Source organism: Euprymna scolopes, chromosome 42 (assembly GCF_053919585.1).
Source record: "Euprymna scolopes isolate OS-2025 chromosome 42, ASM5391958v1, whole genome shotgun sequence".
NCBI classification, from domain to species: domain Eukaryota; kingdom Metazoa; phylum Mollusca; class Cephalopoda; order Sepiida; family Sepiolidae; genus Euprymna; species Euprymna scolopes.
Window position 1 is genome coordinate 59,317,112 of NC_136523.1, and position 72,089 is coordinate 59,389,200.

Genomic DNA, 72,089 nt, shown 5'->3' on the forward strand with positions numbered 1-72,089 from the left:
GGTGCTGTTCAAGGTAGCAGTAATTTCCAAATAACTTCTATTCTCACAGTCAGTAAATTAGGTGATTAAAATAGGGTTTATCCATGTTTTGACATGCCTTATTCACTGTAATTAATTTAGGAGACTAAAATAGGATGAGGGATTAGAGATGGACAGATAGAGAGGAAGATATATAGATAGAAAAGAGACAGTGAGAGGAAAATAGAGAAAGAGAAGGAGATAGAGAGATAAAGGGAGTGATAGATAAACAGAGAGAGAGGTGGAGTGTTAGAAACAGAGGGATGAAACGGAGGAAAGGAGAGAGATAGAGAGAGTTAGAGAGAGAAAGGGGCTCAAAGAGAGAGAGGGTGATATAGAGAGAAAGATAGATTGAGAGAGGGAAAGGGAGAGATGGATAGAGAGAGATATTGAGAGAGGGGGGAGAAACAGAAGGTGAACTACACTTCACCGTTTTTTTCTTCGTTCAGTAGAGAAGAAATCTTTCGAGACTGAGGCAATTTTAATGTTTTGTTATTATCCAGAGCTCCCCTTTTTTTTGGGGGGGGGGCTAGATTTTCCTCGCATTAGAAACCGACCGGGTTATTTGTACTTTCACTTAACAAATTAATAAAAGAAAAACATATTGTAAAATTTGAATTTAACAGGAAAATACTATTTAAAAAAATAGCACGGTAACATAAGTGCATAAGTGCCACTTTAGGTACTCCTTGGGCGTTGAGTTCCATGACGACCAGCATAATTATTTAATGGTCGCTCCCTTAGCCCCCCCCCCAGTTAAGGCTAATGCATGCGCACGTAACATTTTTTTATTTACTGACGTTGGCTTAGTAACTAAACGATTTATTGATAATTTCGTAACCCTTACGCGCATGCCGGAAGATTTAAATTGGTTCATTATTGTTGTAATGAAAAAAAAAAGTTTCATTCAACACAAAACCAAAAACACATATTAATGATAAATGATTTATTATTCTATTCATTGAAATTTACTAATTTTTAAATTAAAAATTTAAAAAAAAAGTTAATAAAAAAATAGTTGCTTATGTGCGCATAAACAACTTTTTTTTTTTTTTAGATTAGGTCCACCTTATAATCACCACTTTTGGAGGGGGGGGGCTATTTGCAAAATTTAACTGATATTTGTTGTCAGCATACCCACCCGAAAATACTATTAAAAAAAAAGGAGGGGTTCAGTGCCCGTGGCAGAGAAGTAGATTTATTTATCAATAAAAGTTGCGGAGAAGTAAATTTATTTATCAATAAAAGTCGTCATTTAAAAAAGAAAATTGTGGAGGTGGACCTAAATGTTTTGTTTTCGCACTATTCAACAATTTGTTCATCTGCGCATGTAAATTAAAAATATTTGTAAAAGTGAGAAGTTATTAGTAAATGATTTAGTTTTTTTTTTTTAAATTTATTTATTTTTTTTTTTACATTAGATCCACCTCAACAAATGTTAAGAACGGCTTTCAGAATAAACACCCCCAACCTCTCCATGTAAACAACGGATTTCGGAATGAACACCATGGGGGGGATATTTAAAAAAAGTCGATAAAAGTCGTCATTTAAAAAGAAATTTAAAATCAAATGTTTGTAAAAAGTGAGAAATTATTAATAAATGTTTAGTAACATTTTTCGGTGCTAATGCAGAGAGTGATCTGCGCTATTTTTTAAATCGTGTTTTTCTTTTTAATCAATTGCAAGGTTGAAGTACAGAATAGGTACAAAACACCCTCCCCCATGTTAAGAATGGCTTTTTAAATAATAACGTTATTATTTCAGCATGGATTGGATCACTCTCTGCATGAGTACCCATTTTTCTTTTAATATTCATGAAAAGTAAAACTTTTTTCAAAATAAATAAATAAATAAATAAATGTTTGTAAATGTGCAACTTCGTTAATTTTACGACTCGCCCCAGCATATTATAAACACCCTAACTTCCCCATGTTAAGAACGGCTTTCGAGGTTTATGGAAAGGCGTTTTTTTTTTTGTTTTTTTTTTAACATGGGGGGTAGGGTGTTTATAATACGTTGAGGCATGTCGTAAAAATGAAACAGTTTAGAAAAAGTTAAAACAAACTTTTTTATGTAAACAATGCCGTGAAACTAAACAATTAAAACGTAATGTTTCATGAGTGAAGCCTTAACATAAATAAAATTAAAAAAAAATAAGTACATAAATGAATTTAAAGTTTTAAAATATGGGATTATTATTATTTTTTTGTGTGTGTGTGTGCTAATGCAGAGAGTGATCCGCGCGATTTTTTTTTAAATCGTTTTCCACGTTTAAAGTTTTATATGTTTTTATTCAATTGTAAGGTTAAAGTACAGAATAGGTACAAAACACCCTCCCTTCCCCCATGTTAAGAATGGCTTTTTAAATAATAACATTATTATTTCAGCACGGCGGATCACTCTCTGCATGAGTAAGTTTTTTTTTTTTTTTTTTTTTTTTACTTATCGAGTTAACAGAAAATGAAATCTTTCGTCAATCCGTGGCTGTGAAATGAATCGAACCGGAAGTTCAGTTTTATCAACAGAACAGATTCGCAGTAAAAAAAATATATTTATTTTATTTAATATTTTAATTTTAATAAATCGCGAGGTAAATTTATTTCAATAACATAAAAACATACCTCGACTCTAAAGACTGAAAATTTCAAATAAATTGGTAACTTAGAAATAGGGTTTTATTTGTTTAGAACGAACCAACTTTACATTTTTATATATATATAGATATGTGGGTGTGTGTATATATATATGTGCGTGTGCGTGTGTGTGTATGTGTGTGTGCGCGTGTGTGTATGTGTGTGTGTGTAAACTAGCTCTTTCAGTCTTTACAGGCTATGGATACACACGAATTGGTGTCTGCACTTTAATTTTTATTGACAGAAGACGTCCACTCCCCCCCACCTCTGCTGAGGCAATAGTTACAAGTTGCAAGTGATGTATATGGAAAAGACGACTGGAAACAAATGCCAAGATAAGCGAAGAGCACAGACAGCGCCTAGAATTCTCAAACGGTCACCAGTCTGGTACTAGCCAGGCTCAACGTTGCTTAACTTCAGTGATCTGACAGGAACCGGTGTGTCAACACTATTATGCAAATGTGTCAACGCGAACTGAAAGTGTCCGTCTGTGTGTGTCTGTCTGTGTACATTTCCCTACGCAATAACTCAATTTCCTTGAACATGAACCTAACCTAATAATTTGATTTGTGCCAAAAACAATAAATGTTAAGGGGTCATAGTAAGGGTCAAAGTTTTTTTTTTTTAATTTTAAGTGTCCAAATTACTCAGACAAGTTCTGACCTAAACATTTGAAATCATACATAAAGTGTATTCAGAGATGGGGCAAGCTTTTTAATCCGTTTGGGTCGAAAATTTAAGCTAACAATATATAAATATATGTATGTATGTGTGCATGTCTGCCTAAAACCTTCGACAGAGGCGACGGATTTTCACAAGATCAGTATCGTTTGGAAGCTCGACCCTTCAGACAACAAATACCGAAAATTTGGCTAAAAACATTAATTTCTTAATCGTCAGCTGGGAACTTTTCTACAGAAAAGGGTCGCTTTTTACTCCAATATTTTCGAAAATCATCCCCTCTTTTCGATTGTCTAGCCTATTTAAAGCTTCGTCACCCCCGGTTTGGCAGTGGTCGTAACAGCAAAGACGTCACGTTTTCCCCCCGTTCTTTTCCTCCTTAACGGTACGGGTTCCAGCCTGCCTTCCTACTACCACTTTGTTTTTGTTCAACCCAAACTTCCAAACACCCGGGCAACGCCTAGCACACATTCTAGTATATATATATATATATATATATATATATATATATATATATATATATATATATATATATATATATTACGTGTGCTAGCAAGCTGTCGTAAAAGTTCTACGTACTTAGGCATAATATCGTCATATAGAAACTATGCATGAATAGAATTCAACTTAATACTGAAAAACAACCCCTAATAATTGTATAAGAAAACATGACAATGAAACAGTAATTTATTCCCGCTCGTTTTTTAAAATTTTCGTGTGGTCGTTTTCATTTCAATGACTGAGTAAATTAAGAAGCTTGTATTAATAGTTTTCAAATTAAAAAAAATGCGATTATAAGAGCGAGAAAAATTACTTAACTTTATAAGTATACAAATAATAACATTTATTTAAAATACGAAAATTGATACATATACATATATATATATATATGTAATATATATATATATACGTATATATATACATATATATATATACACACAAACACACACACACACACGCATATATATATATATATATATATATATATATATGTGTGTGTGTGTGTATATAAATTTAGACAACACAAAATAGTATTCCCACACCAGGTAATGTTTAGAACGGGCAATATTATTGTTTGGATTGATAAATAATTCGTACAGATATATATCGGCAAGTTGAAATGTAAATTGTCAATTTCAAGTTGCCGACATCTTTTTACGCGTTTCTGCTCAAGTTCAAATTTATTTAAAGTCGTATATATATATATATATATATATATATATATATATATATATATATATATATATATATAAATACTAGACTACCCGTGACTCGTTGGGTCAGTTTGTTATATTACCTATGGAATTCATGTATGGGCGTAACACTTGTGATGTAAAGAAAATAATTTCTTTTTGACATAACAGAAACATTTCTATGAAAGTATATTAAAATGAAAAATCACGAACGGATCACTCATACATGAAAAATACAAATCCTCCCTATTCGTGTAAAGTTACCTATTTTTCTGAATAATTGCTCAAAAATCGAAAATTAAACATGATTTTCCTATGAATCGAACACCGACGAAAGTCATTTAGCAGCAAATTAACCTACCGATGAGAAATATAAGAATGAAAACCCCATATTGGAATCCTTCAACCAAGTTATAGAAACTTAAAATCTAAAAAAATAAATAATTAATAAAACCTGAAGCACAAAAATAAAACCTAAATAAATAAAATAAGATAAAACTAATATTGAAACAGATTAGTAAATGTGTCAACAAATTCACCGTTCTCGCACAACTGTTTTGTATCTAGAAATGTAAACAAAGAAAAAGAAGGAAGTAAGGAAAAGGGACGGAAGAGAGTAGTAGTAGTAGCAGTAGTAGTAGTAGTAGTAATATCAGTTGTAGTCTTGATTTTACTACAATTGTTCTTACGTTTGTCAACGGGTTAAAGTTGTTTAGTTGTAAGAAAATAGCTACAGTATAGTTGTAATAAAGAATATTTGCAAAACACCCCCACTCTTCCCATGTTAAATAATAATTTCTAAATAATAAGGTAAGTATTTCGGTCAAAATCTGCAAAAGAAGCGATGTGTGCTTATTTGTTTATGTTGTTATGGGTTAATGTTTATGCGCGCATCGGCAACCAGATGTCGTAAACCGGAAAGTGGGTTAAATCACTTGTTACAAGGTCATTTGAGTTTTATAATTGTATAGATATCGTTGTTTTATATATATATGTATATATATATATATGTGTGTGTGTGTGTGTGTGTGTGTGTTTACCTATATCTCGTTAGCTGCATCGGTAAAATACGCAGCCGTAAAGCTACATGATTTAATATTAATTCTAGCTGATGGAACCCAAGTAATTCTTTGTTTTTAAGTTTTGAAATCGCTACTATATTTTAGTGCAATATAAAATACAATATAGAATTTGCTCTGTAACAATAAATACGAAATTTGCATTAATTAGAACATAGAAAAGCGCATGTTGGACCAGCTCGATATGTAATATTTTGACATTTTGTTTCCCGGAAACACACCACTTTTAGGTAATTCATTCTGAATCCAGTAATTTTGAAGACAGTTTGTTTGATTTCATCTGTCTTTGTACGACTATATATAAACTAGTAGCTTGCGTGTGTGTGTGTGTGTGTGTGTGTGTGTCTGTGTATACAACTCTCTTGCAGTCCACACGACTGAACCGATCATTATCAAACCTGGCATGATGATGCTCATACACCTACGGATGATATACACAATTTCTCAAGGCTAAGATCAAAGGCCAGGGATATAGCCTATGTATATATACTCTCCAACAACCAACACCACTAGACACATCATGGCCAAACTGGCCATGATGATGTTCCCCACCAAGTGTTGATGCACACCAGTTTCCAAGGAAAAGAGTCCAGGTCATATTTAATACGGATCTTACAACCTCAAATTAATGCAAGTGTGACTGCGAAGTTCGCCCCGACCGTACAGCAAAGCCCCGCCTGAAGAATGGGTATCTTTGCTAGTATATATATATATATATATATATATATATATATATATATATATATATATATATTTTACACAGTGATCACCACTTATCAAGGCCCGGAAGCCACTCAGGGATAAAGGTTATTGCAAGTACGATTCATTAGGTATTTGTTAACATTGGACTTGAAGACATCCAAGTTGTAGTCCTGATGGAAGCAGGCAGACGGAACAGAGTTCCACAGGCGTGCAGTTCTAAGAAAGAAGCTTTGTTCATGGAATCCGCGTTTTGATTTAGGCACAGATATAGAGTGGGGGAAATTTTTCACAGTGGATTCAGCTAGACGGGTGTTTTTCGTGAAAGATTGGCTAGGGGGGACCAGGGATTGGAGTTTGGACGAGCACCTGCCATGAAAATACAGACAAAACAAGGATAGGCTCGCAACGTCTCTTCTGTGGGAGAGAGGTTGCAGGGTAGAGAAAAGGGCATCCTCCACTAAGCCACGAAGTCTACTTATTTAGTCGATTTATAATTCACAATGTTAATTGTTGTTGATTTGATGGAGTGTTTACTTAAGGGGGCGGTTCATTATATATATATATATATATATATATATATATATATATATATATATATATATATATATATATATATATATATGAAGGTTATGAGGGTTTTTTGAAGCATGAAAAACAATGTTACTTTTTGTATTTAAGATTTTTATTGTTATGTTTATATTTCAAGCGGACTTCCGCTCTTGGTCGCAAAAAAGTATTGAAAGGTCCGATTGAAATATAAAAAAGTTACAATAAAAACATTAAATACAAAAAAGTAACATCGTTTGTCATTCTTCAAAACCCCCTCATGACCTTTAAATAACTATCATAGAAGCACACGTGGACTTTTAACATTATATATATAATCTCATGAAATCCCGACGTACGAGCTTTCTTCTCCTGGGTGCATCTTCTAATAAAGGCTGATGGTGCAAATCCTATCTATCTGCGTTGTTATGCAATAATGTTTAATTTCTTTACCATTTGTTTCCGAAGAATAACGAAATGCCGATCTACTCATCTTCAATTTCAGCTTGCCTACATATTTGGCGTTTATCCTGATAGCTGAGGGTAAATGTACTTTTGTAAATGAATATGGTTTTTACACATGTAACTCTCTCTCTATCCTATCAACTCTTTCCTTCTTCTCTCTATGTTTACCTCTCTTCATCTTTTCTTCTTTCTTTTTTTATTTTCTCTCCCTCCCTTTATCTCTTTATCTCTCTATGTCTTTATATATATATATATATATATATATATATATATATATATATATACATACTATATATATATACATACTATATATATATATATATATATATATATATATACATACTATATATATATAATACTATATATATATACATAAGATATATATAATACTATATATATATATATATATATATATATATATATATATATATATACTAGCTTTACCCTGGCACGTGTTGCTGTGGCTCAATTTGGTGTAATGGAAAATTCTAATAAAAAGAGAAAATGCATGTTTCTTATATTCTTGGTACAGCTACCCTTTCCAAAAAGTTAAATAAAAAAGGTGAAAATGAAAAAAATGGTACTCTTGCAGAATTGGATCCTGATCCCCGGGATTACCGTCAATCATTGCTTGGGCTCAACCAATAATCAGTGGATAAAGCTGAACGTAGCAAAAATGGTGAACAGCTAAATGTTTTTTTTTTGTTTTTTTCTGTATACAAAAATGTGAGTTAGTAATTGATATTTGAGTGATTGGGGGGGGGGTTACTATACACAGATTTGAAAAAGTTGTCCAAAAACAAATAACTGAAAGTAAACGTAAGGTAAGTTATGTTTCTACCTAACTGGATAATTGTTTAGTGTTTTTATGTAATGAAAAATGTTTAATCGGCTCGAAAAAAAGAAATGGTTGCAGACTCTGTTGAATACGTTAAGTCTGGGAAAGTAAGGTGAAAACTAAAAACTATAAAATACAGTGTCAAAACTCCACCGAATATATCTTACCATGACATAGGCTGACATAATCCGTGGGTTTGTAACAGTATTTTGCATAGTTTTTTAGTTTTAACGCACTTTCTCAAACTTAACGTAACCAACAGTGTCCGCCACTATTTGTATCTTTCAAATACACCAATAAACACTTTTTTTTCGAGCCGACTAAACGTTACATTAAATGAAAAGGGTTTGTATTACTAAACACAGATACAAAGAAGTTGTCAAAAAATAAATATATTACAAATACATTTTATCAAAGGCAAGAAAAGTAAATATTCTACCTAACTGGATAACATTGTAGTGTTTTTATGCAATGTATAATGTTTAATCGGTTCAAAAACATGCAGGGTTTATCGGTATATTTGAAATGCAATTTAAACAGGTAATTTTAAAGGATTTTCCAAGAGTAGAAAAAAAATCTCCCACAAAAAAAAAAAAAATCGTGGCCACAAAGTGGGTGATCATTTTACGTTAAATTATTATGGAAAAGTGATCCTCCACTTTTTTTAAACTAACATTTCTTCATATCTTGAAACTACTCGTTTGCCTTAATTATAAACGTTATTTTCCTTTTCAGCGGCCCCGAAAATCTATAAAAGTGGTAATTTAAAAGGAATTTTCGAGGGTGGAGTAATTCTTCATATTTACCTTCTTTTTTCCAATAATATAAGCAATTAAGAATTAGACAAATTTATTTTAGGTAGGCTTTTAAAAATAAAAAAAAATTAATATAAGCAAATAATGCTAGTGCACTTACCGATCCGCGCATTTTTTAAATCATATTTCCAAGTTTAATTAAAGTTTTATGATATGTTTTTTTTATTCAATTGTAAGGTTAAAGTACAAATATATATATATATATATATATATATATATATATATATATATATATAATTTTAAAAATAGGGAATTCCCCCCGTCTATTAATTAGATAGTTAAATGTTGTAATTCGAAAGTCGTCAACCACATGAAAGGCTCATTTCTACCGGAAATGAAATATGGCGGACAGTCTCGCAGTTACGAAGAATATTTTTATTTTATTTAATATATTTTTATAATTTGCGATATTAACGATCTTAATTTATTTTAATAACATGCAAACGCTCCTTGACTTTACATATGAATTTTCTGAAAATTTCAATTTAATTGGTAAGGTAGAAATATGGTTTTATGGACTTTGAACGAACCAAGAATTACATTTATATATATATATATATATATATATATATATATATATATATATATATATATATATATAACAAGTAACGTTCTTATTTTTTTTATTATTTATCTATTTATCTATTTTCGAAAGAGTTCAACGTGCAAGTGGAGAAGGAAAAAACAGAGTTATGCAAAATTTGTGTCGAGAATTGTCTAAAGTTCCGACTTTTTGTATTTACTTTCACTTTAATAAGAACGTGAATTTATTAGGTGAATTTATTCGACACAATATGATTCAACTCCAAAGAACAATAAAAGCTAACGTGAATTAAGATTAAAGTTAACGTGTTATTGTGGACCCTAACCCCTTTAAAAAAAAACTTGTTAAACTGTGTGACATATTTATATTCTATGAACATCAGATGCGAACGAACACCCAATAATTTCATTATACCATATTTCTTCAAACTGAAACATAATTATCAAAGTATACTTACGCAAATAGATATGAAATGTCTTTGTTAAAGTTTGTGCCATATTTCCATGGAGTACAGGCGCGAACGCAGACTCCACAATTTTATTATGTTATCCCTATTAAAGTTGAAACATACTTATCAAAGTATTCTTATGTATATCTATATCAAAAACCCTTGTAAACGTTTTTTTTTTCATTTTTTATTCCCATACTTTGGGGACCAGGCGCGAACACACACCCCACAATTTTTATCAACCACCGTTCTGCCAGATCAAATATACCCATCCTTGATCCATCTTCTATCAATATATGTAAACAGTTTTTTTTAAATAGTTAACCATAGAGGAGCTTATTCGTGATCAGACACACAAACAAACACAAACAGACGCTCAGCTTTATATATATATATATATATATATATATATATATATATATATATACAGTTGTGCCCGATAATATTCATACCCCCCCTTGAAAATTGAGTTTATTAGGTGTAACTTTGTTAGAATTTATTGTTTACGTCCATATTGATACATATTCTTAATAAACCTCTTCTGATCATTTTCGTCATCTTAAAATCTCGGGATACTTGTAATAAAAGAAATATACAGCTATTTATAAAATCTGCAATGTTCAAAAATAATCATACCCCCTTATTTTTTCAGTATTAATCGAGTTTCTGACTGTTTGTTTCCTGTTTGATTCTTATTTTGAATGCTTTTATACAACCTTTGATTAATTTCATTTCGTTTTTTGCATTTTATCAGAAATTAAAATGATATCAACTGAAAATCAATAAAAGAATAAAAATTATTAGAATGGGGAAGAAAAAAGAGCTTAGTAATGATCTTAGGACTAAAATTGCGAATTCACATAAGGATGGTTTAGGTTAAAAGTCAATTTCCAAGAAATTTGAGGTCCCTACAGCAACAGTACAGAGCATCATCAAAAAATTCCAGAGCCACCACACAACAAACAACTTGATTGGTAGAGGAAGGAAAAGGAAACTGTCTGCTAGAGCCACCAGGAATATTGTAAGAAGTGTTAATGTAAATCCAACCACCACTACTAAGGACATTTTAGAAAATCTGGAGTCTTCTGGCATAAAAATATCAAGGCAAACATTGCAAAGGACTCTGCATGAAAATGGTCTGAAAGGAAGAAGACCAAGAAGGACTCCATTGCACACCGGAAAACACCTTGCAGCACGTCTAAAGTTTACTAGGAACCATGTGAATTCTCCAGAGTCCGTTTTCTCAAGTATTTTGTGGACTCACGAAACAAAAATTGAATTGTTTGGCCATATGGATGCTTCTTACGTTTGGAGGAAGAAAGGAGAAGCTTACAACCCAAAGAACACCATACCCACGGTGAAACATGGTGGTGGTAGCCTAATGTTTTGGGGCTCCTTTTCGGCTAGTGGTCCAGGTAGTTTGGTCAAGATAGATGGAACCATGAAGAAGGAGCAATATTTGGAGATACTCCAGAAAAAACATTAGACAGGATGCGGAGAAGCTCCATTTAGGACCAAACTGGGTCCTTCAACAGGATAATGATCCAAAACATACTGCCAAAATAGTCAAGAAATGGTTTGAGGATAATCAAATTAATGTTTTGGAATGGCCTAGCCAGAGTACCGACCTGAACCCTATCGAAAACCTCTGGCACATATTGAAAACTGAGGTTAAAAAGCGGAAACCTAGAAATTTGAGGGATTTGGAGAACTACTGCATTGAAGAATGGTCAAAAATCAGTGTTGATGCTTGTAAAAACCTTGTTGATAAATATCCAAAACGGTTACAGGCAGTTATTAAGAATAAAGGGCATGTATTGACTATTAGTAAGAGAGGTATGAATAATTTTGAACTAGTGCCATTATTGTTTTTCTTTGTATAATGTTTCAAACTTGCATAATTTATTTATTTGTTGAGTTTAAATTAAATGCTTATGCTTGATTTATTGTTTGAAATCCCTTTAATATTGTCTACCTTCTGGTTTGAGCAATAATCTTATAGAAATCTCAAAGATCCGAGGGGTATGAATAATATCGGGCACAAGTGTATATATATATATATATATATATATATATATATATATATATATATGCCTAGTTCGAATCTAGTTTGTGCCAGAGAAACACTTTCAGTTGAAGACGTTGTCAATCTTCACGTGGTCTCTCCTATATCTTTTGTTTTTTTATTCACAAACTTGAACTGAATTTTGAAATATGAAAAAAAAAATTCACCGGATTGCAATATTTTTTATTCATAATGGGGTAGTTATTTATTTGGTGTTCACCACACCAAAATGGGACACAAGGCCGGAAGATGGAAATAGGCAAGCTAGGAGGGGCACTCTGACCTCATCAAAAATTGCCTGGGCACCCCCGTCGGCATTCCCTCTTAGGGCCGCCTCATGCGACAAGCAATTAACTTGCCCCACTGGAAAGCGCGGGTGCAAGGCCTTGGAAGGGTGGACCTTCTAGGTAGTACCGAAGCGATGTACTTCAGTCCGACAGGTGCTGGGCCAGATCTTGGCTCCTCACCTGTCGGGCTGAGTATCAAGAACGGATTCTTGACGAGTACGACTACCCTCTCTCCCTGCAGCCGAAGCCTCTAGGGTACACATTCCATCATCCAAGATAAATAATGGGGTAGAGAATTTATTTGCTGCCGACCTCAGCAAAATGTGGTACAAGGCCAGAAAGTGGGGATCCAGCAGGCTCCCCTAGAGGAATAGCCCTCCTGCAATTGTAAAAATTGTCTAAGTAACCCTGTCGGCATTCCCCGGTCTGGGCGTCTCAGGCAGTAAGCAATGAACTTGCCCAACCGGAAATATATATATATATATTATATAAGAATATATCATAAATTAGCGCAGCGTGTTTAAATTAAATTAAAAAAAAAAACACTCTACATAATTATTTCAACCATTCGAAGACAAAATACAGCAGCATGCCCAAAGATATACTGACTGATTCAAAACTAATTTTCTAATGAGTCTCAATAAAGAATATCCGACTTACAACAAAAAATGGTGTTTTAAACTTCTCCTTCACCCTATTTTTTTTTTTTTTTTTGCTGAGGTGATTATGATCAAAGACAAGGGCTTTGTCAATTATTGTCAATAATTATTGTCAATTTTAATAAAATGAACATCGTTTCCAAAACACTCGTACCCTCAATTTTACTATGTTTTCCTTTTGAAACTGATTTTTGTTTACACAGTGATCACCACTTATCAAGGCCCGCAAGCCACTCAGGGATAAAGGTTATTGCAAGTACATTACGTTAGTGTGGAGATTTGATGAAGTGTTTAATTAGGGGGGGGATTCATTAGGAATTTGTTAACATTGGACTTGAAGACATCCAAGTTGTAGTCCGGATGGAAGCAGGCAGACGGAACAGAGTTCCACAGGCGTGCAGTTCTAAGGAAGAAGCTTTGTTCATGGAATCCGCGTTTTGATTTAGGAACAGATAAAGAGTGGGGGAAATTTTTCACAGTGGATTCAGCTGGACGTGTGTTTTTCGTGAAAGATTGGCGAGGGGGGACCAGGGATTGGAGTTCAGACGAGCACCTGCCATGAAAATAACGATAAAACAAGGATAGGCTCGCAACGTCTCTTCTGTGGGAGAGAGGTTGCAGGGTAGAGAAAAGGGCATCCTCCACTAAGCCACGAAGTCTATTTATTTAGTCGATTTATAATTCACAATGTTAATCTTTTTACTCAATATATATATTCACACACAAACACACACATTTATATATATATATATATATATATATATGTTAGTGTCTAATAGGCATTGTCTTATTGAGCAAGAAAATACATTTCTCAGCCCAGAGTATTGCGGTTATGATAAGCTCAATAGATGGAATTACCTAGAGCTAGATAAATAAATGAAAACTTGATTGATCATTTCACAATTATTAATCACTCACTATATATATATATACATATATACTTATATATATATATATATAAGTATATATATATAGTAATTTATAAAATATATATAGCGATTAAGCTACACTGAATATTCTGCGTTTCATCCAACTATAGAATTCGTCAGGCTTATGCGCGAATTGTGTGGTTGCCTCTTGCTTTTATATATGTTGAGGATTTCTAGTTGGCCAATCAGCTTTCTAGTATCCACCGCGTCCCTTCCTATCCGCCAATGGGCATGTATTTTATCAAACAAAGGATCTGTTTTAGAACTAAGTTAGTGGTTTTAGGTAGACGTTCTCCTTTTTTTATGCATATAAATATACCTATGTGTACACACATATACATGCACACATACATATATATATATATATGTATATGTGTGTGTATATACATATATGTGTGTGATCGTTTATGTATATTCATGTTTATTTAATTTATTTATTTGTTTGTTTTCTATTGTTATTGTTAGTTTTAAAGCTATTTTGTATCGCTATCCTAGAGTAAGTTTTATTTTGTGAACGCAGTTGTTTGCGATTTACAGCCTACAGTTTAATAGATTTTGAGGTTCTTTAAAGTGTGCGGTGTCTACAATTGCATTTATCTTGTTCGTTATTAGTATTTTTATTTATGGTATGGTTGTTCTTGTCCAGGGTTGGTTTATTATTATTATTATTATTATTATTATTATTATTATTATTATTATTGTTATTGTTATTATTATTTCTGCTAGTGTTGGTTTTATTTCTGTCATGGTTTCTACTTTTTTATTGTTTATTTTGTTGTTATTTACATTGTTTTCATTTAGTATTTTGTTATTATGTGCCTTTATTATTTTCTCTAAATTTTCGCAACAACTGTAAGATAACTTCAAGGTATTTTTATTGAAGATTTTGTGTAAGGGGTTGGTTGCGGGAAAGTGTTTTTCAATAAGATCTAGAAGTTTCTTGCCAAGTTTTGTTTTTGCCCAGTACAAAATAAATGTCTAACAAAAAGCATAGTTTATCAAGCAACAATATTTGCGAAAGAAAACCCGAATAACAAGAAATATTACATAGGAATTACTTCCTTAGATTTCAAAACCCGATACTATGACCACAAAAGCACATTCAAAAATAAAAAACACCGTATAAAAACAACACTAGCGAATAAATACTGGGAACTCAAAGAAAGCAGACATTCGCCGGTAGTCGAATGGAAAATAATGAAACAAGCTACCACATGCAGCCATTTAGACGACCCATGTAAATTATGCTTCTATGAAAAATTTTCTATCCTGTACTTTAAAGAACCTCAAAATCTATTAAACTGTAGGCGGGAAATAGCAAACAACTGTGTTCACAAAATAAAACTTACTCTAGGATAGCGATACAAAATAGCTTTAAAACTAACAATAACAATAGAAAACAAACAAATAAATAAATTAAATAAACATGAATATACATAAACGATCACACACATATATGTATATATACGTATATATATATATATATATATATGTATGTATGTGTGCATGTATATGTGTGTACACATAGGTATATTTATATGTATAAAAAAAAGGAGAACGTCTACCTAAAACCACTAACCTAGTTCTAAAACAGATCCTTTGTTCGTTAAGTAGTTATATATATATATATATATATATATATATATATATATATATATAGGGAGAGAGAGAGAGAGGTGGAGAGAGATAGGAGAGACAGAGACAGAGAGGCAGAGAGCAAGATAGGTAGATAGATAGCCCTAAGTGATAAAAAAGAGAGTTTTATCATATATATTTTTTTTCATGAGATTTTATACATAATGAATATTTTTCAATGTTTAGTGTCTGAGATGCCATAATATGTAAGAAAAATAATCGTATCAAATTAAATTACATCAGTTAAAAAATCACCATGTGCGAGAAGCAATCTAAATAGACACATATATAATACTCTGTAACATCATCTGTGCATAGATAGTCTCTCAGGCATTTTCTCTATTAAAATGGTCCTGTGGCGATCGAAGTCATTTTTGTGTTCATAGACTTTAAGTGTTTGAGGGGACGGCTCTCGTCTGACAAGACGTTGCAATCATATATATATATATATATATATATATATATATATGTGTGTGTGTGTGTGTGTGTGTGTGTGTGTGTGTGTATATATATATATATATATTTAGTTATATTTTGTGGGAAATAGAATTCCAGCAGGGTGCTCCTTCATTATCAACATTTTTCAAAATAAGTTTTCTCTTCAGAAGTATTGATAAGAAAGCAATCGATACCGTCGGTTTCAAACCTAATAGTGTCCAAAAAATTCGTCCCTGGAAAACGTTTACCCGGAGAACTCATCCCCGGAAACTTGTCCCGCTTTGCTATATATATATATATATATATATATATATATATATATATATATATATATATATATATATATATATATATATATATATATGCAGATAAACTGAGGCAATCTCTATATAACTTCACTGTTATAAAAATATTTTTATAACATATTTGCTATGCTCACATTACGTATGTAGTAAAAGTTGTATTACGTTTCCTTATAATAATATATATTTGAATCGATCTGTTACGTCCAACATTTGAAAAGGGAATTTTTACCTAATACAACGGAATAAATAAATAAATAAATAAATATATATATATATATATATATATAAACATATATTTTCACTTGTTGATTTGTAAATCGACACTTGTTCTCGTCTTCTTTTACCAGCAACGACTATATTTCATTCCTCGCAGTGTGATAGCCTTCTAAATCTCTACTACATTCCTATTGCACACAATGCTTCAAGCTAACTACATATCAATAATGTATATGTTTGGAGTACGTATGAAATAATACATGCACACAAAAATATATATGTAAATTCAAATATACACGTACTTACATATATATATATATATATATATATATATATATATATACCTATCTATCTATATCTGTCTATACATATAGTTATATATGTGTGGGTGTATGTGTGTGTATTTAAAAATAGAGAGAAGTAGACAGGAAGAGCGAGAAATAGATAATAGAGAATTAGATAAAAGGTAGATGTATTTCTGCGTAAGATTCGTAATGGCGGTGTAGGAGACATAAAGAGAGGCTTATGTTTGGTCTCATTGGTTTGGATTTGAAACCGACGGTATTGATACTGCTCTAATTTTCTGTATATATATATATATATATATATATATATATATATATATACCTATATATATAGCATATATACGCATATATATATATATATATGCCTACTTAAATAGATAGAGATAGGTACATAGATATCTAAGCATCTGTTCAAAATGATTTATACCCAGATCTTGTGATGCAATGTATGTCCTCGTTTCTATTATCGTACTTTATGAGTTAGTTTCGACCAAAAATAACGAAATACACTTACTATTCCACAGATGAACCCACTATTATTAAACTAGGACATGTCGAATATATACAGTATTTCCGTTTCTAAGAAACACAGACCGAAACAATAACACACACACACACAAACACACAAATACCCACACACACACCCACACACACACATATATATATATATATATATAATGTAATTCTTGGTTGGATGACTTCCACATTTTGGTATAATATGTTTACTGTACCATGCGTGTTTTTATGTATCTCTCTTTTTAATTATTACATTATACTTAATTTTAATTTCATAAATAGGTGGTTTTCTTTGTACGATGGGTCATTTTTTTATTTGAGGAAAATTATTTACTGCTGTCTGCCGTCATGTAACATCTCACTACTCACCTCTAGAGGCTGAGGTGGTCTCGCTTAATGTAAACAATATGTGTTTATTTGTGATGTTTTATATAAATAAAGCATCATAATTTGTAACAATAAAAAATAAAACATTTTTTTACAGGAGCATTACCAAAATAGCCTCTTTAAAAAATAAAATACAAGTTTTCCTGAAAAAAAAAACATAATTTCCCCTAGCAATTTATGGTAAAAAATTATTTTTTTTATATAAAAAGAAAATAACTTTTATTGATAAAAAAAAATTGCTAAATAAAACAAAAGTAAATAAATACAGAAGAATGTGTTCCATTTTTACAAACTGAGCCACAGCAACGCATGTCCGGGTAGAGCTAGTATATATACATATATATATATATATATATATATATATATATATATATATATATTTATTGATATATATATACATATATATATTCAAAATTAATTTTTATTACGTCGAATTCTTAGTAAGAACATATTTTAAAAATGTTTTAAAACGTGTTTAAATAGTTATGCACACACACACACACACACACACACACACACACACACACACACACACACACACACACACACATATATATATATATATATATATGGAGAGAGAGAGAGAGAGAGAGAGCTGTACCCGGCCACGCGTTGCTGTGGCTCAGTTTGTTAAAATTGAACGCAATCTTCAAGAAACATTGCATTATATATATATATATATATATATATATATATATATATATATATATATATATGTATGTATATATATATACTTCAGAATAGTTTTTTATTTAAAAATCAGTTGTTATGGAGACGTGAGATTGTAAAGTTTACAATATATTACTGACAGTAATATTCTATAAGTTATCCCATCTAAACAAGAATTGCTCGATATGCAAACAGAGCAAATAAATTAAATTGTGATTCAATGAATTTAAAAAAAAAACTATCATTGAAATGAAATGAAGTGGTTGAGTTTCATATCAAAGAATTGTTTATTATTCCAAGCAAGACAAAGAATACTCTAGAAAATTAATATCCTTAACCTATAGGGTTTCGATGTCTACCATCTCATCAGAGGAGAGAAAATAATAGCAAATACTTATAAATGTATGCACCCTATTTGCTAAAGTCAGTGAGACATGGAATGTCAAAGTCAAAATAATAAATTTATCAGAAGTCCTGTAGCAGGCGTATTTGCAGAAAAAGTATATGAAAGTTTTTTTAGATCCAGTTTGCTTGGTAAAATCCATGTTATGCGTTCTTTACATCCATTTGGTAATGAGGTCCAAGTTATATATTGGGTAATCCGCATAGCTGTGTAGATATCCGAATCGGGCAAGTGCTTGTATAAATTTGTTTGTGGGTCCAGCGATAATAATTCAAAATCTGGTGGATCCTTTTCTTTAGAAGTCTATATTGTTTTACAGGACTTCTGATAAATTTATCATTTTGACTTTGAATTTCCATGTCTCACTGACTTTAGCAAATAGTGTGCATACCTTTATGCTACAGGACTTCTGATAAATTTATTATTTTATAAATATTTATATTTATTTATATATAAAAGCGAAAATGTGTGTATGTGTGTTTGTATGTCTGCTAAAACCTTTCGACACACACAAAAAAATTCACAATTTTGGTAGCATATTTAAGCCGACCCTCCGGACGACAAATATCGAATGTTTTTACCCAAACGATCAACTCTAACTTGGTCAGCTAAGCGTTTTTCTGCAGGGCGGGGAAGTCAAAAAGTGACATTTTTCGTTATTCCTATGCATTTATGTAGTAATAAAGTAATAATCTAATGATATTTATACGCATTTTAAAAAACGCTGAGTCATGTCACGTGATCTGAGGTTAGCAAGCTGTAATGTCGGTCTGTATACTAAATAGTGCATATAATAAGAGATTCTTATCGGTAACAAGGCCGATAGCCATTAGTCGCTCTCGTGTAATTAAAGAATAGTGCCCTCGTGTAATTAATGAATACGTGAATGTAAAATTGACGTGAAATTCTTAAAGATAAACTAAAATGACATAAAATGGGCTGAAATGACTTAAATAAATGAAAAGTAATGATTAAATGCTATCGGCCTTGTTACTATGCACATCTATATATTGAAATGTAATTTGTGACAAAATTGCAGGAAAAACTAATGGACGGTTATCCGTTAATCGTCCGGAATAACGAACCGAAAACCACACTAAAAACATAGGTCCCTCTCCGATAAATCGGGGGACCAAAATGCCCCTTGCTTATAAAACAAGCCGCGCATGCATGGTCCCCCCTCTGTACGAAATATGGTTTTAAAAATTGGTGCTGCATTGGAGTCCCAGAAAGGTGTGATTCTAGCACTAAAAGTACCCGTGGGACGCTAAACAGAATATTACCAGGTTCACCCATACTGAATTTATATTAAGAACAGTGGCCTCCACATTTTGGACAAGTTTCAGAAAAATCTAATGGATACGTAAAAATTTATGGGGCAAAAAGTGTCATTTTTTGCAATTTTGGTACATTTTTGACCCCTTATGAGCCACTTTGAATGCTGAATACCAGTGACAATGGACAAACATTGCAGTTTCACACCTTAACACATGTATATTTACATTCAGCAACATGGGGAACCACTATATAGACATATCAAGTTTTTGTTGAGAAATATCAGAAGGGCGTTTTCAGCACAAAAAATCCCCGGGGCACGCAAGCAAGATTTTGCCAGGGTCACCCATACTGAATTTATATTAAGAACAATGCCCTCCAAATTTTAGGCAAGTTTCAGAAAAATCTAATGGATGGATCAAATGTTACGGGACAAAAGTGTCATTTTTGGTCATTGTTTTACCCCTTTTGAGACCCCGAGCAAAATATGATTTTTCGAAAAAATACAAAAAAAAAACAAAAACAATTTTACTATGCACATTTATATATTAAAATATAATTTGTGACAAAATTTCAGGAAAAACTAATGGACGGTTATCCGTCAATCATCCTGACTAACGGACAGACGGACCCATTGAAAAGATAGGTCCCCCTCTGATAAATCGGGGGACAAAACTGTTACTCAACACCCCTTGCTTAAAAAAATAAAATAAAATGTAAAAGTGTTACAGACCGATCGATGGAGTGACTCGCATGCGACTAAAAACATCTTAGCATGGAAGGGGTTCTCCTTCCATTGCCAAGGAAAAGTTACAAATGTAAGTGCAGCATCTGTTAAGAACATATTCTACACATTGATCTTAGCCATGTGGCGAAGGAAAAGTAACAAACGTTAGTACAGCATCTATTAAGAACAGATACTAAACTTTGATCTTAGCTCTGTGGCCAAGGAAAAGTTACAAACATAAGTACAGCATGTAGTAAGAACAGATGGTATTTATTTGCTCCCCCACCAAGCAAATTAGGCACAAGGCCGATTTTTAATGTGAGGAGTGAAGGGAGGGGGAAGGGAAAAAGGGGACCAGCTCCCGAGAGGTGGGAAATGGGAGCTGGTTAATGGTCAGGCATGTGGGGTTGCCCCCACATCTGGTATTTGCTAGTCATAGCTAGTCATAGCTAGTCATAGCTTGCAGCATCTGCTGGAACAGATGGTGTTTATTTGCTCCCCCACTGAGCAAATTAGGCACAAGGCCGTTTTTAATGTGAGGTAAAAACCAGCTCCCCTAAAAGTAGGCAAAAAGGGGGCACTCTGGTTACCAAAAATAATAATTGTCCCAGTATAGAGGGTTTCCCCTCCATTGACTGGTACAAATTATCTTAAGTGCAGCATCTGCCGGAACAGATACTACACTTTGATCCTGGCCAAAAGGCCAAGAAAAGGATATTTATTTACTCCCCAAGCGAACAAATTAGGTACAAGGCCGATTTTTAATGTGAGGAGTGAAGGGGAAATGGGGACCAACTCCCCGGAGAGTAGGGGAGCTTGATAGTGACAACTGATATGAAGGAGTGTCACTACATTGACCAAGGTCTTATATGTGGGGTTGGTATTTATTTGCTCCCCCACGAGCAAATTAGGCACAAGGCCAACTCAAAAGAAGGGAGGATTGTGAGGTTGGTTGATCCATCTCGTCTCAATTTTAAATGATTTTTCTCTCGGCCATCATCTGTTATCATGGTTACTCCTTTAAATTTGTATTTATGTGTGTGTGTGTGTGTGTGTGTGTGTGTGTGTGTGTGTGTGTGTGTGTGTGGTGGAAGGGGGGTGTTCCTACTTAAACCCAAGTTTAAAACAATTTTTTTTTATATAAAAAAATACAAAAAAGATAACAATATTAACGATGTCATATTCCAAAAATCACCTCGCTGAACTGCTCATTCCAAAAATCAAGTGAATGAATCTGCAGGCTGAATGCTTATTTGTAACATTTAAAAATCGCGTAAAGAACGAGTCGGCATGTTAACAAAACAAAACATACGGCAATTTTCTGATATCCTGCTTACCGGGAGGGCTGAGAGAAAAGATAGGACCGCTTGGATTCGAAGAACAGATGCTACACTTTTATCTTAGCCAAAAGTAACCCTGTTACGTAGCGTTATTGTCTACCGAACCGATCTTCTATTAAAAAAAAGATGCATAATTTATATTTATTTTCGTGTACTACATTGAGACATGATGCCATATTCCAAAAATCACATCTGAAATAAATCATTATTATTTATAAAGCCATTCTTAGTATTGGGAGGGGGTGTTCTTTATATAATACTGAGTTAGGGACAATGAGGATTAAAGTAAATTAAATGCTGAGACTGATACACACTTAAGAATTCATGTTAAAGTAATACGACAATTTTGAAAGTGCTTGTGCAGTATAGGTCCGATTTGACAACTTTGAAGGTACTTGTGCAGTATAGGTTCGATTTGACAATTTTGAAGGTGGTTGTGCAGTATAGGTCCGATTTGACAATGTTGGAGATGTGTGTGCAATATAGGTCCGATTTGACAATTTTGAAGATGGTTGTCTCTCATAAAAACCACTTGTATAGCCAACACCACTATAAACATTCCCTCAACTATCCATCGGTGTTTAAACAAAAACAAAACTTCTTTCCTAGAATTGTTCGCGCGTGGAACTCTGTTCTGCTGATCTGCTTTCCAGTTTACTACGATATTGTTATCTTCAAGGTAAATGTAAACCAATTCTTACTGTACCATCCTCTTAAATAATCTAATCATACCAAATTTCCACTACTTACGATTACTACACTATTGCCACAATAACAACCGTACACATATTAATCCTCATCTCCGAGCATCTCCTGGGCCTCGATATGTGGTGACCTTTTTGTAAAAAAAATTATTAAAACAAACTTATTATTTAACACTCACAAACCAGGAGACAAAGCAAGAAAAATCTATTCCTAATTTAAGACTGACTGACCAGTGTATATACCTAGAAAATTATATTTCATACTTAAAGATTCCAGCCGGACAGTAAAAACATTAAAGGTGACATTAAAGCCGGACAGTAAAAACATTAAAGGTGACATTAAAGCCGGACAGTAAAAATATTAAAGGTGGCATTAAAGCCGGACAGTAAAAACATTAAAGGTGACATTAAAGCCGGACAGTAAAAACATTAAAGGTGACATTAAAGCCGGACAGTAAAAACATTAAAGGTGGCATTAAAGCCGGACAGTAAAAACATTAAAGGTGACATTAAAGCCGGACAGTAAAAACATTAAAGGTGGCATTAAAGCCGGACAGTAAAAACATTAAAGGTGGCATTAAAGCCGGACAGTAAAAACATTAAAGGTGACATTAAAGCCGGACAGTAAAAACATTAAAGGTGACATTAAAGCCGGACAGTAAAAACATTAAAGGTGGCATTAAAGCCGGACAGTAAAAACATTAAAGGTGGCATTAAAGCCGGACAGTAAAAACATTAAAGGTGACATTAAAGCCGGACAGTAAAAACATTAAAGGTGACATTAAAGCCGGACAGTAAAAACATTAAAGGTGGCATTAAAGCCGGACAGTAAAAACATTAAAGGTGACATTAAAGCCGGACAGTAAAAACATTAAAGGTGGCATTAAAGCCGGACAGTAAAAACATTAAAGGTGGCATTAAAGCCGGACAGTAAAAACATTAAAGGTGACATTAAAGCCGGACAGTAAAAACATTAAAGGTGGCATTAAAGCCGGACAGTAAAAACATTAAAGGTGACATTAAAGCCGGACAGTAAAAACATTAAAGGTGGCATTAAAGCCGGACAGTAAAAACATTAAAGGTGACATTAAAGCCGGACAGTAAAAACATTAAAGGTGGCATTAAAGGTGACAGACAAACTAATTTATTGTAAGCATAAAATTAACAAACTTACGGATGAATACACAAATGTTATCTATTTCTATTATTTGTATAACTCGAGCTACTGTTCACAAATTGAGTGTTATTCTGACAACGTTTTGGTCGATGTTATATGTGAAAATTTAGTGTGTTAAATGTTAAACGTGACTGTATTAAATGTGAAACTTTAGTGGTTTAATGTTAAACATTTGTGTGTTGACTGTGAAACTTTTTTTGTTAAATGTTAAAATTTATTCTGTTAAATGTGAAACATTTGTGGGGTATATTTGAAATTTATTGTGTTAAATGTGAAACTTTAGTGTATTAAATGTGAAACTTTAATGTTTTAATGTCAAACTTTAATTTGTTAAATGACAAAATTTATTGCGTTAAATGTCAAACTTTCCTGTGTTTAATGTTAAGCATTGGTGTGCTAAATGTGAAACTTTAGTGTGTTAAATGAAAATTTAGTGTGTTCAATGTGAAACTTTATTGTGTTAAATGTGAAACTTTAGTGTTTTAAATGTGAAACTTTAGTGTGTTAAATGAAAATTTAGTGTGTTCAATGTGAAACTTTATTGTGTTAAATGTGAAACTTTAGTGTTTTAAATGTGAAACTTTAGTGTGTTATATGCGGAATTTTAACTTATGGAATGTGAACATTTACTGTGTTTCATGTGAAGATTAGTGTGTTAAATGTGGAACTTAATGAGTTAAGTGTGAAACTTTTGTGTGGTAAATGTGAAACTTTATCGTTTTAAATGTGAAACTTTATTGTGTTAAATGTGAAACATTTGTGTGTTAAATGTGAAGATTTATCGTTTCAAAAATGAAACTTTAGTGTATTAAAAATGAAATTTGAGTGTATTAAATGTGAAACGTTATCGTGGTAAATGTGAAACTTATTGTATTGAATGTTTAATTATTTTGTGAAATAGTAAACTTTCGTGTATTAAATGTGATGGTTTAGTGTGTTAAATGTGAAGGTTAAGTGTGTAAAATGTGAAACTTAAGTGTATTAAATGTGAAACTTTAGTGTATCAAATTTGAAAGTTAGTGTGTTAAATGTGAAACTTTAGTGTGTTAAATGTGGAACTTTAGTGTGTTAAATGGGAAACATTACTGTGTTAAATGTGAAATGTTAGTGTATAAAATGAGAAACTTTATTTTGTTTAATGTGAAACTTTAGTGTGTTAAATGTGAAACATTGCTTTAAATGTGAGACTTTATTGTGTTAAATGATAAACTCGAGTTAAAAATTAATTTCTTTTCTATCAGATAATATTTTTTCTGTACAAATATGGCAAACTAATATCGCAAGGTCGGCATTCGCACCGGGCGTCAATAGCATGAAAATATATCATAAAGTTCTGAAACTGCATTAAACGGTATACTTAAAATAAGTATTTTTCAGTTTGAATAAAGTACAATAATGTAGAGAAGTGATTCCGACCACGTTTGAGTGATAAATTTTTTATACATCATGTGTTTTGATGAATTCATAGCACATATCCCTTCTTGACTTTCGACTTGCAGCAACATCGCTTTTCACTCTAGATGTCACTCGATAAGGAAAACCTTTCTACTCTAAAGTTTCGTCCTTCGGACTGATAGACTTTGAAATTCCTTATTTTTTCCTTGCTTCACTGACTTTACTAACATGTAGACGTTATAATGTAATGTGAACAGACATCTAACAGCTCAACTCTCCACAGCCATCTTTTAGATACGATGCCAAATTGTAACCTCTTTAATCCAAGTTGTAATATGCCTTGTTTCGGGAGAAAAGCAGCTTTAAAAATCTCGCACGTACGTTATCACCCGCTAACTCATTGTTAAAAGATAGAATTGTTCTATCCGGTTATAAGGCAATTCTATCTATGCACTGAAAAAACAACAATTTCATCTGATTTTTTAATTTACTTGGAGAGTTAGCAGACGGAAATTTGATTTAAAGCAAAGAGGGCCGCTCAGGATCGAACCTAAAATATAACTTATCTCGGTCTAGACTAATTAAATACATAATTGACTAAGGGTTTAAACAAACGCATACTATACTTTGATCTTATAATATTTTGCAGTAAAACTCGTACTAAACTCACTTAATTTGCTTTTGTGTTGTGTCTGTTCTGCTCAACGACGGTGCGATAAGATTGTGGGTCTTACGATTTCGTCAGGCGTCCATAGAATATTGTGATATATCTCCAGAACTAGATATATTCTGAAACTAAATTAATCTTTTGTTTGTCTGTTTGTTTGTTTTTTTAATTGGTGTGTCCCTGCTTATCAAATCCCGTAGGCAACTGAAGAATAAGAGTTAATGAGTTTTAGAAAAATTTTGAAACACTATCATGATGACTGGTATTGGAGAAAATTATATAGGTTAAATTATAGAAGAGAGCGACGAAAAAAGAATGTATTGGACTTGAAAATAACCATGCTGTCCTCAGTTAGGAAGCAGTTTCATGGTATCTTGTTTTAGAGGCGGACAATTCTAGTAAAGAAACATTACTCATGGAATTGCTGTTTAGTTTTCAGCACAGATAGAGCGTTTCGGGAAATTGTTGACAGCTGTTGCAAGCTAAACTAGTAGTGATTTTTATTGGAATGTTTTATTGAGAGGGGCCATAGATTTAAGCTAAGTCGAGCATCCACCATGACAATAGCAATAGAGCAGAAATAGACTCGCAACGTCCCTTCTGTGAGAAAAGGGAAGTACGGAGACAAAAAGGCATTTGCCGAACGGGAGTGAATTGCTTGGCCCATTCTCTCCTTTATCGGGGGACTAACAAAAGTGTTACAGACAAATCGTCAGATCTGGAAAATTATTAAGCATGGAAGAAAGTTACAGCAGAAGAACAATAAAACTGTAGAATATCCATGGGTCTCATTAGTAAGAGATAATTATAATTAAAGAATGCTCCTCTAAAATATGAGTATCAACTGTAAATATTAAGCCTTCCACTAGTGAAATGTAATAAATATTCCACCAGGTAATATATAAAATAATAATTCATAAAATATCAATAAAATTCGGGCCAGCTGTTGATAGACCCCGCCAAACAAGAAAACGATTTTCTTTTTTATCTAATTCCTATTTAACACAACACACGTGTTGCTTGTTGATCCTTGAGGCGATTGGAAGCAAATAGTTTACGCTTAACTTTTAATTGTTCTTGAGTCGTGTGAATATTTTGAAGAAAATATAAAATAGGGTATAAACTGATATAGTGTATATCATTTCTTTGGCATTAGTGTTTTTATTCCTTTCTTTACCATATTTATATATATATATATATATATATATATATATATATATATATATATATATATATATACTAGGCCGCCGACCGTCATTGCTTGGTCATAAAATACGCTTAAATATGATATCTTAATTTATGCAGATTTCGTATTTATTATTATATTGTATTCCGTATTGATTATTATATTGTACCGAATAAGTAGTAATGGTTTTAAAAAAAAATGATCAATAAATATTACTTTGGTTCTATCAACTAAAATCGAAAGCAACATATTTTTCGAACAGTTAAGTACTGCATGTCTACACTTACACATTCGTTATGGCATTGAATGGGCGATACTTTACGGTAAGCTTGTATATTTTTTATGGTAAAATTATATATATATATATATATATATATATATATATATATATGTACGTGTATGTATGTATGTATGTATGTATGTATGTGCATATATATACACGTATGTATATATATATATATATCTACATATGTATATATATATGTATATATGATATTATATATATATATATATATATATATATATATATATATATATATATATATATATATATACAGGGTGTTTCAAAAGTCTTGGGAACATTACAAATGCGTATATCTCATGAACTATTCCAGGTAGAAAAATGAAACTGGTGTCATTTTAAAGCTTGCTTAATCAAGTTTTTGGTCATACTAATGATTTTCGTCTTATCTTTCCATGTGCAGTAACGGCGTTCTCTAAACAAGACAAGGCGTTTTGCGTCCTCCAATTTGCAAAGACTGAATCGTGGACATGTGTTCAGCGTGCATTTCGCAGGAAATTTAAAAAAGAAGTCCCTGAAAGGAAACTTATTGTCAGATGGCATGCTAAATTGTTGAAAGATGGGTGTTTGTGCCCAAGTAAGCGAACGGGTCGCCCTTCAACTTCAGAAGATGCAGTTGAGCAAGTCCGGAAGCCTTTCAGCAGAGCCCCCGTAAATCAGTGAGAAGAGCCAGCAGGGAACTTCAGCTTGCTCCAGCAACTGTCTGGCGTGTCTTAAGGAAACGACTGCAAATGGTACCTTACAAGCTCAAGTTGGTCCAAAAGTTGAAGGACACTGATAAGCCACTTCGCCGTGACTTTTGCATTGCAATGCAAGAGAAGTTGGAAGATAACGGCTTTGATGACCGGCTTGTTTTTAGCGATGAGGCGACCTTCTATCTGTATGGCAAAGTTAACAAGCATAGCACTCGCATATGGGGTACTGAGTGTGACTTTTTCCTTTGGGGCTTTGTCAAGCAACAAGTCTATGTGCCGCCCCTTCCAAGAGATATTGACGAACTAAAGGCTCGAATAACGGCAGTTGTGGGAACCATTGACGTCAAGATGCTGGAACGCGTTTGGCAGGAAATGGACTATCGACTAGATGTCTGCCGTGTGACGAATGGTGCTCATATTGAGCAAGTTTGAAGATTCCCCACAAAACTTGAAACTTTAACCTTTCCAACGGTACCAATTTCATTTTTTAACTCCTAATAGTTTTTGAGTTATTAAAAATCTTTATGTTCCCAAGACTTTTGAAACACCCTGTATATATATATATATATATATATATATATATATATATATATATATATATATATATATATATATATACTTGTACTTTTTTGTAGAAAAAGAAATCCCATACAGTGTTCCCATACTAGGGAAAAAACCTTTCTCGAAATAAGAGCAATATATTTTTTTTGTATAATATATACAGGAATTTACATTTATATCGGTAGTCGGCACCGACGGTTTCAAGCCCGGTAGTTGAGGACTGCTCTTAATGTCCGCCTCAGGCTCTCTTCAGCTGACTCTCATCGATGAAACAAGAAAGCAAGAACGCACGAACGGTCCACATTATTTTACATATATTAAGATATGAGGGGCATACAAATTATGTAAATGATGATATAGAAGATTTATTGTTCATAAATCAAGAAGTGTACTATAAAGAAAACTATATTTTTGTTCAGGCCAGAATGGTTAACAAATGTATTGCATTTAGACTCGCTATAACATTGTAAGTTAACGCAAAATTTGAAAGTTTCTAAGTTCGAAAATACTGTTCAGCATATTAGAAACAAATACTAGACTGCCCGTGACCTGTTGGGTCAGTATGTTATATTAGCTATGGAATTAATGTATGAGCATGTCACTTGTGACGTGAAGAAAATATTTTTTTTTACATAACAGAAACATTTCTATGAAAGTATATTAAAATGAAAAAAGAATATATATAGATTTCTATGAGCCGTTCCGTTTATAATTGTTTATCTTTGAAAAAAAAAAACTTACATCCATTGAATTATAAGTGGGTTGCCATACTTATAGGTAAATATGCACTAAACAGATACCATAATACTTTAACTTAAATTCAATTTTGATATGTCTTTTAATTTAAACGAAATGTTTTTTAAAAAAAGTGTATTACAGATGGAGAATAAATTTTTTAAAAAAGATTAAGGCAGTAGGTAAATCGCCGTTGTCAAATGCTCTGATGGTAGTCAACAGGTTAAAGTAGATTTATTAGTTAAAATAATTTAAACGTAATACGGAAATGAACGATGTAAATAAAATGCAGAACGTATTAATAATTGCTTATTTGGATAATTTAGACGCGAAAAAAACAATTGGGACGCTGAAAACGTACGCAGTAAAACAATACGTTTTCTTGTCGCGTTGATTATTTGTTTATATGTGTACGCATGCGCAACCGGAAGGCGTAAACCGGATGTTGGATTACAACACCCGTTTAAGGCCATTTGAGTTTTATAATTATATAGATATAGAGATGGTAAAAACGATATTCAAATTGATATCTCGTCATGAAGATGTTGTTAAACAATAACAAGATTCAATCAATAAAATTGGTTTAAAATTGTTAAAATCTATACATCCATTGCTGCTATGGACATTCGTAAATTTCGAATAAGAATAGTTAGATCGTATATATCTACAAAGCAACACGATAAAATCGTCGCCCTAAAGAATACACCACTACACATTTATTTTTAAACGCTTTTGAAAAAAAATAATACAGGTAACTTAATTACGTAGTAAAGTTGACATTTAATCAATGTAGCTGCCTTCAGCCTAAATCACCGAATCCTCCACAAGCGCCGGCGAGAGGTCGGCGGATGGCTGCGGTTAGGCTGGCTTTGGTGTCGTGTGAGGTCATGTTGGTGATGCTCTCGACGTATTACCAAACGAAGTCGTCCAGCGGGTTCAGGTCGTAGCATTGAAATCAAGCCTGGGACTCTGTAGCAACTTGTCATGACTCTGCTCTTAAATAAGGATAGGAACATTAGGTGATATATTAATATATAAATGGGATTTTCCGTAACCACAACAAAGGTAGATGTTTCTCGCATGCCTTTCTAGCTAGGGATTTCCCCTTCCTTCTTCTCTTCAAAAAATGCTCCATTGCCAAAAATGTGCTTATTCATAAAGTCTGAAGAAATGACAATTTTCAAACGACATAATGCTTGAAATTGTCGAACCCATTGAAACAATTGTAACGTAAATTGAAACACACTTTTTGTTGCAACGAACACCTTGTTTTGAAGTCTTTTTTTCCTACACAATATATATATATATATATATATATATATATATATATTTATATATATATATATACATATATTAATTAAATTGTTTTTGTGGAGCGGACGAAATTCGAACATTGTACACAACTGTCGTCAGTTCATGTACTTGTCGTTATATTTAGGGGTTTAGGACTTCACATAAATATTAGCGACCATTTCAATTTTTTTTCTAGAAAATTCCGTATATATACAACTTTCATAAAAACAAAATATATTGAAATTTTAGGTTATGCTATCATAACTTGATTAGTGGTTGAAATAACGATTAGGGAATATTTCTATTCTTTACTCTCTTAAATTTTACATGCGAATAGAATTTTTGATTTTATGTAGATTTTCTGACCTTTATATGGATCACACTAACACATACACATACGCACACTGACATTTTGTTTATATAGAGATTTAATTTCCAGCACTATTTAAACAAATAACAGCTTTTTTTAAATTAGTGTTACCCTTTCATTAATGAAATATTTTGTTCTAATATTTTAATTGCTGGCGGCCAGGTAGTCTTCATTAAATTATCAGTGAAATAATACGGTAATATTTTGCGGTCAAGTAAAATACTACAGATCATTGATAAGTGAGTTATTTATAATGTAAGTTACAAATGAAAATGAGTTATGTATAATATAAGTTGCAAATGAAAATGAGTTATGTATAATGTAAGTTGCAAATGAATATGAGTTATCTATAATTTAAGTTGCAAATGAAAATGAGTTATGTATAGTGTAAGTTGCATGTGAAAATGAGTTATGTATCATGTAAGTTGCATATGAAAATGAGTTATTTATAATGTAAGTTGCATGTGAAAATGAGTTATCTATAATTAAAGTTGCAAATGAAAATGAGTTATGCATAATTTCAGTTGCAAATGAAAAATAAGCTATGTATAATGTAAGTTGCAAATGAAAATGAGTTATGTATAATGTAAGTTGCAAATGAAAATGAGTTCTAAAATTTAAGTTGCAAATGAAAATGAGTTATCGATAATTTAAGTTGCAAATAAAAAAAAATTATCTATAATAACAGTTGCAAATGAAAATGAGTTATCTATAATTTAAGTTGCAAATGAAAATGAGTTATGTATAATGTAAGTTGCAAATGAAAATGAGTTATGTATAATGTAAGTTGCAAATGAATATGAGTTACCTATAATTTCGGTTGCAAATGAAAATGAGTTATGTATAATGTAAGTTGCATATGAAAATGAGTTATCTATAATTTAAGTTGAAAATGAAAATGAGTTATGTATAATGTCAGTTGCAAATAAAAATGAGTTATGTATAATGTAAGTTGCAAATGAAAATGATTTATGTTTTATGTAAGTTGCAAATGAAAATGAGTTATGCATAATGTAAGTTGCAAATGAAAATCAATTATGTATAATGTAAGTTGCAAATAAAAATGAGTTATGTATAATGTAAGTTGCAAATGAAAATGAGTTATGTATAATGTAAGTTGCAAATGAAAGTGAGTTATTGATAATGTAATTTGCAAACGAAAATGATTTATGTATAATGTAAGTTGCAAATGAAAATGAGTTATGTATAATGTAAGTTGCAAATGAAAATCAATTATGTATAATGTAAGTTGCAAATAAAAATGAGTTATGTATAATGTAAGTTGCAAATGAAAATGAGTTATTGATAATGTAATTTGCAAACGAAAATGATTTATGTATAATGTAAGTTGCAAATGAAAATGAGTTATGTATAATGTAAGTTGCAAACGAAAATGAGTTATGTATAATGTAAGTTGCAAATGAAAATGAATTATGTATAATGTAAGTTGCAAATGAAAATGAGTTATGTATCATGTAAGTTTCAAATGAAAGTGAGGTATTTATAATGTAAGTTGCAAATGAAAATGAGTTATTTATAATGTAAGTTGCGAATTAAAATGAGTTATGTATAATGTAAGTTGCAAACGAAAATGATTTATGTATAATGTAAGTTGCATGTGAAAATGAGTTATCTATAATTAAAGTTTCAAATGAAAATGAGTTATGCATAATGTAAGTTGCCAAATAAAAATGAGTTATGTATAAGGTAAGTTGCAAATGAAAATGAGTTATGTATAATGTACGTTTCAAATAAAAATGAGTTATTTATAATGTAAGTTGCAAATGAAAATGAGTTATGTATAATGTAAGTTGCAAATGAAGTGAGTAATGTATAATGTAAGTTGCAAACGAAAATGAGTTATGTATAATGTAAGTTGCAAATGAAAATGAGTTATGTATTATGTAAGTTGCAAATGAAAATCAGTTACGTATAATGTAAGTTGCAAATGAAAATGAGTTATGTATAATGTTAGTTGCAAATGAAAATGAGTTACGTATAATGTAAATTGCAAATGAAAATGAGTTATGTATAATGTAAGTTGCATATGAAAATGAGTTATTTATAATGTAAGTTGGAAATGAAAATTAGTAATGTATAATGTAAGTTGCAAATGAAAATGAGTTATGTATAATGTAAGTAGCATATGAAACTTAGTTATTTATAATGTAAGTTGCAAATGAAAATGAGTTATGTATAATGTAGAGTGCATATAAAAATGAGTTATCTATAATTAAAGTTGCAAATGAAAATGACTTATGTATAATGTAAGTTGCAAATGAAAATGAGTTATGTATAATATAAGTTGCATATGAAAATGTGTTATTTATAATTAAAGTTGCAAATGAAAATGAGTTGTGTATAATGTCAGTTGCAAATGAAAATGAGTTATGTATAATGTAAGTTGCAAATGAAAATGAGTTATGTATAATGTAAGTTGCAAATGAAAATGAGTTATGTATAATGTAAGTTGCAAATGAAAATGAGTTATGTATAATGTAAGTTGCAAATGAAAATGAGTTATCTCTAATGTAAATTGCAAATGAAAATGAGTTATGTATAATGTAAGATGCAAATGAAAGTGAGTTATTTATAATTTAAGTTGCAAATGAAAATGAGTTATGTATCATGTAAGTTGCAAATGAAAATGAGTTATGTATAATGTAAGTTGCAAATGAAAATGAGTTATGTATAATGTAAGTTGCAAATGAATATGAGTTATGTATGATGTAAGTTGCAAATGGAAATGAGTTATGTATAATTTACGTTGCAAATAAAAAATTTCTAAGACTTGATGTAGAAACCACTTGATTTTTGAAGCATCTGATAGACTTGAAATCAGGCTATATTTTTAATAAAAAGCACGAAATACTCGGATAGCTTTACTGAATCTGTCAATGATTAAATCTTGAATTCGAACATCATTTAAAAACTTATTTCCAGTAAATCTAGATCATGCTACAAGTAACTTTTGCATTTTTAAAAGTTGCAATTATTTAAACTTTAGTGTTATTCGTGTAATGTCGACTTCATTCGATCCGGGTTTGTCAGTTTTAATAAATTTGCTAAGCAGAAATTATTAATTATTTAATTTTCAAACCATGTTAACATTACAAATTTCTATAAAATTTAAATATTCCGATCAAATCCAAGATGGCGTGACTTACGTTTCTCCAAGATTCTCAAATTGCCAATGCATAAATGACATGTTTTATTTGAAGACAATATTTCAGATAACAATGATTTTTTTTTTCGGATGTAATTCAAACATTACGATTGCATAATGCCAGTATTGCGATGAAATTCAAGATGAGTTAAAACAACTTTTGTGACTCTATGTTGAAATTGATCATTCCGAATTATTTAATCTATTCAAACAAATGAGATAATAAAAACTTCACCTTTCATTTGAAAATTGAAATGTAATAATGACATTATGATTAATTGAATTAAAATTCTATGAATTTATTATGCTTTCCAACAAACTTTGACAGATTTCATTACACTTCACCTTAAGTCCTGTAGCAAACTCTAGATGTGGGAGCTTAATAATTCTGTTTATTCAGTAAATTGTTCAAATTAAATCGGAGCACCTCTTTGTCATTGTAGTTAAACGTACTGCCAAAAAAAAAAAAAACTCTATATAATTTTAACAACGAAACCAGTAAATTACTTTTTTGTAAAATACCAAATTAATAAATTATAATTTATCATTTAGTAAACTAATTTTATTGTATAATTGTTAAATAGTGGTGTAGTATAATATGTTATTCATGACAAGTGCTCGACTAAGCTCCAATCTATGGTTCCCCTTCGCCAAATTTCACAAGAAACACAGTCTATCGAAAACACTATCAATAATTCCTACCACTCTTTATCTGTGCCTAAACCTAAACGTAGATTCCATGAACGAAGTTTCTTTCTTAGAACTGTACGCCTATGCAATTGTCTTCCGTTTTTCTGCTTTTCAGCTGACTACAATATAGTTGTCTTTAAGTGCCACGTAAACAAGTTTTGATGTGCCGCTTCACTTAATAAATTTACCAAATTTCCATTACTATCGATTACTATATTGTCCAATTGATTACTGTACACTGTTTAACCATTGTCCTCGGGTGACCTCTTGGCCTTGATAAGTGGTAATGTCTATGTAAAAACAAAAAAGAAATTGGGTTCAGTTTGGATTGACTTATTGTACTCGGATGTACTGTTGTTTAAAAGCGGACGTGATATCACACGGCTAACAAATGAGGGGAAAAAAAGAATAGTCATCGGTTGAAAGTCTTATAGCGAAGCGTTCGGATAGAAAATAAATAAAGATTGAAGACTAATGGACCTCAAATATCCGTAGCTCGGAATGCACTCTTCCTCCCCTGTCTAAAAATATAAAAATAAATAAAACATTTAAATAAACGGTATTTTCTTCAAAATCTATGATTTTTCGTGTCTTTATATCAAAATATACAAACATCATATGATAAAAAACGGAATCAACCTGGATTTATAAAAAAACAAAATAGACTTTGCACTATTTTGCACCAGTCACCAATAATCAATGTCTCCGTTCAGCCTCGAAAGACAAAGGATACCCCTGTAGGGACAGTTGTGCGTGTAATTGTGTGGCGAGGGGTGCGCAATCCCCAAATCTCCTGCGAGTTGCAAAAGAGATGTCAAGGAGAGAACACGTCTAACTAAGCAACTCCGTTGATTAAAGCAAAGAAACAAGAAATATGACGAAAAACATAGTTGGTGTCAATCAGCGTAAAATAAAGGTCGGTTTGTCTTTTACTCTTTTCATTTGTTAGTTATAAAGATATATCGGATCACTTTAAGAGAAATATGAAATGACGAAAACTCAGAAATCTCGCTAGAGTTTGATAAAAAAAATATCGCCCAAAATAAAGAAAAACAAACAAAACAAACAAAAGGGAAAATCAACAGGAGTAGTATCCCTTATTCTTTAATAAAAAAAAAAAAATCATAAAAGAAGATGATGATGAAAGGGCCACAACTCCGTAAAGGTTTTCTCTTGTAAAATTGCCTTTCTCATTTTTTATTGAGAGTTTTGTATGCGCTATCTATCTATCTATCTGTCTATCTATCTATCTCTCTATATGTATATATATATATATATATATATATATATATATATATATATATATATATATATATATATATATATATAAAGAGAGAAAGGAAAAGGCAAAAGGCGAAGAAATACTTATGAATTTATATATATATAAGCACCGCCAAAAATGGCCGCAAAATCAAGTTGTTGTTGTTTTTTAAAACTAAATTACATTTATTAAAATCTATTATTTCTGAGTAACTTTCCTTTTTTCCAGAAAGATAAAACCCTGAATTTTATCATATAGAAAACAGAATAATGTAAAACTTTTTCTACTATTTTTAATTAATTTAAAATGTTAAAATTTCCCAAAAAGTTAACAATTGACATTTTTTGTCTTGCACAAAAAACGTACTTAAATATTTAAAAAAAAAAAAAAAGGTTTTTGAAATAATTAATTTATTTATTTATTGTCTAACTAAGATTTAGGATGATTTTCTAAGAGAATATGCAAAAATATTATAAGTACCTGAATTTCAAATAATTCCACTTATTCATATAGGTAACCAGATATTTTGCGTCGACTCTGTTTACGTTTGCGTTTGATAAGGAGAAAACTATGGAAGACCAAACAGGCCAAAAAAACTTATTTTTCAGTGACGAAAATTTCAATGTATTATTAAGCTGAGGCTGGCCAGTACCAGATGGGTGACCATTTGTATGAGTTTTGTTTTTAATGTGTATGTGTGTGGGGGCCAGGCTCCCCAAAATGGGGGGGGGCAATTTAAAGCAGAATAAAAAAAAATTATTTCAGCGCATTTGGTCCACCGTAGTCGAAAGGCGGCAAACGTTTTCAAACGGGATCGATAAAATGATGCTATTTTTAGCACAAAGGGCACAATATTCATCGAATTTTTTTTGTATCGATTATTCAAAGCATGCCCTGTTTAATAATGGTCATGCATTATTCGGCTCGCTAAAAAAAAATTGTTAATTTATTTATCAAAAATTTTAAAATGGCTTTTTTCGTATAAATATTTTTTTTTTTTTTGTTTTGCTTAACTTAAATTAATTATTTAACTTAACATATTCACCGAATTTCCCACTTCAAAACTCAAAAGCGGGATAATTAAACACAATCGAAGTTCTGATATTCAGACGTCAAAATAAGGTATGCAAACAAGTTTGTTTTTTTTTAATCTATAATTCTGTCCCTTACAACACAATATGTTTTGTTCAGTTTCAGATGATTATTTTAAGCATATTTGTTCCTACTTCAAAACAAGGGGGGTTTTGTAAGCAAAAAAAATATATATATATATATATAAATATCGTTTATGAAAAATAAGTACACTGTTATAAAGTTCATTCTTCTCCTAATAATCGCTGAAAATTTCGTATTGATCGGGTAATTACCTGATTTTTGGTAGATTTTTAAAAACACGGTCCGTCAAAAAGTACTGACCTGCCCCCCCCCTCAGTTTTGGAGGTGCCTATATATATATATATATATAATCTTACTATAATATATTATCATCTTTGGAATTTGCATATATTACCTATTCGTTTTTTGATTCTGTTCATCTATGATATAAAGCTGAACGTCTGTGTGTGTGTGTGTGTGCGTGTGTGTGGTCACGAATAGGCTCCTATATGGTTGACTGTTATAGAAAACTGATCAGATATAATGATAGATGTATCGAGACTCAGGATGGGTATGTTTGAACTGGCATAATGATGATTCATGAAAACTGTGGTGTCTACGTACGCGCCTGGTCCACAAAGTATGGAAATAAAAATTTACAAATGAAAAATAAACGTTTACAAGTGTTTTTGATATAGATGTACATAATAATACTTTGATAAGTATGTTTTAACTTAAATAGGGATGGTATAATAAATGCGGGGTCTGCGTTCGCGCTTGGCCTCCATAGAGTGGAAATAGGCACAAACTTTAAAAAAGACTTTTCATATCTATCTGCGTAAGTATACTTTTATAATTATGTTTTAGTTTGGAGAAATACGCTATAATCAAATTATGGGGTGTTGGTTCCATAGAATGGAAATATATCACAAAGTTTAACAAGTTTTTTAATATACATCCACAAAATATTGTGTAAAGTGTTTCAGTGTGAAAAGATATGGTATAATAAATTATGGGGTTTATTCATTTTATTTTTACTTTCATCATATTTTCTTTGGTTTTGATACCTCCAAATTCGAAGGTATCTCTTTACAGCCCTTTCTTTTCATAACCTATCATACTTTCATAAAGCAGAGTCCATTTTCTGTAGGCTGTTTTTGAACCTAGTCATCGACAGGTACTTTTGCTATTTATATAATAAATAAAAAGATAAACACAAAAAAAGAATATATATGCATGTTGAATTGGTTTTCTTTTCATGTTAAAATATATGCTGAACCATTTCTTACCACGCTAGAAGAGCTTATTGCTAAATAATCCATTCATTCATCTGACATCTATTTTATAAAACCACAAGTCTAGAGTCCGTCTTTCAGGCCGAGAAGAGCAGATAATTGTTACCCCCCACTCATTTAAAATGCTCTTTTTGGCAGAGGAATCAACACATTACGCGATGGTGCGTAGCTCCTCGCGTCCTTCCACGCAACATGAGGATTTTTTTTGTTTTTTTCTGAAATGAACTCATCACGATCGGATAACAAAGCTAACCTTAGAATGGGACACGTCAAAATACTCACTGTAAGCGTGCCTGCACGTGGAATTTTTGCGGCAAGATTCGCGCCATTTCAAACCACATTGACATTGTTAAATATTAGTAACAAGTAAAGGTTCAGGACGACTGGAAACAATGCCGAGATAAGCGGAGATCATATAAAGGGCCTAGAATTCTCAAGATGTCACCCACTTGGTACTAGCCAGACTCAACGTTACTTAACTTCGGTTATCGACGAAAACAAGTGTGTCAACGTGATTATGTCGTATGTGTATTGACGTGCACACAACTCTCCTTTACATAGATTCCACAAGGAGTGGATCAGCATAAGGGGTGGGTGAACTTCTAAATTTCGACAATGCGAAGCAAACCGACATTCCCAATGTACATGCTTGAAAAACAATAATGAATATCGTTTTCTGAATTTTAGATGCTATTCATTTAGATTTACTTTATTATAGTGAAGCGCTCAAAAGGAAATGCCTCCTATATTTACTTCGTGTAAATACATCAAAGGTGATTGTCAATTGCATTATCATAACTGGACTCATCTCTCTGTAGCAGATATGGCATGGTCAACGTTAAGAAAGCAATCTTTGTAATGGGCGTGCGTCGGAATCATGACACATCATTGAATTTCATGTATAAGTGCAGTGAGAATGTTCGTGACTATGTAGAAAAATAATTTCTGAAGCGCAAACAATCGCTAGGTTTAGTAGTAAAATTTCTGTCTCGGTAGATTATTTGCATTCTTTGGCTAAAAATAAGAGTATTTACCTTTGAAATGGCCTTTATATGACAAAACATATTCCGGACTTTCACGGCCAATGCATCAAAAGAGGCTGTCAAAAGTCCATCAGAAATGGTGGTGACTATACAGAAAAATTAATTCTGAAGCATAAAAAACGGGTTTCGTTTTTTTTTTTAACTCTTCCATCGTTTTAGTTGTTGAGTTTAAAAACACAGGGGAGGCTTACTTTTGGAAAGACTCTCGTATTATTTATCCTGAGCTAGACTGATTAAACAGATACCAACTTTGTGGCTGTTTGTTTTGTAATTTTGGATTCTAGCAGGGCAAACACCGGCAACTATCTTTTATATAATAGATGATAACAGGTCTGGTTTCACAACGAGAACACAGGTATACAATGGTTTATAATCCTATCTGTCATACAGTGTATATAACAATTACACCTTGGGTTATTTCCTACTAAAGAGTGTAATAATCCTACTTATAAGTTGGTACTTCCCTTCCTTATCCTTATTTCCAAGGTAATTGTTCTATTGGGTTCCAATCTTGGCAACGAAAACTCATCTTCTTATCATCAATGCAAAAAAATCTTCTCCTTTTTAAATCTGTGTACTTAAAATTAAAGAGACCTTCCATGAACAGAGTGTCTTTCCAAGACTTCCCCTCTGCGAAACATAATACAGCAAGGCTGTTACTTTAAAATATACAACCTAATCGAATTCGCACACAATGCCGTCGAATACTTGTTTAAACCAAAGTAGAAATTTGTGTCTATTCTCTCCGTGATTTTTTGATGCCCTTATTCTATTGTATAGCAGAATATCACCTTTTAAAACTTATCATAGACTAGATTTTCATAGTAGTATGAGATTTAATAATATGTGATTCATAAGTACGCAGTACTATAAAGTTGCTATATTTCCCGATTACCGAAAGACACTTGTTAAATGTGTACACATTTTCTCAAACATAAAAATATAAACTTATGGATCGATAAATGTTAAACTTATACATCGATAGATTTTAGATTTGCTGGTAGTTTAAAGCAATATTTTTTTATTATTTTATTATTTCAATTAGCAGATAAAGCTAATTAAGAGAATAGTTTTTGGCATCGGAAAATAAGCACCAATTTTTCCGGTTCGGATTCCGATTCCGATACCTATTAATCGCCTTAACACTAATATATACAAAATAAATAGAAAAAGAGATCTAATCAATTCACTAATATATATAATAATAAATAGAAAGAGAGATCCAATCAATTCACTAATATATACAATAAGAAATAGAAAGAGAGATCCAATCAATTCACTAATAAATACAATAATAAATAGAAAGAGAGATCCAATCAATTCACTAATATATAAAATAATAAATAGAAAGAAAGATCCAATCAATTAACTAATATATACAATAATAAATAGAAAGAGTGATCCAATCAATTCACTAATATATACAATAATAAACAGAAAGAGAGATCCAATCAATTCACTAATATATACAATAATAAATAGAAAGAGAGATCCAATCAATTCAATCATATATACAATAATAAAAAGAAAGAGTGATCCAATCAATTCACTAATATATACAATAATAAATAGAAAGAGAGACCCAATCAATTCACTATTATATACAATAATAAATAGAAAGAGAGATCCAATCTATTCAATAATATATACAATAATAAATAGAAAGAGAGATCCAATCAATTCACTAATATATACAATAATAAATAGAAAGAGAGATCCAATCAATTCAATAATATATACAATAATAAATAGAAAGAGAGATCCAATCTATTCAATAATATATAAAATAATAAATAGAAAGAGAGATCCAATCTATTCACTAATATATAAAATAATAAATAGAAAGAGAGATCCAATCAATTCACTAATATATACATAAATAAATAGAAAGAGAGATCCAATCAATTCAATAATATATACAATAATAAATAGAAAGAGAGATCAAATCTATTCACTAATATATACAATAATAAATAGAAAGAGAGATCCAATCAATTCACTAATATATACAATAATAAATAGAAAGAGAGATCCAATCAATTCAATAATATATAAAATAATAAATAGAAAGAGAGATCCAATCAATTCAATAATATACAAAATAATAAATAGAAAGAGAGATCCAATCAATTCAATAATATATAAAATAATAAATAGAAAGAGAGATCCAATCAATTCAATAATATATAAAATAATAAATAGAAAGAGAGATCCAATCAATTCAATAATATATAAAATAATAAATAGAAAGAGAGATCCAATCAATTCAATAATATATAAAATAATAAATAGAAAGAGAGATCCAATCAATTCAATAATATATAAAATAATAAATAGAAAGAGAGATCCAATCAATTCAATAATATATAAAATAATAAATAGAAAGAGAGATCCAATCAATTCAATAATATACAAAATAATAAATAGAAAGAGAGATCCAATCAATTCAATAATATATAAAATAATAAATAGAAAGAGAGATCCAATCAATTCAATAATATATAAAATAATAAATAGAAAGAGAGATCCAATCAATTCAATAATATATAAAATAATAAATAGACAGAGAGATCCAATCAATTCAATAATATATACAATAATAAATAGAAAGAGAGATCCAATCAATACACTTATATATACAATAATAAAAAGAGAGATCCAATCTATTCACTAATATATACAATAATAAATAGAAAGAGAGATCCAATCAATTCACTAATATATACAATAATAAATAGAAAGAGAGATCCAATCAATTCAATAATATATAAAATAATAAATAGAAAGAGAGATCCAATCAATTCACTAATATATACAATAATAAATAGAAAGAGAGATCCAATCAATTCACTCATATATATAATAATAAATAGAAAGAGAGATCCAATCAATTCAATAATATATAAAATAATAAATAGAAAGAGAGATCCAATCAATTCAATAATATATAAAATAATAAATAGAAAGAGAGATCCAATCTATTCACTAATATATAAAATAATAAATAGAAAGAGAGATCCAATCAATTCAATAATATATACAATAATAAATAGAAAGAGAGATCCAATCAATTCACTAATATATACAATAATAAATAGAAAGAGAGATCCAATCTATTCACTAATATATACAATAATAAATAGAAAGAGAGATCCAATCTATTCACTAATATATACAATAATAAATAGAAAGAGAGATCCAATAAATTCACTAATATATAAAATAATAAATTGAAAGAGAGATCCAATCTATTCAATAATATATACAATAATAAATAGAAAGAGAGATCCAATCAATTCAATATTATATAAAATAATAAATTGAAAGAGAGATCCAATCAATTCAATAATATATAAAATAATAAATTGAAAGAGAGATCCAATCAATTCAATAATATATAAAATAATAAATTGAAAGAGAGATCCAATCTATTCAATAATATATACAATAATAAATAGAAAGAGAGATCCAATCTATTCAATAATATATAAAATAATAAATTGAAAGAGAGATCCAATCTATTCAATAATATATAAAATAATAAATTGAAAGAGAGATCCAATCTATTCAATAATATATACAATAATAAATTGAAAGAGAGATCCAATCAATTCAATAATATATAAAATAATAAATAGAAAGAGAGATCCAATCTATTCACTAATATATACAATAATAAATTGAAAGAGAGATCCAATCTATTCACTAATATATACAATAATAAATAGAAAGAGAGATCCAATCTATTCACTAATATATACAATAATAAATTGAAAGAGAGATCCAATCAATTCAATAATATATAAAATAATAAATAGAAAGAGAGATCCAATCTATTCAATAATATATACAATAATAAATTGAAAGAGAGATCCAATCTATTCAATAATATATAAAATAATAAATTGAAAGAGAGATCCAATCTATTCAATAATATATACAATAATAAATTGAAAGAGAGATCCAATCAATTCAATAATATATAAAATAATAAATAGAAAGAGAGATCCAATCTATTCAATAATATATAAAATAATAAATTGAAAGAGAGATCCAATCAATTCAATAATATATAAAATAATAAATAGAAAGAGAGATCCAATCAATTCACTAATATATACAATAATAAATAGAAAGAGAGATCCAATCTATTCAATAATATATAAAATAATAAATAGAAAGAGAGATCCAATCTATTCACTAATATATAAAATAATAAATAGAAAGAGAGATCCAATCAATTCACTAATATATACAATAATAAATAGAAAGAGAGATCCAATCAATTAACTAATATATACAACAATAAATAGAAAGAGAGATCCAATCTATTCAATAATATATACATTAATAAATAGAAAGAGAGATCCAATCAATTCACTAATATATACCATAATAAATAGAAAGAGAGATCCAATCAATTCACTAATATATAAAATAATAAATAGAAAGAGAGATCCAATCAATTCACTAATATATACAATAATAAATAGAAAGAGAGATCCAATCAATTCACTAATATATAAAATAATAAATAGAAAGAGAGATCCAATAAATTCACTAATATATACAATAATAAATAGAAAGAGAGATCCAATCAATTCACTAATATATACAATAATAAATAGAAAGAGAGATCCAATCAATTCACTAATATATACATATAATAAATAGAAAGAGAGATCCAATCAATTCACTAATATATACAATAATAAATAGAAAGAGAGATCCAATCAATTCACTAATATATAAAATAACAAATAGAAAGAGAGATCCGATCAATTCACTAATATATACAATAATAAATAGAAAGAGAGATCCAATCAATTCACTAATATATACAATAATAAATAGAAAGAGAGATCCAATTAATTCACTAATATATACAATAATAAATAGAAAGAGAGATCCAATCAATTCAATAATATATACAATAATAAATAGAAAGAGAGATCCAATCAATTCACTTATATATACACTAATAAAAAGAGAGATCCAATCAATTCACTAATATATACAATAATAAATAGAAAGAGAGATCCAATCAATTCACTAATATATACAATAATAAATAGAAAGAGATATCCAATCAATTCACTTATATATACACTAATAAAAAGAGAGATCCAATCAATTCACTAATATATAAAATAATAAATAGAAAGAGAGATCCAATCAATTCACTAATATATACAATAATAAATAGAAAGAGATATCCAATCAATTCACTTATATATACACTAATAAAAAGAGAGATCCAATCAATTCACTAATATATACAATAATAAATAGAAAGAGAGATCCAATCAATTCACTAATATATAAAATAATAAATAGAAAGAGAGATCCAATCTATTCAATAATATATACAATAATAAATAGAAAGAGAGATCCAATCAATTCACTAATATATACAATAATAAATTGAAAGAGAGATCCAATCAATTCACTAATATATACCATAATAAATAGAAAGAGAGATCCAATCAATTCAATAATATATACAATAATAAATAGAAAGAGAGATCCAATCAATTCACTAATATATACAATAATAAATAGAAAGAGAGATCCAATCAATTCACTAATATATAAAATAATAAATAGAAAGAGAGATCCAATCAATTCAATAATATATACCATAATAAATAGAAAGAGAGATCCAATCAATTCACTCCTATATACAATAATAAATAGAAAGAGAGATCCAATCAATTCACTCCTATATACAATAATAAATAGAAAGAGAGATCCAATCAATTCACTAATATATACAATAATAAATAGAAAGAGAGATCCAATCAATTCACTAATATATACAATAATAGATAGAAAGAGAGATTCAATCAATTAGCGTGAATATTGAACAAAAATGCTAAGTGTCACATATTACTAAGTAGTAAAATGTGTGGTTTTTTAGTCTCTATATAAATAAAATGAACTCATTTTTTCTCGTCGGATTTTGACCTTAATAGGATTAAAAATCTAGATATTTCATGCAAATATAATATGCACAAACGGCAGAACAATATCTGAGGTGTGTTATAGGCTTATTATTTCTCAAATTCATCGATAATCTGTGATTTCTATACTTTTTCTGCTGAGAAGTCACGGCCCAAATCGGTTAAGATCAATGGAAGTGGTAAAATATTTTATCTCTAATAAATTCCTCCTCCCCTGCCACCACTTAACACCGTTTGGGGATCGTTCACAAGGAACAGTTGAGAAGAGAACACCGGTTTGGCTTCGTAGTTTTTTTTCATGTGAAGTTATTTAAAATCACTAAACTAAGCTGCAGTGCTCTGTGGCGTAGTGGTTAGCGTGCTGGACAATTCTCATTATATTTTCACGTTCGCGCCGACCTACCGTAGTCGTTTTTTTTTGTTTTTTTTCCTAAACAACTGGAATGGACTTTTCTTGGTGGCCGAACTGTTAACGTTGCAGATGTTTTTTTTTTTCACACTTTATTTTTCTACTTTTACTCATGACTCCGGGTTGGATCCTTCCTACTTACCTACCATAACATTTTTAAGACCCCCCCTCCGTCCCGGAAACAAACACCTTGGCAACGCCGGGTACCCCCGCTAGTATTAAATATTTTGTATCGTAAAGGTTTGACTAGCTTCATCTGCAGATGCCTCTTCTTAGTTAATTTAATCATGTGCCATGGAAAGATTTTAATTTAGGACAGTGGCAATTGAAATATCAGTAAAAAAGAGGCACATGTAATGTCAAATCCTGCAAGATGTGTGCGCTTAGATTTCCTTGGAGATGATCTAGCCACACACAACTTGTAGATAAGGAAAGATATCCATAGATAAGTCTAATAAAATTTTAAATGGAAACGCTGCCTTCCTTAGATAGGTTTTAACGTCCCAGTCTCTATATTGATTTAACATCATTTTGTATTAATCCATCTTAATCCTAACAAATGCTAACGTTTTTATTTTTTCTCTTTAACTTTCTTATTTAATTTTTAATTTTTAATTATATATGTATTTTAATTTTAATTATATATGTATTTATTGGCTTTATCATTGTGTTGTCTCGCGGGCTTTCTTGTCTAGTCTAAATTCGTCCCCCCTCAAACTAGCAAAACACCAATCACGCATTCTTTTCCAGCATACATGTTTTATTCCAATACTCTAAACTAACGAAAACTACTGATAAAATAGCTACGGTAAGATAAAGTTTTGAATTTAACACGAACGAGTATTTATTTTTTCTACTGTAGAAGTTAGAACTTTATTTAAGTAATATACTTAATATCTACAATTACTATATGCTCGCTTGTATTAATGAAGTCGGTTCCTCGATATCTATACCAAACCACTGAAAATTGCTTATATTTAACGTCAACTATATTTGTAACTGAAATATACAGGGATCTTTGCTACGTCACTAGTACTATTTTCTGAATAGATACAATGCTGTGTGCCTGACCTTAATGACTACCTATAAATACGAATTCTGAATCGCTATGTACTAATTGTTTCTCTTATTACTGAAGAAACAAACTGACAGCTAGCTACGTATATCCAATATAAACTTTACCCCAAGACGACTGCCTTTGTCTAACTTGCATGTTAAATAATAAAAAAGTTTTTTTTCAAACAAAACTTTACTTGAAACTCTAAACCCTAATGAACCGCTACTGTATTCTGTAAGTTAACAACCCCGTCTCTTGAAAGCTAACAATCTGTTCTACTCCTCCACTCATGCTGCCACTAAAACTCCTACATTACACAAGCCTTTGTAGTGGACTCTTTAGTTTCAAGCCCTTAAACTTCACATGCTGACCGCTTAATAGTCATCACTAAACATCTATACATTTCTGCCTCTAAGACATGCGTTAGAGGTCATTCTTATCCAGTTAGGTACTTACCAGCCAAAGTATGTACTCAGATGCAAAGCGATCCACATTACATAACAATATCTCTTCCTGGATTGTTTTGCAACGATTAATACAAAATACTTCATGACTCTTAAATGAAAGATGAAATAATCTTCCTACAATAGAAGAGATACACTTAATACCGACAACTTCTATTTATTTGCATCTACTGAAAACTTCCAATATATCTAATTATAATATATATACAGAATACGCCATCTCTTAAAATTTACCTCCAGTTTTACCGGTACTGTATTGTACTTACATCTTAACCCTCCTGTAATCTAAAAGATACAGAGATTGGACACAACAATTCTTAGTTTAATTCTTTATAATTATTCATACTGTAACGTTATCCTATATGTGGTTAAATACAATGATCCCACAACTCAATCTTCACTCTTCAATCCTGCAGTCCAATGCACTTCTGACAGAAATTGCTTCTGCCAAACAAAAAAGACACCCTCTCTCCCAAATACAGGCTTTTTATAGGACAAAACCGTTCAAAGTTATTTTCATACTCTTCCCATGATCTCTAGTCTATAAATAGACGCAGTGGCCATTCTATTCTTCTTCTTTCTTCTTCCACTCTCTGAAACGGGCCAGTGGTTAAAGGTTTGCACGATTTTTTTTACTACACGCCCCCATGATCATTAAAGATCATTTACATCTCATAATCCCGTGTCCAGATCGGCGCATTGCGTTCTCTTTTCGGTCTCTGCATCGGCACCGGTTTATCTTCATCACTCCCTGGCTCAGTACCACCATCCTCATCACCTAAATGGACCACACGCCTTAAATCTAAAACATGTCATGGAATTCCATTGACACTTAAGTTGTTTGAGGATTGCACTCCTGTTATCACCCCTCTTCCCCACTGCATTGTGCATCGGGCATTAGGCGGTTTCACCCAAACTTCTTCTCCTATTTGGATTCTGGCTGGTCCTTGATCATTAATTTCCGGTGACATGTCTCTAGGATGCCTCCATTCGTAATTAAAGATTGCTCTATGTGGTACTGTGTCATCTCTTTGCCCGACCTTAGGGGACATGTTGTACCAAAATGTGGCTTCTTCAGGCGATATTCTTCCTCTCTCAGCTATTGATTTCACGGTCCGATGATGTCGCTCCACAATGCGATTTCCTCCAGGTCTGTAGGCTGCCCTGTAATAACTTTTAATCTTCCATTTTTTTAGCATCGTCTGAAAGATTTCTGAGCGAAAAACAGTGCCGTTGTCCATTATCACCTCCCTTACTAGACCTCGTTCAAGCATCACCTTTCCTAATTCAGTTCCAACTGCAGATGCGGCTTCCACTCGCAGTTCGTCTACTTGGCCCACAATCAATTATTGATAAGTACGCTCCCCCCTCGGTAATGTGCTATGTCAATAGCTAGTCTCGTCCAGTTCGTTAAAACTCCAATTTCCCCAGGATTATGTATATTTGGGGCAGGATCGATCGATTGACACCGAACACAGTTCTTTACTATCATCTGAATTTCTTCCCGTTTTACATTCGGATCCACTTGCCTCACCAAATATAATGTTCTCTCCACCCCCATGTGATGCATGTCATGCAACTCTTTAATTTCTCCAATTCCAAGACAGCATATCGGCGCCTCCTCTTTCTCAATTAACCACTGTTTTTTATCCGTGTTAGCGCATCTGCCTCGTTTCTTTCAGAAGGCACAAACACTGCTTTTATTTGCAGTTTCAATTCAGACATCAACTCTCTAAGCATCCTTAATCTCCGCCTTATTATCACTTCTCCGGCACCCTTTGTTCGTATTCTGCCAATCTCCTCCACAGTAGAGTTCACCCAACTGAGTACAGTGGCTGAATCAGTTCTTATTTCAATATTTGTCAGTCTCCATTTGATAGCTAAATTGACACCCTTTAGAACAGCATCTAATTCAGCTATGTTAATGTGATTAAAGTCATCACTTTTCCTCAGCCAAGTTGCATCTTCCGCCACCACACCGCCAATCTCGACAACCACGCCAGTTGCAACATTGCTTGCATCACACCACACGACTCCTGTGCTCACTTCAGGTATGTGCCAAGCGCCATTAACAGGGTCTTCTTTTTTCACCTCAGCTAGAACCTCCTGCATCACTTTCATGGTTTTGCAATCAACTTTTTCTTCCCAATCCATTCCATTTGCTCTTCTTTTCACATAACTGCATGCTAATCGCAGCCATCCAGCAATTGGATAGTGCCCCAATAATTTACCACAGATCGAAAATAGCTCCCGCCTACTAATTTCTCCTCCCATCTCTGGGATCTCGTTGCCTCTCCTGAACATTAGTGCACCCATTTTATTTTTCATAAGCTTAAGGCCCAGTGCCGCTCCTCCGTCCAGGGATTCCGGAGATTTTGCTGCTAACCCAAACCCCTTCAAATGTTCCACAACTTCCTGTGTCGATATTTTCGTTACGTCTACCATTATATCATCAATATATGAATCAGTGGCCTCTTTCGTCCTACTTCCTTTCTTTAATACTGTTTTTAAAATGGCTGCCATAATCTTTGGTGCCACATTAAGTCTGAATCCTAATCGTGTTAGGCAATAGGTTTTTCCTTTATAACAGACCAGCTGGTACTGCCATAGTTCCTTTGCCACATGTAGTTGCAGGTAGGCAGACTTAAGGTCCACTATTGCGGTCCCTCCTACCAACTCTCTCCACTTTCTTATCTTTTCATCACATACATCTATTAAGTCGCTCCCTGTATGACACGCCACAAAACGGTTAAACTTACGAAAGTCGAAAACTGGCCTAACTTTCCCTTTTGTGGCCTGAAATACTGCCATCAATGGCAACACGTCTTTTCTTTCTCCTTTCCATGGTAACAGAATACCATCCGATATCCATCTTTCCACCTCTTTCTCGAATTCTAATTTCTTATCGCCTTCCAGAGAGTTTTTATAATATTGGACTTTGTTCTGCAATACTGGAGGCTCTCCCTTCCATGTCCATCTTACTGTCCATTTATCTCCATCGAAGTTTGCTTCAAAGTCTTTATCCTCGATTTTGCAAACATTCAGCTGATGGGCAGCCACGACACATTGTATATCTCTAAACTTCACTTTGGCTTTCTTTATAGTTACACCTCCCAGCTCATTAATCACGTCCATTCCAATTATGACGTCGATCCCATCAACGATGTGATTTATCAAGATTGCCCTCACCTTTACGTGCATTCCACAGACTTTTATCTCCACTTGTCTGGCTCCTTTACATTCTATATTCCTCCCATCAACTGCTTTCACTGTACCGCTCCTTCCATATCCCTTCAAAAGTTTGGAATTGATTAAAGTAGTGGTGCACCCAGTATCGACAAGTGCAGTCATTACAGAATCATTCACCTCTACTTCTATTATAGGAAGAGGCCAGTATCGCGCCTTCATTTCATTGCTAGGGCAGCTTGCGGCGCAGGAGCTCCCCCTTGTCCGTTTCCCTGAATCTGAGCACAATATCTCGCAATGTGGCCAAATTTTCCACAATTGTAGCATGTTGCCCTGGCCCTAGGGATCTCTGTGCAATCTTTTTTTTAGGTGCGGTCCTTGACATCTAAAGCACTGAAGGCTTGATTCTTTCTTTCCCTTATTAGTCTCATTAGTTTGCGCACTTGCGGCCAATGTCCGAGTTTCTACGACCCTTTTGCTGACTAAAAGCCGTGCAGTCGGTATCAGTTTGCTGACATCCATTCTCTCTATGTTCGGTAGCTGCTGTAATGCCGCAGATACATCGTCTGGGAATCCAGTTATGAATGCCAGTTTGGCTGTATGTTCCAGCCCTCTTCCCAGATATCCCGCCAGTCCAGCCAATCTTTTGATTTTATTAGCATAAACATCCACCGATTCTCCTGTCCACTTGAATCGTTGCAATTTTTCGTATGCCTCAAAAAGCCCCTCAGTGAAGGCGGCCACGAGTCTCATCTTTATCAGTTCTGCATCTTCTTGTTCTGCATTATTCATCTCAAGATAGAGAGCTAGTGCATCTCCCTGCAAAAAAAGTGGAATAAAACTGGCAAGGTCTGGCACATGTTGAAGCTTAGCCACCAGTTTTACTTTCTTTATCCATCCGACTACATCACCTTCTCCACTAAAAGGTGGTATCACATCTTTTCCCAATCTCAACATCCCAGATTCCATGATCTGTTCTTAGCCGAAATAGCTTGTGGTTAAATACAATGACCCCACAACTCAATCTTCACTCTTCAATCCTGCAGTCCAATGCACTTCTGACAGCAATTGCTTCTGTCAAACAAAAAATACACTCTCTCTCCCAAATACAGGCTTTTTATAGGACAAAACCGCCCAAAGTTATTTGCATACTCTTCCCATGATCTCTAGTCTATAAATATACGCAGTGGCCATTCTCTTCTTCTTCTTTCTTCTTTCACTCTCTGAAGCGGGCGTTGCCAGTGGTAAAAGGTTTGCACGATTTCTTTTTTTTTTTTTTTTTACTACACTATACTTAAGCTAACATATAAATAAAATATGTTTTTAATCTAAAGGAAAAAAGACTTAAACTACATTAACTCCTTTCTAACAAGCCTGCTTACAAACATTGTTGCTTCCACTGCATGGGCTTTACTCACCCCATTTTCCACTAAGTAGATACATAACCCCTACAAACTAACCCAGTTACATAAACTAAGCACGCGGGGTCGCAGAAATACTTGGATTAGGACCCAGGCGCGGAACAAACCCTCTCGGTGCTGATGGACCCAGTAGATCTTTCCAGATCATCTGTCTAGGAGAAGGAAAACTCTGAAACTAAACCTCAGGTACGCAGGCCTCTACAGTCTTGGTCTAGAGCTGATGACTCAAAACAATTACCGGTTTGCAAACCTAAACTGATTAATGAGTATATAGGATGTGTCTATCGCCCAGCTTCCATACTCCTTCTTTGCATATTAGTCAGGTGTAGAAAGGATTCGACAGAAACACTCATTGGTAGATCATGTTTCTTGTTTAGGGCAATGCACGCCGTTTTCTCCACTCCCGACACATCACACCCCTCAAAACTGGACAATTGGGAGTGCTTGAGTGCAAAATATGCCTGTGCAATTAGACTGGGTTAACCTTCGTCTGATAGGTTGAGGGTACCGGATTGACAGTTACTGGCTGGTGTTTTTGACAACGTACAGAAGGTCTAACACTTTGGTAGCGCTTACAGCGGCTGCTCCATCAACAGTTGTATAATATCGGGATGTTTGTAGTGCCATGTCGCGAATGGAAGGGGACATTGAACTCATCCCCGATGCGCGTTCCCGAGGCGACAATCCTAGTCGATGAAAGGTCAGCTGATGGTCTACTTGTGTTGCATGTCTGGTATGCTGCATAACCTCTTGTTCGGCTCCCCCTTACCTGAACTGAAATTGTTTAAAAAATGATTACAGTACAATAACAAATTTAGCTTAAACCAAGCTTAGGTTCAAACAAATTCAACTTGCCTCCTCCCTTAAGGTTTGAATTTACAAACATCCGTTGGGTTAGAAATAATTTAGCTGATGTAGGAGAATTTCTCCTAACAAATACCCCGGATATCTTAGCATTAAGTGAGACTAACCTACACTCTTTCATCCCCTCTAATTACTTTAACATGCCTGGATATCTCTCACTGTGCCGTAAGGATTCTGACAGACATATGCCCGGACTTGGAGTCTACATCCGTAATACTCTCCACTTGACTAGAGAAACAAAACTAGCCTTGGACGGCAAGGCTTTATGCACTTTAGACTAAATATGCAACATAACATTAGCTACTTTTATTTTCTCTACCGCTCTCCCTCGACTCAGGACTGCAGCATAATAAACCAAGTCTCTGACAGCATAGACACAGCACTCTCCCTCGACACTAGCGCACAAGTACATGTACTTGGTGATTTTAATGTCCACCACAGACACCGGCTTGAATTCTTTACTTACACAGACGCACCGGGCAACACAACACATATCTTCTCTATATCTCATCCCATAGCACAAATGGTTACGTTCTCATCCCGGCTGTGCTATCAAAAAAGTGCTCTGCCGAAGTAGCTCCAGTTCTCTTCAAACTTTACAACAAATTCCTTAATGAATCTTGCTTTCCGGACTGCTGTAAAACTGCTTCTGTGGTACCAGTTTTCAAGAATTCTGGTGAAAGAACTGACCCATTAAATTATTGCTCCATTAGCCTCCTCCCACTTTTCGCCAAAATATTTGAGTCCATAATTAACCAAGCTCTAGTCCATCACCTTACAGATGTTAAACTTCTGACTAATCAACAATATAAATTTAGGCAAGGCCGTTCCACAGTAGACATCCTAACTGTAATCTCTGAACGTATATACCATTCATTGGACAAAGCGGGGGAGGGTAGAGCAGTAGCTCTAGATATATCTAAGGTCTTCGATAAGGAATGGCATGAGCGTCTCCTCAGGAAAATTAGATCATACGGTATCCTTGGAAGAATACTTAACATAATTAAATGCTTCTTAGAAAAGAGAAAAATCCAGGTTGTCCTCGATGGTCGTACATCTAAACAATATGATATATATGCGGGAGTGCCTCAAAGGTCTATCCTTGGATCTCTATTATTCCTAATATTCATAAATAACCTCCCCGACAAAATTGCCTCTGAGATGAGTATATATGCTGATGAAACCACACTCTATAACAGACACGACAGGAAAGCAAATTAACACATATCCAAGGAAATTGCAACACACTAGAAGATGACCTCCAACCTGTAGTGGAATGGGGACAAAAATGGATGGTCACATTCAATGCTGCTAAGACTAAACTTGTTTCCTTCAATAATTACAATAAACCTTCTCTATCACCAATAGCAATGTCCAACGACTCTTTATCTGAAAGTACATCTTTTTAACTCCTTGACCTAACGTTCACAGGAAACATGAGTTGGAACAATTACATTGAAAGCATTGCCAGGACCCCTGCGAAGAATGTAGGTTCTCTCTACCGTGCAAGAAAACTATTGACGCCTGAAAGTATCCTGTACTTCTATAAGGCCACCATTCGCCCATGTATGGAGTATTGTTGTCATATTTGGGTTGGTGCATCTGCTACTAGTCTCTTGCTCCTAGACAAGGTTCAAAAGAGAGTCGCCAATCTGATAGGACCTGACCTGTCATCTAAGCTTCAGCCTCTGTTCCATCGAAAAAGTGTTGCATCCCTATGCCTGTTCTACAAGTATTTTAATGGTGAATGCTCTGGCGAACTGCAAGCACTTATTCCTCCACGACGTAAACACCCTCGACCAACCCTACAGGCAGCTAAATCTCACCCCCACACAGTAGAGATCCCCAAGATGTAAAAGAGCTTTCTACTCTAGTAGTTTCTTCCCCAGAATCGCTAGATTTTGGAATTCAATTTCAGGTCCCTGCTTCCCCAGCTGTACTGACATGCAGAAGTTCAATTGTAACATATCTATATATATAAAAATGTAACTCTTGGTTCGTTCGTAATTAATAGTCTAAATAACTAAATAAATGATTGCTTCGACATTTTGGTATAATATGTTTATTGTACTCATGCGTGTTCTTATATATCTCTTTTTAATTATAACATTATACTTAATTTTTCTATAATAAATAGGTTGTTTACTTTGTACCGATAGGCCATTTTTTTTATTTATGGTCAATTATTTATCACCGCTTGCCTCACGTGACCAGTGTTTCCAATTTAGCGATTTTCCCGCTAGATCTGGAGATTTCGTTTGCAATCTAGCGGGGAATTCTAGAAAATCTGGAGATATTTTTCACCCACACACCCGCAATTATATTAAAAAATAAAGAAAAGCGCTTGAAAATACTTTAAACCATGAAATAAACTCATTCATGTCAGTAAAAAAAGTAGCATTTATTGCCTTTGGTAACAATTATTCATTGATTATTTGTTTTGTTTTTCACCTTTTTTTTCGGCTAACCATTCTTAAATCCCGCTATAAAATCGATTTTTCCAAGTACATTTTAGGGTGGGGGCATTCCATTGTTTAAAATATGATCTAAGCAACCCCCCTTAGTCAAAAATTCTAAAAAGCAAGAAACAACAGCAAAAAAATATATATACCAAACACAGTAGAATTTAATTAATTTCCGAACTAAATACTTTTGTTTTGTTTTTTGTTTTTCTAATTTCCAAATATGTTGTTCAAAGTGGATTTTACACACCGAATAAAAAAAATAATAATAAACAAATGCCCGCTTATCGCTTAATGAGCAAGGCTTAAATGACTAGCTGTATCAGAATTTTTGTAGGGATTTTTGACACCCCTATCACGAAACTGCGAATAAAATATTTAAAAAAAAACTCGTAATTTCTACTTTAAAAGTGGGTTATTTATTTTCTTTATGGATTATACTTCCAAAATAAACTATTAAAGTTGTATAAAAAGTAATAGAAATATTATTTTTTTTATTTTTTTTAAAAACAGTAATGAAATTAATTGAATTTTACGAGCTCAGTATTTTCAATTTTGAAACTTTAAAAATGTATCAAAATTTTTTTATTGATTCAATTTTTACGATATTTTCAGGGCCAATGTGAAATTTTATGCTCTTTCCAATAAACTGAATATAATATTTATACAAACGTTTTTATTTACTTAAAGCCCCCCCATTTTCAAATGTCTATTTAAAAGTAAATAATTAATTTACTGACCGAATTTTTTAATATCACAAATTAAAGATAAAAGATCAATAAAAAATATTTTCAAATTTAAAACAAAAAAGTAGTGTTTTTAGAAATTTGGCTGTAAAGTCCGAAGTTTAAACCCCTTTTTTTTTAAACCACGGTGTTTTTTTTTTTGTTTTTGTTTTTTTAAATGAAACCTTGGTCTTTGCTCCTTTAATTGAAAAAAAAGTAGGGTTTGAATTACATTTTTCGAGGAAAGCTTGGAAAAACGGGGTGGAATTATTCAATATTTTTCACGAAATTTCTGACACATCTAAGAAATGACTTATCTACCACTAACCCTAAGTTCGAGTTGCACTCCCAAATTTAGAGTTAGTGATAGTAATAAATTTTTTATACTATTTTCCAAGAGTGAAGTCCCCAATTATTAAACGACATGTAACCAGTTAATTGTTGGAAAGACAACTTTTAATAAAAGAAATGAAATAAAAATAGCTTAAACACAGTTTCAGCATAAAATGATAAAAAGATACTTGAATTTTACTGCATTTGGTATCTGGTATTTTTGTTATTGTTTAAAAATTCTCGAATATTAATTATTTTACACAAATGATTGTGCTGTTCCTACTTACTTGCCCCCCCCCCCAAGAGCCGTCATTCATGATTTTACTTATTTTTACTAATTATTAGACTTTTTTTTTATTTAATTGTCAGCATGATCCAACTTTTTAAGATGCAGCATATGCTAACACTTCAGCGAAGTTTACTGTATTTATTTTTTAGCAAACATTAATAACAGACAGTTTTACACTTTATTTATTTTTGTGCATAATTAATGATGGAAGTATGTTTTCGGTTTTTCTTACCATCTGTTGAAAAAAAATTTGCACAGTCTCTTGAAAAAAAACAAAACTTTTCTCTATTTTCACCTAACTATTTACAATGTTCATATAAAGCATTCATCTGTTCTTTTTATAATAAAAATTTCGTTTTCAAAAAGAAACGTTTGCAGCCAAATTTCTTTAAAAAAAAAAGTGCAAGTTTTCCTGAAAAAAAAAACAAAAAAAAACTTTCACCTAAAATTTTATGGTAAAAAAAGTATTTTTTTTTGGGGGGGGGGAAACAACTTTTATTGATAAAAAAAATTGCAAAAAATAATAAAAGAAAATACAGGAACAAAATGCAATTTATCTTGAGGAATGTGTTCCATTTTAACGAACTGAGCCACAGCAACGCGTGGCCGGGTACAACTAGTATATATATATATATATATATATATATATATATATATATATATATATGTGTGGGGGGGGCATGGGTGTGTGTGTGTGTGTGTGATGTTCAAGAAATGTATTTTTCAATTAAACACTAAAAGTAATAAAAATAAACCGGAGAAAGAGTAAACGTCGTTAAACCATATTTTTTTGTTTGTTTGTTCTCTTTCATGCATTCTGTCTCATTTTAGACGTATGATATATCGGTATACACATACATACTCACATATATATATACATATATAATAGAATACACACATATACACAGAGGGAGACACATACACATAATAACTCATATATATATATATATAGAGAGAGAGAGAGAGAGAGACAGACAGACAGACAGACAGACAGACGGAGAGGTAGATATGTATGTATGTATTTCTGTGCAGTGCGTATATTTTATCTTATCGGATTTAGTTTATATTTATTTTCGCAAGGATATTACTTTTATTTATCAGTTATGTTTATTCTTTGTGCACCGCCGCGAGTTGTATTGATATAAGTAGATAAACCATTCGGACATCCTGAAATTAAAACTGATGACGTAAACGTACCGTCCACCGAATTTTCCTTTAAGATAACCAGAACTGTTAACAATGTTCACAGTGTCCTGGAAGCTACACACATTCACACGAACAGACACATATATAAAGGCACACATACTTACAGACACACAGATGTACGCAGATGCATAAACACACAGACAAACCCATATATACACATACACACATCTATATATACGCATTGGCCAAAAATACACTGAGAGTTTTCTCATAAATGCAAAATTTAACAATTTTTATTCATAAAAAAAATGTTTTTTAAATGTTGCCTATTTTCAGCTTCGCATATTTTTGCTCTTTCCAAAACATTAATGATGGATTGCAGAATCTCAGGATTGCGATTTAATTCCATTATTTTTTTCTTCGCGCAAGCAGACCTCTGAACATCAAAACCCAAACCCTGCAAGACTTGAAGGAAAACATCAGGAACGAAAATTGAATCGCAATTCTGCAGATTCTGTAATAATAAATAATGTTTTGGAAAGAGCACAAATATGCGAAGCTGAAAATGGGCAATATTAAAATATATTATTTTTCATAAATAAAGATTGTTTGAGTATCTTTTTAAATTTCTCAATGACTTAATCGGATTGTGTTAAAATTACAGAAAAATATCAAGAATAAAGAATTTCTTTAAGTTCCAAACAATTCAGTGACTTAATGGACACCATCTATATACATAATTAAAAATACTATTATCTATTGACATGTGTTTGTCGGCTACAACTCATTAGAGTGGCTGAACCTAGTGAGATTCGAAACGGGGGACCCAATGGCTAAAATCGTAAACCTCTACCACGAGTCTATCTCGCAGGACTATCGGAACTTATCGCGTTTCATGTAGATGTCATTCGTTTTTATTTTTGCAATACTTCTTTGAATGGATTATACGAAAGTGCACTTTTCCTAAATGCGAATTGGGAATAATATATATATATATATATATATATATATATATATATATATATATATATATATATATATATATCACAATGCGAGTATGAAAAGCAATATGGTTAAGCATAAACATGGAAACTTAAAGGGCTAGTTGTTAAAACTAGAAAAGATATTCTAGTAAAAAAATATAATAAATTTATAACTTAAAATATTGTAGCATTAAGAATTGATTGTATAATGTTATAGTTTGAATCTAAAAAGTATCTTAATGCTGCAATATTTTAAGTTATAAATTTAGTATATTTTTAATAGAATATCCTGTTCTTTTCTTTTCTAGTTTTAACAACCAGTCCTTTACTTTTCCACATTTAAACTTTACCATATTACTTTTCATTTTCAAATTTTTCTATTGTAATCCATGATTTTCCAGGCTTCACTTGTTCTTAGTTTAATTTCAGTCTTATTTCCCCTCATCAACATAACGTACACATTCATAATAACAATGTATGGCACTCGTTTGCTTTCAATAAAATCCCCCAATTATCTCCCTTTCATTCTTTCATTTTTACTTCTCTTTACGCAAGATCGGTGAATTGGTAGCAAGAGTGATCGATGAAGCGACATGGTTGCTATGGAAACCAGTCAAAAAAAAGTCGCTCACCTCTTTACATTTTTTTACGATTTTGGACACCAGTAAATTAATCATAACTTTTCTTTTACTGAATAAAAATTGATTTTTTTTTCACAATATAGCTGAAAAGGTAATCTATAAACTGTAATAATTGTTTGAAATTTGGTCGAAAAATGAGTGAGCGCTGAAGCTTTAAACACTTGTAACTTACTAAAACCGCTAATTACCCATAAGTTCAAACACTACCGTGTTTGACTTATACACACACACACACACACACACACACGCACACACACACACATATATATATATATATAAATATATATATATATATATATATATCCGACCGAGTAATTTTAACATCTTCAAACTGCCAATTAAACAAGATATAAGACTATCAGTTTTATATCTAGCTTAAATCTTGTTTTTTTATCAAGTTATAAATAACTATCAATATCTAGTTTTAATACCGCATAACTTTGGTAATATTTTTTTTAAATATATAACATAATCAAGTAGTTTTATTTGTTCTTTTTTATTACATGAGAAAAACATGTATTTTTTTGTTTAAAACGTACAATGAAAAATATAATCTAGATAAATGTTTTCAAAAATTGGGGCGGTAAAAACGTATATTGTTTATATCTTCAGTTTTAGATGGTTTTGTTTATATATTTGAAAAAAATTGAAAAAAATGATTATGATAATATAGTTCATCAAATTTAGGTCTGTTTTTTGTTTTACAATACAACGTCAGCTTATTTTAGGGTGTGTCGATGAATGTCCTAGAAAAGTAACTTCTTATTAATATTTAGTTTTAAGATATGCAAAAGAATAAATGATTTTCGGCAATTTTAAATGGTATCTCTTCTTTGATCGCAAATTGAACTCATTAATAATTTTCTTTTTAAAATAAAATGGTCGAGCACATCCTGGCATAAACAGAGGGATCATTCGATCTGTAGTCGAATGGTCTACCACTGAGCTAAATAATCAGATGACAATAAATCTCTTTTTGTAAGAAGAAATGGTTTGCTGAGATTTTATTATTTATCTTTGCTGGTGTAACGTAAAATATTTCACTGTAAAAGTTCTTCTTTTTATCTAAAGAAGTAAAACCTATTTTTTACATCGGATGTTTTTTTTAATTTGCGAAAATGATTTGCTAGGACGTTATTATTGCCCTTGGCTATTATAACGTACAATATACACCAGTAAAAAATCTTCTTTTTTTAATCTATAACGAGAAAGGCTATTTTAAAGATTGGATTTTTTCGATTTCCCATACTGAACGGATGGATTTCTGTACAAAACATATCTAAGAACACTACCAGACGTATAATTATCTTGTGTGAAATTTGCAAAACGTATGCTCATCTGCTTCAGAACCTACGAGGAAGGAAATCTCACTCAAACACACGTACAACAGTCGATAGCTAGTGATATATTGTTTTTACCAGTCTTGAGGCTTTTATTACCTTAAAATATATATATATATATATATATATATATATATATATATAAAGAGAGAGAGAGAGTAGGAGAGAGAGATGTAGAGAGGGAGAGTAAAAGAGAGAGAGATTTAGCAATTTAAGCAAAACTTAGAAAGTTTGTAAATTACATTTATTGTCTGAGATTTATTCTCTATCGCTAGGATAAATTCTTTGGTCAAATAAGTTAAAAAATTAATATTATGAAGTAAAATAAAATAATATCCGTATAACTTAACTTTCCCTCTAAACGGATTAGTAAACTTTCATTATAAAATAAATGTATGAATATAGACATGTGCATTTTTACCATAGTTAATTGCCTATCTTTTCCAGCAATAAAACTGATTTTGTCTCCATAACTATTAATTTTTCAAAAACCAGTTTAGCGACATCAGCACAATTTAAGATCCACCGGGAGAGTCTAATTGTATTACTTTTCATTTTCATTTTATGTCTATATAATATACATACATACATATATGTGTGTGTGTGTGTGTGTGTGTGTGAGTATAAATACATAACACACACGCACACACGTATATATATATATACATATATATATATATATATATATATGTATGTATATATATATATATATATATATATACGTATATATATGCGTGTGTGCGTGTGTGGTATGTATTTATACTAACATAGATACATACACACGTATATATATATATGCGTTTGTGTTTTGTATTTATACTTACGCACGCGCACACACAAACAAACACACACACATATATATCTATAAAAGTGAGAGTGTTTGCGTGTGTGTCTGTGTGCGTGTCTGTCTACAATTTCCCTACGCAATAACTCTATCAATTTTTAGCCTACAGATTCAAAATTTGAAATACAGGGTACTGAGATTTTGAATATCGATGTGATTGATTTTCGGCCAGAAATTTTGCGATTAAGGGGTCAAAGTTCCACAATTTATCCTTTGAGAACTCTACCAAACTCCTCCGACAATTTTGGGTCTACAGTCTTGAAATTTTAGATATAGATTCCTTGGACATGGATCTAACTTAATAACTCGAGTTGATCTCAAAATAATACATTTTAAGGGGCCATAATAGGGGTCAAATTAAAAAAAAAATGACCGCTTTTTTTTTTTTTGCTCAACATACCCGGCAACGCCGGGCACCCATGCTAGTATATATATATATATTCTTGATCGATTCACGTAATTGTCAAAAAAGATTATTTCTGTCACTAGTGTCACTTTTATTCATTAATTCTCTATACTCACTATCTCGTAGCTAGCTATAACATATACTGGCCGAAGTCTAGTATTATATGAATATAACTTTTTTCCAACCAGTGGGTGAATGCAATGGGCGCTACTAATTGACAGATGAATTCATTACCCGGCCGGTGCAACACGTGACGAGCCACTGGGGTCTTCTTTTTCAGCAGAATTTCAACCAGACCACTGATGTTAAATCTAGTGCGTATGCTCGATTTAGGGATCTGGTTAAAGCAGCGAATGCATAGGGTACTGCGGAAGCAGTAGTAATCGAAGATTCACGTTTATGAAGATCGTCTCTGCGCAGTGCCAGGTATCACATCCATAGAGAAGAATTGTTCTGACCATGGTCTCTTAAAGCCGCAGCTTTGTGTTGCGTCTTATCTTCTGGCGATACCACAGTCGTTTTTGAAGACGGTCGAAGGCTGGTTAACCATGTTGATACGGATATTGATTTCGTCTTTGGCTTAACCAGTGGCTATAAAATTGGCCCCAAAGAATTTGAAGCTTTAGATCTCACCCAAATCTTTTCCATCGAGGGTTACAGCGACTCGGTCAGGTGGGGTATGTTACCAGAGAGGATTTTTATCTTGGAAGCGTTTATTCTTATCTCATTTTGGCCACGTGCCTGACCTCGTCGAGTGTGTACTGAACCTCTGCGTAAAACTCGCCAAGGATTGCAACGTCGTCGACAAGATCGAAATCAGTGTAGGAAGAGTTGTGGCCTACCCTGACCCCGGTAAATCCAGCCAAGCTCTTCTTTAGGATCCAGTCGATGATGTAGTTGAACATAATGCGTGTGAGCGCACATCCGTTGCGGACGCCTGTTTGGACGACGAAAGAATCAGAAGAATCTTCCTCGTAGTACCTCACTCTTGTTTGGGTGTGCGCGTAGTAAGCCTTAATGAGGTTGCGAAGCTTGGCCGGGAAGCCATCCTGGACACATTATGTCCCAGAGGCTTCTGCGATCCACTGAGTCAAAGGTTGCGCTAAAATCAGTGAAGCATGTCATTGTAGATTGCTGCTAAGCCAACCACTGTACTAAACTTCGCTTAAGGGAGAAACATTTTATTTGTTTATCCTCTGTCTGTAAGAAACCCTAGTCGGTTTTGTCGGGTTCGTCCGTCTCGCATAATTTGGTACGACGCAAAATAATAATTCAGAGGATTTCAAGGCCACATCAATCAAACTAATGCCTTTATAATTGTGGTAATTGCGAGGGCCGCCTTTTTTTGTAGAAGGGGAGCAGTGTTGCGTCGCGCAAGTTCTGAGGTATGTGTTCAGAGCGCCATAGATCGTTGAGAATTGGATGTAGGTAGGCTCTGGCCATAAGGACAGGAAAGCTCTTGGAGTTCCAACTGACGTGCTTTCCTCTTCTGTCGCTTTTTCTTTTAGTTTTGTGAGGACATCTCGTATCTCTTCTTTCGTTGGCGGGCCGCAGTTGGCATCATACTCGGGGAGGTTTGTTAGTAAGGTAGGGGGCGTTGAGGGGAGGGGCATGATTCAGTAAGGTTTCGAAATGTTGTTTGCAACGTATCATGCGGTGTGTCATTTGGAAAACATAGGTCCATTTCGTATCCAGCAATGTTTTACTTAAACTACTGTTTCCTTTTTTGTCATCACTTTCAGGGTTTGGTAAAGCTTACAGGAACCTCCTACTGAGACAATTGTGTCCTCCATCTCTTCAGCAACGTTTCCCTAGTCAGTATTGAGATCAGTCTTCAAATAACAGGCAGTCTTGCGACGAAATCGGCGGAAGTCGTCATTCTCCAAGCAGATGATTCGTTGGATTGGCAAGTTCGAAGTCTTCCACTGACTTGTTCAGGGCCATGTTTATTGCCCTTTTTTAGCGTCTCGGAATGCGCTACAGTCAATAACATTCAAAGCCCAACGGGATTTGACCAGAATGTAATCAATTTGGTTCATAGTGGCATTGTCATTCCAGTCCCAATTCACCAGGTAGCGCGAAAGGTGCTGAAATCGGGAGCTAAATAGAGAGAGCCGGTTTGCAGCAGCAAAGTCAACCAGCTGTTTTCCGTTCGGGCAACGGTCACCAATCGCGAATGGGCCAACAACTTGGTTTGTGTTTGGATCTCCGGGACCGGTGCTGGCATTGAATCACCCACAATTACTACGAAGTCTCTTGCTGGGATATCATCCATAACAGCCTGAAGTTATGTATTTATACACACACACACACACACACACACACACACACACACACACACACACACACACATATATATATATATATATATATATATATATATATATATATATATATATAGTAGGCGTCCCTGGTGTCATCATCGGCATCAACAGTAGGGGTGTATACATCCACCACAGTGACATTGAATAGAATGCTCTGCAGACGAATACGGGCGAGAGGTGGAGAGATTTGTTCCCAGGCAAGAAGAGCGTTTTCCGCCTGATCGGTTAGGGCCAGTGCTATACCATGGCGCCCGCATCCATCTGTGGGGGCACTGTTGTAAATATGATAAGCAGCATCCGACAAAGATAATTTGATAGCCTTGTGACCTTGGTCTGCAAATCCGACCTCCGAAAGGCAGGCCACGTCGACCTTGTACTGGTTAAGGGCGTGTGCGGCGATCGCTTGGGATTCTTAAAGTTTCAGCTTGAGCACGTTTAGGCAGGTCACATGATGGACCATCTTTCGTTCAAATAGTCCAAATAGTTCAGCTCGCGGATTTGACACACGCGGCGGCCGAACCGCGAGCATGTTGGCTCCCACATATGCCGTAGTGTGACTGAGTTACACTGATGTGGTTGATACATTACATGGGAATTTGAAATTCACAAGGGGTCCCCGGCCGCATGTATATACTTGTTGAAGGAGGTTGGAGTTGCCTCTTTTTTGTTTCAGATTCTCTGCAGACAAAGGGACAGACAACCGGTAGGCCGTCAGATGCCACTTCGGATTTCATCACAACTCTGTTAGCCGAGCTTCGATCCAGATACTGATGAGTGTCAAGTCAATTCGACTTGTGAGGCCCTGCCAGAAACCGATATTCTCGACGCATAGCCCTGACATTATTCGTTTAACCACCCTACCACGGTAGGGAGGGGTTGGATTCATAGGATAATTTATAGGTAGTTTTCTTTATAATGTTTTGTTTTCGTAAACCTGGTATGAATAACAGTCAACCGAAGTTTGATGACCAACGGCGCTGCAAACTGGCTCTCTGTGTCTAACACCCAATTCCAGCACATATACTTAAGACTTGGGTGGATGGCTTTGAGGCGAGATGCGATTAACATTATTGGAGCCGGTTCAACCCATCCCGGGTGAAGGTCGCTACAGTTAGAGGTACAGGTAGGTATTATAAAGAAAACTAATAGTCTAATGATAGCATTATAGAATGTTGGTACACTCATGGTTCGCTGATTTCTTCAGTGGTCATGCAACACTAAAACTATAAAAGACATATTGTAGTAAGAAATTACGGATGTTACGTAGTGTGTGTGTATGCGTGTGTGGGGGGTTACTTTCGATCTAGGAATATTTAAACTAGTTATTGTTGTCACAAAGACACTCTTTGTCCCATCACCTCGAATCGAATTCTTGAAAACTTCTTATTTGCTTGTCTCTTAAATATATCACTTCTGACTGGAAAGCTTATATGACTGGTAACCTTCTTAGATTACTACTGGAACTAAACGCATCCGTAGTTTTTAATCAGCTCATCTGTATCCATTACCCAAAATATAAAAACTAACTATGACTGCGCCATTTCGTCTGGAGAGCTCAATATATTTTTTGTGTACCATCACTGTTCACTTATCTCAGGTTCTCATCATTTTTCGACTGATTGTGTTTGGTGAAGGGGTGCAGACCATAGTTTCAAGCCCTCCTTGATGGTAAAAATTTACAAAAATATAATTTTTTTTATGAATAAACTTAGATCGATATTTTTATTCTCACGCATTCACCGATGTGGATCAACTGAAGTTTTTCTGGAAGGGTAGTTCTGATCGTAAAACGTTCATAGGTTGATATAGCTTTGATATTTGCATAGAGTTAGTAAATTATTTGTTTCTTCATGATAGAACTATGTAACTTCTTTTTATATTCAAATTTAATGTGACTGTGTGTAAAAGAGCGCGGATACAAATGAAAATGTCACCAAATGACGTCACTCTAACGAAAAAAAAATTAAAAGAAGAGAGAGAGCAAGTTAGAAGGACGATCACGTTAGAGACGTTGGTTACTTCACAGTCGTAACGAGATGGCACGCGTGGCGGGAGAATGATGAAATAAATGTCATTGTTATAAAAAAGTAATTAAGTTATGACTTGTCCTATGCTCCTTGCGATGTACAATGCATACACCGTGTGGGTCTTGGGTGTTGGCGTGGGTAACATACTTTGCTGCCTAGAACATGTCGATCGTCATTCATAATGATAGCTTCAACCCGTGTTTAACCCGTGCATTCAAATTAGTGCCATTGCACACACACACACACACACACACACACACACACACACACACACATACACACACACTGATCCGATTAAAGTTTTATTATTACTTCATATTAATCGAAGATTCACTTTTATGAAGATCCTCTCTCGGTGTCTCACAGGTCAGAATCAATTAAAATACATGAATATCTATGACATATCTTACTGGTTGCTCGTTTCGTTTCTGTGATCTTGCCCGACTGAAAAAATGACGCTAGCATTATAAATTTGAGCTCTGGTTTCTTTCCCGTGTATTGCTACAAACTACGCCGACGAAGATATTTTAGCTTATGAAGAAGTTTATTTCGCATATTCTGTGCGGGTGAGAGATAGAGTAAAAGAGAGAAAAATTTAATTACATCAGTTGTTCGATACGCGTTGTTACCGTTTTAGGGGCAGCACGTAAAACCACATCATTTCGCATTCACGTTTCTTTTGTTAAATGCGAGGATGAAATCTCTGCCTGATAATTACGCTGTCTGTGTAACTTCTGTTTCACGCTTTCACCCTGCAACAAAAATTTCTCTTAACATTACTACTACTATTCCCGCAAAGCAGATTCATCTATTATGATATCATATGTTATTAGATGGATATATATATATATATATATATATATATATATATATATATATATATATATATATAGATGGATAGATAGAGAAAGAGAGTCAGATAGATATATAGTTAGATAGATAGATAGAGAGAGACAAACATATATATAGATAGATAGATAGACAGACAGAAACACATATATATATATATATATATACATATATATATATATATATATATAGATAGATAGATAGATAGATAGATAGAGATTGTGGGGGGGGTGATATGCTACTACTTCAGTATTCCGACGCGTGCCATATATTTATACAGCTTTTTCTATCATCCCGTGGCAACTGCTTTATAAAAGCAATTTCGCTTCATACCTTAACTCTTTGGAAGCATTAATAAACTCTCTTGTCCCTAAACCAATATCCCAGTTCAGTACTAACCTCAATCCCAGCAGCTGCTAAATTATTTCTTCTGAGAAACTAAGACATCTGATTAAGGCAAACTCATTAAACGTGAACCGAATTTGTTAAGGAATCGAATTTGATTTCATCATCTAAAACTCTCATTCTTATAACAAATACGGATTTACCCGCAGTCAAATCATTGTTATGCAGAATTTTCACAATGCATATGAGTGTATGAACGATTAAATATTCGTATCAACCCAGGTTACTGATCAACTCACTCGAACATTGATTATTTTATAAGAAGGTGTCAAGATAAAGACAGTCATTGAAAAAACATCAGTGACACAAAATCCGTGCACGTACGAGATATAAAGACAAACTCAGCTCTACTATGTATTGCAAATGGACCCAGTCACGGCTTTTCGATTTCAATCTCGCACAGCCAAATAGGTAAAAACAACTTCGGCCGGAAATCATATGTTTTGTGCGACTTTCTTTTGACATCATCTCTGATCTGTCCATTCATCCACGGGCATCTCTCTGTAACAGTCATATACTTGAATATATAATCACCTGTAAGCGGGAATTGGGGTGATGATAGGTTAACAAGGTGGATCGATAACCTGGTTGTGCCAATTTTGAATCCATATTCGTTCCACAAGAATTGTTTCATTTTGGTAGGTTGACAACATCCATGTAATCTTACCTGTAAACACTCGATGCCTTTGTGCAAAGATTTCTAACTAACGGGGAAAACGATGGCAACAATAATCAACAATATCAAAACGCTTGGCCGATATCCAAGAACTTCAACCTATTGAGTAGTTAGGGAAGACTCCTGGTAATAATTTAAAACCAGCGTTAATGTAGTCGCTTCACATACCCTGGGTAAAAATTGACGGCGAGCGAAGGACTGGATCTTAAGGTGCAACATAGAACTTGCCAATCAAACCAAACAGCTGCTCAGAGAATAACGACTTCCGCCGATTGCGTCGCAAGATAGTCTGTTCTGAAGACTGATCTCAATACCTACTGGCGAAACGTCACTCAAGAGATAGAGCAAGCTGCATCAGTATGGGGATTTCCGTTAGCTTCACAAACCCCTTAAAATGACGACCGATTAGTGTTCTGGTTGTTCGGTTTAAAAATTGTCATTATTTGTTTGACGAGAACGAAGCGCACATTAATAATCTCCCGAAAGAGAAAGTCAAGATGTTTCCGTCAAAACTCATCGAAAGCAAAAGAACCATTAATCTCCAACCATAGAAAACGATATCAGACAACATAATTTGATAAAAATGTTTTATGTGTTCTTTCAATATTATCTAAATGGGGAATCATCTCGAGTGAAAATGTAGTTATTATTATGCATGTAACGAGAAAGAAAACTGCGTTTAAAATGTGTAAATATATTGTAACGATTACAAGATCCAGTCTAACAGATCTGAAATACTTCGCTATGTATAAATCGAGAGGAGTTAAACAGAAACGAACTTTTTAAAATAATTTTTTACTAATAATGTTTCACTTCGTTTCAACACTTATGCTTCTTTATTCAGGTGTTTGAAAGCTTGACGCCGGCATTTACTACTCTTGACGTAAAAAAAGTATTTAACAATTTGTTTTTTTTCTATTACCACGTCAAAATGCATCGATTGTAATCCCCAAAATCTTCCTCATTCAATAATATTAAAATGACAACACTAAAACATTTTTATCACCTACAAAAAAATGTTATCACCTACAAAAAATTTTTATCACCCACAAAAAATTTTTATCCCCTACAAAAAATTTTAGCACCTACAAAAAATATTTATCACCTACAAAAATTTTTATCACCTACAAAATTTTTATCACCTACAAAAAATATTTATCACCTACAAAAATTTTTAGCACCCACAAAAAATGTCTGTATCACATTATGCTCTCATTCATAAATCTATATCATTGCACGTGAGCTCTGCAGCAGATTTTTTTTTAGATATGTCAAATCATTATTTCATTTATTTACGTAAGATGACGGACAAAATATTATATAAAGTAAAATTGTTTTTTTTGGGGGGGGCACGTACATCTGAAAGTAAAAACTACAGAATACACACTCTAAAAATCTGCATGTGTCCTTTTACTCGATTGTCCCGGTTGTTTGGTTGGTTGGTTTTTGTTTTACGGCATATCAACCCTTTTCGGGTTATTTAATGCCGAATCCAAAGATTTTGAAGAAAATTTTTTTTAATAGAATATATTTGTTGTTTTCACGTCGGTTTCTATTTAACCCATAGTTGGGATCCTAACAGGTACTACCACTCCGGGTCAGAGTGTACCTTGAAGCAATAGTACTTAAAGGGTGGCCCCACACTCCCCAAAGCCCACAAGCTGGGGCCTCACCACTGGATATAGTTTAAGGTCATATCCAGGACCCCCGTTGAGGGACTTTTACTCTCTGCAGGGGGACAGTCGGCATATTCTAATGCCCCACGACAAGGCATCAATTGTCCCGGATAAAATATAGCCACATTTTTATTTATATTGCTTGTTTGAGGATGTAATCGGATAAGCTGATATACTTATTGCACAAGTAAATTGATTTAACACGAGTTAGTAAATGCAGATTAATCTAAACATCGTTGTAAGGTTTCCTTGTAGTAATGGCCGCAGAATCTTGGCGTGCATTTCTGATACATAATTTTGTTAATTTTGTTGCGTTTTTTTTTTCATTATTACTGCAAGAGTACAACATGAGGTCAACATGAACTTAATTAGATAGGAGAGTAACCATTTAGAATGATTTTACATTTTATTATGCAGTAATTTCTCATCAACTTTTGTAGTTGTCTGAGAAAGCAAGAGAGTGTGTGATAGAGAAAGAATAATGTGAAAAGAAGAGGTAAGTGATGGTGCAGGTGCCAGGCGGGAAAAGGTAGATAAAAGAGGGGGAGAAGAGAATGAGAAGGGGGTATGTAGATGAGGATAAAGAAAGCAAATGACACCAGTTTTAAGGAACGATATTACATACACTTGTGAACTCTTCTCTTTTGTTGTCCATTCTCCTGAGCAACGCCAGGTAACCATGCTACTATACTAATAAAAGTTAAATCAAACAAGAAAACGTTTTGGCTTTTAAATAAATGTGTTCTCCTTCCAAAGTTGATTTTTGTTATATCTGTCGACCAGTATGATAGCAAATAATGTAAATTCAACTTCCTTATCTAAGCCAAAACAAATATCAAAACAAAGTCCATTCATCAATATTTATATCTCTTATTTTGGTCTCACTTTCTTTTATATCAATAATGATTTTGTCGTTATAAAACTTTAATTGACACTTTGAAATATATCGTCAAATGATTGCACGCAACACAACGTTTCCTGATCTAACGAATCAACTTTTTTTATCTGCACAATGTTTTCAATAATATGAAAAGATTACAAAGGTGTCATGTATATATGACATGAATTTTAGATATAAGTACGGTGCATGTGTCTGTAACATATTATTTATCATCATACTAGTACTATGTTTATAAAATTATATCGTATTAACTTACCTACAAAGGAAAGTTGTCTAATGTATAAAACTGTAATACTATAACTCAGACGATTAAGTACATAAGTTAATAAACACAAACGAAGTCTTTGCAACTCAAAACAACGTAATAAATTATTATTATTATTATTATTATTATTATTATTATTATTATTATTATTATTATTATTATTATTATTGATAATAATAATAATAATAATAATAATAATAATAATAATAATAATAACCGAAAGAATGATTAGAGCAGCAATAGACACTGAACAAACAAACAAGACAAGTAATTAACAAGTGATAAGATGAGAAAAGAAAAAATGAAAAGAAAAGTAACTACAAAGACAATTTATAAGGATAACAAAATATTAGGTTAATTAAAACACTTGGGCATGGCTACAAGAAATAAATCTAAACAGATAAACTGAAAATAGCAAATGCAGACTCGACGGAAAAAGAGACGAAACAATGAACCACATAATATGCGAATGCAGCAAACTAGCTCATTAAGAATGCAAAAACAGACACCATAAAGTGGTGAAAGCAGTACACCAGGAATTATGCAGACAAATGGATCTTGAATACTCTGACAAATGGTACAAATAAAAACAGAGAGTAGTACATGAAAAAGAAAAGTTAAAAATCCTATTGGATATGAATATACAAACGGATAAACCCATTCAAGCAAGAAAACCGAATG

General features: G+C 32.8%; 1 pseudogene; it reads right to left on the reverse strand.

Moving 5' to 3' along the window:
* Window positions 1-21,346: 21,346 nt before the first annotated feature.
* Window positions 21,347-21,494, reverse strand: LOC145267299 (U2 spliceosomal RNA; annotated as a pseudogene).
* Between the last annotated feature and the right edge of the window lie 50,595 nt (window positions 21,495-72,089).